General features: G+C 51.6%; 3 protein-coding genes and 2 pseudogenes across 3 annotated transcripts; 3 read left to right on the top strand and 2 right to left on the bottom strand.

Annotated features, from left to right (window-relative positions):
* Positions 1–7,476: 7,476 nt before the first annotated feature.
* Positions 7,477–8,412, bottom strand: LOC141478486 (olfactory receptor 14C36-like). Its single transcript, XM_074167529.1, has one exon. It carries the CDS (start codon positions 8,410–8,412, stop codon positions 7,477–7,479), a length of 936 nt encoding a protein of 311 aa, XP_074023630.1.
* A 17,205-nt stretch (positions 8,413–25,617) lies between these two features.
* Positions 25,618–26,232, top strand: LOC141478485 (olfactory receptor 14J1-like). The gene has a single exon (XM_074167528.1). The coding sequence runs from the start codon at positions 25,618–25,620 to the stop codon at positions 26,230–26,232; it is 615 nt and encodes a 204-aa protein (XP_074023629.1).
* Positions 26,233–32,404: 6,172 nt separating this feature from the next.
* LOC141478484 (olfactory receptor 14J1-like) lies at positions 32,405–39,449 on the top strand (annotated as a pseudogene).
* A 2,015-nt stretch (positions 39,450–41,464) lies between these two features.
* LOC141478497 (olfactory receptor 14J1-like) lies at positions 41,465–42,381 on the bottom strand (annotated as a pseudogene).
* A 10,218-nt stretch (positions 42,382–52,599) lies between these two features.
* On the top strand, positions 52,600–53,190 carry LOC141478483 (olfactory receptor 14J1-like). The gene has a single exon (XM_074167525.1). It carries the CDS (start codon positions 52,600–52,602, stop codon positions 53,188–53,190), a length of 591 nt encoding a protein of 196 aa, XP_074023626.1.
* Positions 53,191–70,349: the final 17,159 nt, after the last annotated feature.

The raw sequence follows: 70,349 nt of genomic DNA, 5'->3' as shown, positions 1-70,349 counted from the left end.
GGAGAACCCTACCACTAGTAGGAAAACACAGCTTACCCGGACAGTGTTATCCCAAGGTTTCAAAAACAGTCCGACAATGTTTGGAAATCAGTTAGCACAAGAGCTTGAGGTACGGAAGCCTCCTTCCAAAAATTGAACCCTTTTACAATATGTGGATGATCTATTGATAGCAACCGAAACAAAACATGACTGTACCCGGTGGACTGTTGGCTTGTTAAACTTTTTGGGATTAAATGGATATCGGGTTTCTCAACAGAAAGCTCCGATGGTGCAGAGGCAAGTAACCTACTAGGGATACGAGCTGTCTGGAGGACAATGGGAATTGGGAACGGAATGAAAAGAAGCCATCTGCAGAACCCCTCTCCCTCGGGCGGTAAAAGAACTCAGAACTTTTTCGGGAATGATGGATTGGTGTTGATTAGGGATTTACAACTATGGGATGATAGTAAAACCTTTATATGAACTTTTGAAAAATAATCCCACTCAATGGATATGGTCCAAAGAAGCCCAGAATGCATTTGAAATACTCAAGAAAGAGCTCGTGAGATCCCCGGCTTTGGGCTTGCCTGATGTAACCAAACCTTTTTGGCTCTTTTCTCACGAGAAACAAGAAATAGCCCTAGGACTTCTAGCTCAACGGCTGGGAGCCTACAAAAGAGCCATAGCTTACTTCTCTAAACAATTAGATGAAGTAAGTGAAGGATGGCCAGGATGTTTCTGAGCAGTAGCGGCCATAATACTAAATATTGAGGAAGCCCAGAAATGTGGTTTGGGCCAGAAGATGACGGTATTGGTTTCACATTCGGTATCCGCTGTATTGGAACAGAGAGGGGATCACTGGCTTTCCACGATCACGCGATAAAACAGCAGATAGCCAAAATATGTCAGGAAGCGAATTTGTATTGGTATCAGGCATTACCCATAGCTCTGCTCAGACTACATGTAAAGCCAAGAGCTAAAGAGAACCTAAGCTGTTTTGAAATATTATGTGGGAGATTGTACCAGACAGAATATAAAGGAGAAGATTTCAACCAGTTGGGAAATTCCTATTTAGAAAAATATGTTATTTCTTTGGGAAAACAATTACAGAATCACAGAATCTTCTTGGTTGGAAGGGACCTTTGAGATCATCAAAAAAAAAAAAAAAAACAACAAAAAAAACCCACAACAAAACAAAATAAAAAACAAACAAACAAACAAAACAAAAAACCCAAACACCAAAACAAAAACAAAACCCACACAAAACAAACACCCACAACCACACACCACACCCACCCGCAAACAGACACAACCCAACAATCTCGGGCACTAGAGCATGCCCTGAAGTGCCATGTCTACACGTTCCTTAAATCCCTCCAGGGATGGTGACTCCACAACCTCCCTGGGCAGGCCGTTCCAGTGCCTGACCACTCTCTCAGTAAAGTAATTCTTCCTAATATCTAATCTAAACCTCCCCTGCCCCAACTTCAGAGCATTTCCTCTGGTCCTGTCATTATTCCCTTGGGAGAAGAGGCCAACACCCACCTCTCTACACCCTCCTTTCAGGGAGTTGTAGAGGGCAATGAGGTCTCCCCTCAGCCTCCTCTTCTCCACACTAAACATGCCCAGTTCCCTCAGCCTCTCCTCGTATGACTTGTTCTCCAGACCCCTCACCAGCTTGGTGGCTCTCCTCTGGACACGCTCCAGCAGCTCAATGTCCTTCCTGAAGTGAGGGGCCCAGAACTGAACACAGCACTCGAGGTGAGGCCTCACCAGTGCCCAGTACAGAGGCACCATCACTGCCCTGCTCCTGCTGGACACGCTATTCCTGATACAGGCCAGGATGCCGTTGGCTTTCTTTGCCACCTGGGCACGCTGCTGGCTCATGTTAAGCCGGCTGTCCACCGATACCCCCAGGTCCTTTTCTGCTGGGCAGCTTTCCAGCCACTCTTCCCTGAGCTTGTAGCGTTGCCTGGGGTTGTTGTGACCAAAATGCAGGACCCGGCACTTGGCCTTATTAAACCTCATCCCATTGGCCTTGGCCCATTGATGCAACCTGTCCAGGTCCCTCTGTAGAGCCTGCCGACCCTCAAGCAGATCAACACTCCCACCTAGTTTGGTGTCATCACTCACGATCCTCTCCATGATCTTTCCTGGTACCGAGGTCAGGCTGACAGGCCTATGGTTTCCCAGATCCTCTTTCCGGCCCTTCTTGTAGATGGGCGTCACATTGGCCACCCTCCAGTCATCTGGTACCTCTCCTGTTGACCAGGATTGTTGATAGATAATGGAGAGAGGCTTGGTGAGCTGTCCTGCCAGCTCCCTGAGTACCCTTGGGTGAATCCCATCCGGCCCCATAGACTTATGCGTGTCCAGGTGCATAAGCAAATCCTTAAGTACTTCCTCCTGGATTACGGGGGGGTTGTTCTGCTCTCCATCCTTATCTTCCAGCCCAGGAGGTTGTACACGCTGGGGGTAGCTGGTCCGACTATTGAAGACAGAGGCAAAGAAGGCATTAAGTATCTCAGCCTTCTCCTCGTCCTTGTTTGGGATGTTCCCCCCCCCCCCGCATCCAGGAAGGGATGGAGATTCTCCCTGACTCTCTTTTTGTTGACATATTTATAAAAACTTTTTTTGTTGTCCCTTATATTAATGGCCAGCTGGGCCAGCTGGGCTTTTGCCTTCCTAATTTTTTCTCTGTATAACCTAACAAGATCTCTGTACTCCTCCTGAGTTGCCTGTCCCTTCATCCAAAGGTGGTAAACCCTCCTTTTTTCCCCGAAGTCCCATCAAAAGCTCTTTGTTCAACCAGGCCGGCCATTTTCCCCGCTCTTTAATTTTGCGCCTCACGGGGACAGCCTGCTCCTGGGCCTTTAGGATTTCCTTCTTGAAGAGCATCCAGCCCTCCTGGACCCCTTTTCCCTGCAGGATTATCTCCCAAGGGACCCTCCCAACCAGGGCTCTGAACAGGCTAAAGTCCGCCCTCCGGAAGTCCAAGGTGGAGGTTTTGCTCACCCCCTTCCTTACCTCACTAAGAATTGAAAACTTGACCATTTCATGATCGCTAAGACCAAGACGGCCTCCGACCTCCACATCTCCCACTTGTCCTTCTTTGATTGTGAAAAGTAGGTCTGGTGAGGTGCCTCTCCTGGTAGGCTCTCCTACCAGTTGTGTCAGGAAGTTATCTTCCATACACTCAAGGAACCTCCTAGACTGCCTGCTCCCTTGATTAGAGAAAATCAATAAGAATGACTTAGGAACCAGAGTTAAAGGACTGGACCATACTATCCATCCCTTTAGTCCTGGAAATTAGGTTTATATTAAGAATTTTTCAGGTGACCCACTAGAAGAAAAGTGGAACGGAGCATTCCAAGTGCTACTGACCACCTTCACTGCAATCAAAGTAAAAAGAACAGCCGGCCTGGATTCACTGCTCCCGAGTGAAAAAGGCTCCAGATAAGCAGTGGACTTCGGAACCTTTAGGACCTTTAAAACTAAGATTACAAAGACGTAAACAATGGAAGGCTCCAAAGTGTGAGGAAGATCCCCCACTTGAGCAGAAATGGACCTCTGAATGTACTGGACCAGCAAAACTGCAATTCCGGAAATCATTATCATGATCTCCTGCATCACAGCTGGACAGACAGAGAACTGCATCACCCGTCAAGGTCTAGATGATGTCCCCGACCCTGAAGACTGGATCAGGAATGGATACTTGGTTAATGTAGGTCTGAATATCACAGATGAAGAAACTAAGGTATACACAGTTTTAAAAACTGATGGCCAAATTAGGAGAGACTGGGGAGATTAAGGACAAATACCATCCTATAAAATAAGAGAAAACAGCTCAATTGATATAGCATGTAAATTTGATGTGAAGCAAGTATACTCACTGCTAGAGAAAGTGAAAGAAACTTCTAAACGAACATTATGGCAAGTCCAGCACGATACTCTGGAAATAAGGAACATCATTACAACCATTGAGGAAACCGGGGAACACCACTGGTGGGACATTTTTCTAAATACCTCATTAAATCTCCAACCGCGGCACAGTTTTTCAACTTCCCAGTGCATCCTGTACTAGTGCTGATCCTTGTAGCCCTACTGTTGACTGCTCTCAACCTTTGGATGTGGTGGAAAGTACGGACTCTTGCTCAACCAGTACATGTATTGTGGACTGTAAACAAGAATTTGCAAAAGAATTTTCTATAGCTTACAGAAAAGCGGGGGTTGAATGAAGGAATAGGGCTGAGTATGGCTTGAAGGTTTGCTTGACACAACTAAGCCGCTCTTAGCATAAACAATGAGTTAGCAAATACTGTGAGTCTTTGTTTTTCTAACTTGGCTAAATGTAAACAGGGGCCTAAGCACGTATGCAACTAGCAATTGTACAGGTCAGCACCTTGTTATCTTCCAAGAGGAACTTATCTCTGAGAACAGGATGTGTCGAGACCACCAAGGCATGCAGAGCCAGCCTAAACCAGCCTTGCGGCTTTGCCAGCAAGAATAGAGAAGTAGATGACTGCAGTTCACCAAAAGGATGCAGTGATGAAGAGGAAGGGATGAAGTAAGCGACCACCAGAGGTCTTTGAAGACCAGAAAGAGACTGAAAGACACATGTGGGAGTGGGTGGCAACGTGTGACAATGAGTTCTGGGAAGAATAATGAATATGTATGTTTAGCTTGTGTATAAGCCGTGTAACTCATGGCTTTCGGCGCGCACATTTGGAGGAGCGATCCCCTGTGCGTCCAGCGCTGCAATAAAGAATACCTGCTTAATAGTCATCCCCACTCTTGAGTCCTGATTTCGACTTTCACGGCATCACTATCCGTGTTACTGTTATTGTTTTCTTGTTCCCTTTGTTGTTCTGTTAAACTGCCTTTGTCCCAACCCACGAGTTTTGCCTTTTCCTTCCGATTCTCCCCGCATGGCCGTGGGGGGGGCTTGAGAGAGCACGGCTGCCCCGTGGTACTTTGTTGTCCTCTGAGGCCAAACCACGACAGTTGGTACCTGATGGAATGTTTCAAAAAGCTCTGGCTGATTGAGTGACGGGAGAAGTCAGGAGTGCGCTGGCACTTGTCCAGGGCATCTATGCTGGCAGGAGGTATCTGTGCCTCTGTAGCTGAAGGTATTTGTGTCCTACATCCAATCCCAGTTCTGGAACACACTTTCTTTTTTTTTAAAAAAAAAAAATAAAAAGAAGAGCAAGGACACAAATTCCCCCCTTTGACTATTATATTAAAGCAAAAGGAAAAAAATCCACAAATAATTTTAAAAGCTGAAAAGTACATTTTCTTTTCTTTGCATCTTTTCTTTAGTTCTTCTTTGATTCATATTTTTATTGACATTTTTCTAAACACTTCTATTATAATCAGGCTTGCAGCATTGAAAAAAAAAAAAAAAAAAAATGGTCATTTTGTGCCTTGCATAGAGCCCCGTGTCCCCAAAGCAGTTCCTGCCCAGGACTGTCAATGACACCCCTCAGTCTTTGCACAGAGAGTCACACCGTGATACCGACCTCTCGTCACTGGCTGAGGTTTTGTTTTAGGGGGTCACATACAGCAGAGGGAGATTCGTGCCCCATAAGCATTTGCTCTGTTGTTATCAGAAAAAGGGCCTGAGGTCGTAGGTTCATAGTATCAGCTCAAGTTGGAAGGGGCCTTGGGAGGTCTCTATTCCAGCCTGCCAGAAACATGGTCAGGCCACGTTGTTCAAGGCTTGGACCAGTTTGAAGAAAGTTTGACAACGTCCAGGGCTGGAGTCTGCTCAGCATCTCTGGGCGACCTGCTCCAATGCTTGGCTCAGCTCATGGGGAAAAGCGCTTTCCTATCTGCAGGCTGAGCCTCTTCTCTTTCACCTTCCACCCACCGTCTTTTGTCCTCCCACCATGCACCCTGGTGAAGAGCTTGGCTCTCTGTTCTCCATAAAGTCCTCCTAGGTACTGGCAGGCTGCAATGAGATCCCTCTCAGCCTTCCTTTCTCCAGGCTGGACTAGCTCATCTCCCTCAGCGTCTCCTCATGGGAAAGGCGCTCCAGTCTCTGACCATCTTGGTGGTCCTTTGCTTCACGAAAATTGATGCAGGCACTGAGCCCGGCAGGAGGACAGAGAAGGCCAAACAGGAAAATTCATTCATAAACTTGGGGTGTGCTGCCAGTGCTGGAAGTGGCCAGTGCGACAGATTTGGGGTGCTACAAGTGCTCTGTGCCACCTTCCTCAACTGCCCATGCCACCAAAGGCACAGACCAGCCTCCTCTCTCCCGTGTCTGCAAGTCTCAGATGCCTTCTACAAGCCCTGGCTCTGCAACACCAACCCTCTTGTGTGACTCCTCACCCTGCATGGGCAGGCAGCTCAGCTAACTTTAGTGTGTTCCTCTTCTAAGCACTTTCAAGCCCATCCCAGTCTCTCTCTGGTTCTCCCTCTTGCTTCTTGTCCCTCTACCCCATCTCTCCCCTGTCCAGCCCAGAAAAGCAGCCCATTCTGGGCTGACCCCGTGGCAGTGCCCATTGATGGGTTCTGCAAAGCTCTGCAGACTCAACGCCACAGCCTCAGCCCATCTGATGGTCACAGTAGCTCCTGGGGGGCAGAGAGATGTCTCAGCCCCACACTGGCCCCAGGGCTGAGGGCCAGACATGGCATGAGATGGCAGAGACCAGTGTCTCCCCCGTGTCCCCTGCACCTGTCTCCAAGACATCCTGACCACTGACAGAAAGCCCCTCTGTGTCAGCCCCTCTTCCAGGAGAAGACTCCGGGCCCCAGAGCTCCTCAGACTGCTCCATCCCTAGAGAAGCCTGCCCTGAGCTGGTGCATGCAGAGATTGATTTCTCTTTGTCGTCTTTTTTCTCCACCTTGGATGCACAGAGATGCTCCTTTGCTCTTCTCCAAGGGCGTCCCTGTCCCCAGAGAACATTTCACCAGGGAACTTTGTCTGATCTGGCCTCATTTGCCACTCCTACCCCCTCCCCACGATCTCCACAGGGTCCTGCACTGTTGTTTCTGCTCCGCAGAGCGAGTTGGCTGTGATGACTGAAAGCCATGGAGGGACAGTCCCAGGCAGATCCCTGTGGATCATTCACCGTTTCCGGGGGAACTGGGCACCCACGGGTGAAGGCTCAGCCTGGGCCCGTTCCCTAATACATTGCCCCACATTGTCCCATTGCCTAACACTCTTCCCTCATCCCATGGAGAACCCAAACAAAGCAGCATGGCCTTGTGAGGACAACTTCCTCAGCCTGAGCTCAGCTTTGGAAGAAGAGCCAAACCTCCAGACACCGACACTGAAGAAATCCCATTTTATTAAAGAGACATGAGATGGGAGGTCAGCTGTACCCCTGTGCCAGCCACACGTGAACGGGCCTCAGGGTCAGAAGGGCTGGGTTCATGCCTCTGGGGAAGTGGAACGTACCTGGACAAACATGGTTATCACAGAGAAAAGGCCCAAAGCCCAGGAAGTTCCCCAGATGAATCTGAAATCACTTCTGAAGAGACACGGGCAGGTTAATGCTGCTGAGAGATTAGTGACAGAATCAGCTTCTTAGATGTGTCTTTCAGCTCCTGGTTCCTCATGCTGTAGATGAGGGGGTTCACAGCTGGAGGCACCACCGAGTACAGAAATGACACCACCAGATCCAGGGATGGGGAGGAGATGGAGGGGGGCTTCAGGTAGGCAAAGAAGCCAGTGGTGATAACAAGGGAGACCACGGCCAGGTGAGGGAGGCACGTGGAAAAGGCTTTGTGCCGTCCCTGCTCAGAGGGGATCCTCAGCACGGCCCTGAAGATCTGCACATAGGACACCACAATGAACACAAAACAGCCAAAGCCTAAACCGACACTGACCACAAGAAGCCCAAGTTCCCTGAGGTAGGAGTGTGAGCAGGAGAGCTTGAGGATCTGGGGAACTTCACAGAAGAACTGGTCCAGGACATTGCCCTGGCAGAAGGGTAGGGAAAATGTATTGGCCGTGTGCAGGAGAGCACTGAGAAACCCACTGCCCCAGGCAGCTGCTGCCATGTGGACACAAGCTCTGCTGCCCAGGAGGGTCCTGTAGTGCAGGGGTTGGCAGATGGCAACGTAGTGGTCGTAGGACATGACAGTGAGAAGGGAGTACTCTGCACCAATAAAGAAGAAAAACAGAAATAGCTGTGCAGCACATCCCCAGTAGGAGATGGCCACGGTGTCAAACAGGGAATTGGCCATGGCTTTGGGGATAGTGGTGGAGATGGAGCCCAGGTCAAGAACGGAGAGGTTGAGGAGGAAGAAGTACATGGGGGTGTGGAGGTGGTGGTCACAGGCGATGGCGGTGATGATGAGTGCGTTTCCCAGGAGGGCAGCCAGGTAGATGCCCAGGAAGAGCCCAAAGTGCAAGAGCTGCAGCTCCCGTGTGTCTGTGAATGCCAGGAGGAGGAACTGGGTGATGGAGCTGCTGTTGGGCATTTGCTTCCTCTGCGCGTTGGAACCTGTCCAAGGAAAAAAGGCAGTGACAAGTTACGGTGAACGTCTCAGAGCAAAACGTACTCCAGTTAGCTGCCTCTGGGCATGGAGACCCCTGCAAGGAGGAAAAGTCATTGACAAGTTATGGGAGACTTTTAGCAGCAAAACCAAAGCCTTTTCCTACAGACCCTTCCCTGCTACACGCCTTACCCCCTGTATTCCTTTTCTAGGAGACCTTCCCTCAGCTCCATGGCTGAAGCTCTGCTACCGTGCTGGTTGAACGTGCCATGAGGAGCTGGGCCTCTGCCCACTGGTGCCGAGGAGTCAGCCCTGCTCTGCAGCAGAGGGTTCACGGGAACGCTGGAAGCAGGGGCCAGTCCTGGTGTTTGACTTTGTCAGATAAAACCATGCCCAATGCACAAGGGTGTGCCAGTACCTGCACTCCCTCTTCGAAGGAGTGAGGGAGGCAGAGGCCAACTGAGAGCTTTTTTGAAAAAAAAATTCCCTCCGTCCCATTGTGGGATGTCAGAAACCCTCAGTATTCCTGCTGCACTCAGGGAGAGCAGAGTGAATCCTGCAAGGCAAGAGGATTGCCTGTGGCTTAGTACAGAGCGAGGGGAGCTGGGCTGTCCCTCAGCCCCTGACACACTGGGCTTGCGCCTTTCTGAGATGGAGGGCGATCACACGCCCTCAATGTTTCCCTGAGAGGTCAGCAGAATCTGCTGAGAGCAGAGGGATCCACTGCAGACAACTAAATGTCTCACCCTTTCTCAACGTCTCAGCAATCACTTCCAGCCCAGGACACACAGGGCTCATTTCACCAACCCAACAGCATTTCCTTGGTCATAGCGTCTCTGCGCTTCTCCATGGGGCTTTCAGGTAACACAAAGATGCTATGGGACAGATTTGCATCCTGGAGGGCAGCTCACAGCTTGGAAGGACACCTCAAGGAGATACATCAGTTTTTTCACGATGTTATCTCACGAAGGGAAAACCAGCTGATTCCCCAGCCCCACAGGCTGCATTGTCCACAGCCGCACAGGCGAGAGGAAAGCTGGGACCCTTGTTCCCATGGACACACCTGCATGGGAGGACGCACAAGATCAAAGTGTGACTCTGCAGCTGAAACTCCCATCCCCAGAGAGCCTGAGAGTGAGAACAAGAAAAGAGCAGCAATAACACAGACAAGTGGAGAAACAAGGGAAACTGCAGCGAGGGTCTGGCTGAAGGAGGCCAGGGCAGAGGCAGCCGGGCGCTCGGGACAGCATCACCCGTACCCAGCCGTGCCTGTCACCTCCCAGACACCGACACTGCCGGGCAGTCGCTCTCAGCCCCGCTGCTCTGCAGGGAGAACGGGGCAGGTGGCTGGAGAGCTGCACCACGGCTCTGCTGGAGCTCCGGCTGCAGAGGAGGTGGTTCATGCCTTGGACCCCACAGCCCTGAGGGCAGAGGCTTTGGTGGGAGAGGAGGCACGGGGGGGCTTGCTCAGGGGAAGGGGTCTGCATTGGAGGGGATTGTACGGAGTTTGCGGAATTCTCCCTCCCACAACATTTCTGGTTTAAGTTTCCTCTCGTTCCCTGGTCATATCCTTGCTGCCTGGACATTTTCCTCCTGGGAAGTGTCTCCCTGTGCCGTGTCTTTCCCTGTCAGCACTCACAGAGCCCATCCCAACCTCTGTGCACTCACCTTGGCCCTACAGACACCTGCCTGTTTGCAGGGCAGGGGCTGCGTTCATGTTCCGTTTTGGAGGTTCAAGAGCTCAGAACAACCTGATGGGTACAGCAAAGGTGATGCTGGTGCTGGGCGTAGGCACAGAAGTGGCTGAAGGCACTTTAGGAAGCTATTAGCAGACCTGCTGATCACTTGAACTTACCGCTCAGGAGTCTCAATGACTTGTTCAAACTAGATGGGTCCTTTTCTATTTTTGTTTCCCACTCCCACCCTGGCTCCTGTCCCATGCGCTCAGAGTAGGAAACTGAAAACAGAGGTTCAGAAAATCTCCTTATAGTAAACTCTGCCTTGACCTTCCGCTTGAAACATCCCCTTGGAAATTTCCTAGCGATGATCTGGATCTGCGAGCAGCCCTGACGCGCACAGTACCCTCTCAACAGCAGAAGGACCCTGCCCTGCCAGAAGTATTTCCTTGCACACACAGCTTCTATCTGCAGCACCATGGGGAGCCCCCGCAGGAGGCTGAGAACTGACCCTTGCAAGTGGCAGAGTCCCTGCCCCAGCACACAGCCCCCAGGGGTGATGGGACCCTGCTCCGAAGGACAGCCCTGGGCACCCCTGGCAGCAGACTCCCACGCACACCCTGCAGCCCTCCCTGGGAGAAGGCAGAGAGGCTTTGCTGTGCAGCATGTCCTTCTCTACACTAGAGAAACTGTGACAGTCCCCTCGACTGTGGGATGTGACAGCTTTTGGAGATCTTTCCACAAACTGCAGATACATTGCCCTTCATGCAGGTACTTACCATGTAGAAAGATGTGAAGATTTCTCCCCCAGTGAGCTCTCAACTTTCCTCACAGCCCACACTGCCTTCAAGCTCTCTCTGCCTTGCTCCTCTCCCCTCGGTGCCTGCAGGCAGTGCCCTCAGCCCTGCTGCGCTTGGCAGAGGAGCTGCTCCTGGGCAGAGCTGTCTCTCTGCCGCGCTGCCCCATGGCCATGAGTAAGGAGTTCATGTCCCAGGAGCCCGGCCCAGCTCAGCAGCAGAGCAACAACCCAAGGCAGTACCTTTCCTGCCCCCTCTGGAATCTCTTGAGGTATCCCTGGGTCTCCAGGGGAACCTGCTGTGAAACAGGCTGATGCAATCCCTGATGTTCTCTCCCTCAGCTGGATAGAGACACTCCTTTCCAGAAGTGTCATTTCCCTGCTGAGAGACAGAGTTAGCTCTAAATATCAACTTTCCTTGGCCCATCATTAGACAGGACAGCCAGAGAGGCACAGGCGGGCATCTCCTTTACCCCTGCTGAGGGAAGGGATTCAGCTGAGTGAGTCGAGGCATCCTCTCCTTGCTATGTAGTCCGGGCACTGGAAGGCGACTCAGCCTCCTCCCATGCACACCACAGAACCACAGGAGATGGGGTTCCTCTTGCCTCTCTTCAGGTGGTCATCAAATAGGCAATTGCATGTGAGCTCGGTGTCTCAGCTCCCATGATGATGGTGGCCGGGAACGAGCTGTTCAGATGGAAACATCTGGTGACGTTTGAGGTGCTAGAGATGGTCAAAGGTATGTGCAGATAATAGAGACAGATCAAAAATATGTGCAGAGAGATGAGGAGACAGGACAACATCTGTGGGCATCTTCTTGGAGGCCCTTGGGAGTTTCCTTTGGCCAACTAAAATGACAGTTGATGCCCAAATTAAGGACAACTGAACCTGTCCAAGTTCAGGGTGGCCTACAGAGGTATTCATAAGAGGGACTGGAGTCATGCCACGGGGAGAGCTTAGTCTCTTTCTCTTCTCCATCAGCTGTATTTCCTAGGTCTCCACTCACTGTATTGGCAGTTGCCTCATGCTCACTCCCACATTTCTCTACAGGAATACCGGCCCTGCTGGAGAGACGGGCAGGGAGGATGAGTACGGGGGATGCCCCTTGTGTTGAGGGGGTGCCCCCTGTGTTCTCTTCTCTCTTCCTTTGGAGGAAGACAATCGGCGGAGGATGGGGATCAAGTCAGGGGTTACTTGAGCAAACTCAACAGAAAGTAGATGGGCATTTTGACTGAACACAAGTATTGGTATGCCATGACATCTGAGATTCCATTTTTTAGTCCAGAGGAGCGTGATGTCCCTTGAGGTGTCCTGGAATATCTCCTGACCCATGCGGTGTTTTAGGCTGTGAAAAGAATCAGAACACCACCTCTGACTGGAGTAACTTCACCTTCAATGCTGACATACAGGGCAGATGGAGGGAATTCAGACCTTCCAGGCACTCTGCTGAAGGGTTAGGTCTTCAGAGATCAAAAAAGGAAGGTAATGGTCTTGTATTAGTGTCCAACTAATATAAAAATTTCTAAATTTGGCCTGCTTTGTGCTTTTCACCAGGTTGGTCCCTTGACAGTTTTTGGTAAAGAAAAAATTGAATTCCTCACACACACACATTTGAAATAAGGATGAAAGATAGAGAGCAGAAATGAATTAGGGGCAATATTGTCTGAGAGGTGGTACCATAGAATCATAGAATCATAGAATCATTCAGGTTGGAAAAGGCCCTTGGGATCATCAAGTCCAACCATCTACCCTACTCTACAAAGTTTTTCCCTACACTGTATCCCCCAACACCACATCTAAACGACTCTTAAACTCATCCAAGGATGGTGACTCAACCACCTCCCTGGGCAGCCCGTTCCAGTGTCTGATCACTCTTACAGTGAAGAATTTCTTCCTAATGTCTAGTCTAAACCTACCTTGTTGCAACTTGAAGCCATTCCCTCTTGTTCTATCACTATTTGCTTGTGAGAAGAGACCAGCACCAACCTCTCTACAGTGTCCTTTCAAGCAGTTACAGAGAGTGATGAGGTCACCCCTCAGCCTCCTCTTCCTCAAACTAAACAGTCCCAGCTCCCTCAATCGTTCTTCGTATAATTTATGCTCCAGGCCCTTCACCAGCTTCGTTGCCCTCCTCTGTACCCACTCCAGCACCTCGATATCTCTCTTGTCTTGAGGTGCCCAAAACTGGACACAATACTCCAGGTGTGGCCTCACCAGTGCTGAGTACAGGGGGAAATGATAACAAAGAGCAAGCAGTGAGAGAAAAAGCACTGTTCTAAAAACCACATGCCAGAGGCTAAGTACTGTGAAATTATACCTGTCTTGTCTAAGAATGAATGGCAGGCATCAAGGATGAATGGCATCATCATTAGGAAGGAGGAGAAATTGTAGAGCATTGTGATGTTTATGTTTTTAGTGAGAATAGAAATAAGTCCATAATGTGGCCACTAAGACCCTACCCAGTCACTCGCTCGCTCTCCTCTGCAGAGGGATGGGGAGAGAATTAGAATGGCCAAGTGAGAAAAACTCGTGGGACAGGATGAGGAGACCTGAATAGGTAAAGAAAAAGCTGTGCCCATGAGCAAAGCAAAATAAGGGATTCATTCACTGCTTCCCATCAGCAGTCAGGTGCTTAGTCATTTCCAGGAAAGCAGAGCTCCATCACAAGGAGCGGCTACACGGGAAGACAAACAACATCACAACTTCAAATGTCCCCCTCTTCCTTCTTCCCCCAGCTTTCCTTGCTGAGCATGACATCACACGGGGCCAGACTCTTCTCAGTGGTGCCCAGCAAGAGCACAAGGGCCAACAGGCACAAGCTGGAGCACAGGAAATTCCATCTGAACATGAGAAAAAGCTTCTTTACTTGGAGGGTGCCAGAGGACCGGCACAGGCTGCCCAGAGAGGGTGTGGAGTCTCCTTCTCTGGAGATATTCAAAACCCCCCTGGATGTGTTCCTGCTTGTTCCTGTCCAACCTGTACTAGGTGAACCTGTTTTGGCAGGGGGTTGGACTAGAGGATCTCCGAAGGTCCCTTCCAAACCCTACAGTTCTGTGATTCACTGACCGGAAAAGGAGAAACATAACTCCCATTTTCAAAAAGGGAAAACAGGAAGACCCAGGGAACTACAGGCCGGTCAGTCTCAGCGAGAGCGTGCAGTGTGGACATGGAAAATAGGAGGTGATCAGTGACAGCCAACATGGCTTCACCAAGGGCAAGTCATGCCTGACAAACCTCCTGACACCCTATGAGGGGGTTACGGCACTGGTAGATAAAGGGAGAGCAACAGATGTCATCTACCTAAACTTGTGCAAAATGTTTGACGCTGTCCCGCACGACATCCTGGTCTCTAAATTGGAGAGAAAAGGATTTGATGGATGGACCACTCGGTGGATAAGGAATTGGCTGGATGGTCACACGCAACGGGTTGTGGTCAACAGCTCAATGTCCAAGGGGAAAGCAGCGATGAGTGGTGTTTCTCAGGGGTCAATACTGGGACCAGTGCTGTTTAACATCTTTGTTGGAGACATGGACAGTGGGATTGAGTGCACCCTCAACAAGTTTGCCAATGACACCAAGCTGTGTGGAGCGGTTGAAGCTGGAAGGAAAGGGATGCCATCCAGAGGAAGCTGGACAGGCTGGAGAGGTGGGCCCGTACAAAACTCATTGAGTTCAAAAAAGCCAAGTGCAAGGGCCTGCACCTGGGTCATGGCAATCCCAGGCACAAATATGAGTTGGGCAGAGAATGGATTGAGAGCAGCCCTGAGGAGAAGGACTTGGGGGTGTTGGTGGATGAGAGGCTCAACATGAGCCGGCAATATGTGCTGACAGCCCAGAAAGCCACCCACCAGCAGGGCAAAGGGGGGGAATTGTGCCCCTCTGCTCTGCTCTGGTGACACCCAACCTGGGGTGCTGCGTCCAGCTCTGGACCCCCCGAGCATAACTAGGACATTGACCTGTTGGAGGAAGTCCAGAAGAGCACCACGAAGATGCTCAGGGGGCTGGAGCACCTCTGCTACGAAGGAAGGCTGAGTTGGAGTTGTTCAGCCTGGAGAGGAGAAGGCTTCAGGAAGACCTTATAGCAGCCTTCCAGAACTTAAAGGGAGGCTACAAGAAAGCTAGAGAGGGACTCTTTATCAGAGAGTGCAGCGATAGGACAAGGGGTAACAGTTGAGGGTAGATTTAGATTAGATCTTAGGAAGCAATTCTTTACTGTGAGGGTGGTGGGACACTGGAACAGGTTGACCAGGACAGTTGTGGGTGCCCCATCCTTGGAAATGTTCAAGGTGAGTTTGGATGGGGTAAACCGGTCTAGTGGAAGGTGCCCCTGCCCGTGGCAGGGGGATTGGAACGCAATGAACTTAAAGGTCCCTTTACACTCTATTATCTATGATTAAGTGAGTCAGCTGGGTCCCGTCTGGGTTGCCAAACTGTTACAAAAATTCACAACTGGCCTGTGCTGACTGAGGAAAGAGGCCCATGTGTAAAGTCCAGAATTACAAGAGTAAATATTTATTCATTTTCATGAGGCGTCACAGCAAACCTGGGGCACCTCGAATGTGGTTTTATATGGGGTTTTTATATCCTTTAAATGTGCAGGTACAACACAATTTGATTAATCACTGGTTAACACACACACTACCGATTCCCAGTCATAATAAAACGTGGGAAAGCAACTATAGATCTGCAGCAGCAGCATCCATCAGCAGTCTGGCTGCTTGAGTGTTGATCCAGACATCTCTGGAGTTGGTCTTGCTGGAGTTCCCTGTCTGTGATGCCAGGCAGCAGGAGGGTTTCAGAGGTGTGTTAGAGGGGCTGGGATGGTGGCGTTATCTTGAGTTCCAGGGGTATTGTTTATCCTTCATGGACAGCTCTGAAGATTCTGAGAGGCAAAGTCTTTTTATTTTTCAGGTCCAGATCCTCCTCCTTCTAGTCCTTGTGATGAGCTGGTGCCCTTTAGTTTGCTTCCTCAAGCATGACTGATCAGTATACAATGTGAAATATAAATATTGATATATCTTTAAAAAGTTAATATAATTTCATACTACAAAGACTGATTGGCGTAATAGGGAGGGAAACGTCTATAACACTGCATAGACACACAGGGTCTGGTTCCCTCCAGGAGCTGGTTTTACACCCTCCATCTGTCCAGCTGCTGGCCTCGGCATCCCCTCATCCTCCATGTTCCCCCCCCGCACAGACAAGCCCCCCCCCCATCCCCCCTCAAATGGCTCTCTCCAGCACAGAATCACAGAACTACTGAGGCTGGAAGGCACCAGCTTGCACCGCATCTGTGCTGCCTCTTCAGGCTTCATTTTAGTCAGGAGCTCCTTTCTCATCCCTGCCAGCCTCCTGCCAACTTTGACTTCCAGTATGTTGGGGTGGACTGCTCTGGAGCTGCACTAGTCATCCTTGATCATCTAACAGCTCTCTGCACCCCTCTTCTCTGCAGTGCCATATCTCATGGGATTCTTCCAATCAGGTCCCTCAGCAGGCCAGAGCCTGCTCTCCAGGTGTCCTGCTCTTGGCCTTGTTCCCTTCTTTCAGGAGCCCCAACTCTACCTTCTCACCCATGACCCCGACCAGGTTTTCCTTGTTTGTAAGTATGAAGTGCCACAGGGCACCTCACCTCACTGCCTCCTCAGTCACCCTGTCAGGAAGATGTTGTCAATAAGCTCCAGAAGCCACCTGCGTGGCTCACACCTTCCTATGTTGCCCCTTCAGCAAACGCTGGAGTAGTTTAGGTCTGCCATGAGGACCAAGGCCTGCAAATATGAGGCTTCTTCCAGTTTTCTGAAGAAGGCCTCATCTCCTTCTTCTTCCTGATCAAGGGGTCCGCAGCAGACATCCACCCACCACAACGCTGCCCATGTTGTTCTGCCCTCTCATATTGACCCCTCAGCTCTCAGCTGACTCCACATCCCCAGACAGAGCTCCCTGCACTCCTGCTCCTCTCCCATAAAGGGCAACTTCCCCTCCAACCACAGATCTATGGCCATGTCAGGACCAGACCCCTAAGGCTCCACAGTTTCTCCAGGAAGTGTTATTTGTAGTGCCCCTCATTGTGCTGTTCTCTTTGAGAGACACCACAGCACAGGTGAGCCATCTGCTCACAAACATTAACAGCTGCCTCAGTCCAGGGGGACCTTGAGAAACTCTGGGATTTGGCCAACAGAAACCTCTTGAAGTTTCCCAATGAGCAGTGGCCAGTCCTGCAGGGAGGAGAGAATAACCCCATAGATAAGGGTATGCTGGGACCTGACTGGCTGAGCAAGGACCCTGACGAGAAGGGTCTGCGCACTAAGAGCAACCCCACATGAGCCAGTGGTGCACGCTCACCATGAACAAGGCCAGCTGCATATGGAGCGGCATTAGGAGCATGGGACACCAAGACAACTTGAGTTATCATCTTCCTCGTCTCAGCACTGGTGTGACCCCACAGACCCAGGTATTTCCCAGTGTGGGGTTACCCATGTTGGAGAAGGAGGAAGGAACTGAAGAGTGTCCTGAGGAGGTCTGCCAAGGTGGTGTTTGGGGCCTGGTGCACATGACCTGTGTGGGATGGCTGAGGGACATGGGCTTCTTTGGCCCAGCATTGTGGAGGCTCCAGACAATACAGGAGTAGCCTGAGAGTGTTTGACGGGTGGTTTCAGAGATGGTGGCGATTTTCTTCCCAGTGGGAAACAGCATAAGAAAGAAATAACGCTACAAAGTGTGGCTTGGATGGTTGAGACTGAACATAAGGATGGAGAAATGTCACTCCAAGGCCACTGCTGTTGTGCAACACGTCACCCTGGATCACCCAAGGCTTTGGGTTTCAAGAAGGAGCCAGGCAGGATGGAGAGATATCAGTAAAGGAAGGAAGATGCTCAGGTGAGAACAAAATGCAGTACCAACATGGATGTCTACAGCCTGCAGGGAAAGAGGCACAGGTGATGCTATGCTGTAGGACAGCCCATGACGGAGATGACAGAGGGATGTAGAAAGGCTTAAAGACCCCCCAAAAGGTGTGGTCTTTCCCCCATTGGCAATGGCTCTTCTCTCTGCCACTGATGTCCACGAGAACACATTTTATCCTTAGAGCACTGGGGCCTCATTGCCTCCTTGTCCATATCCAGGAGCCTGGGAGGTGTCGTACCATAGTCCTGCCCTTGGCATCACACATCCCCACATCCCGCTGCCCCAGCAAAAGCCCTGAGCAACGTGTGAGGGACAGGATCTGCCTTCCCAGGGGCTGAGGGTCAGTTGGTTAATGGGGTCAGGGCTCAGCCTTTTTGGCTTGATGTGACACATTAAGGTTTACTGAGCATCAGAGCCACGTTTACACCACCTTTGCCTCTCATCTCTGCCTCCAGCTTTCTGATCTAACCAGCCCCAGGGAGGCTTTGTCAGTGCTGTCCCTCAGTGGGACCCATTAAGGCTCAGAGAAACTAGAGTTTGCATCTGACTTTGACTTCTTGAGAGGCTTCTTCAACTTCCTCTCAGTGTCTGATGTTTATGGAATCAGCTCCAAACCCACCAGAGAGGTCATTACAATGTCTTGGGCTGTTCCTCTGCTGCTGAGCTGCGCCGGGCTCCTGGGATGGAGGGAGCTCCTGGCCATGGGGCAGCGCTGCAGAGAGACAGCTCTGCCCAGGAGCTTCTATAATGCGTTGAGGGGGCCATTCATCCTGTCCCCATTCATTTGAGCCCCTCCTATCTGGATATCTGACCGTTTCTCTCTCCTTAGTTCATCATATCATTGGACTCCCAGCCAAGCGGCCTGTGCACTATGTGAGGGGTGGATACTATCAATGTTCTCCCAAAGGTCAATTTCCTGCTTTCCTCCACCAGTAAGGCTGTTGCCGCCACCGCTTGCACACACGTTGGCCGCCCTCATGACACTGGATCTAATGCTTTGGATAAATAGGCTACTGGTTGTTTCTGCCCTCCCCAGGCTTGAGCTAACGCTCTGTAGGCTATCCCACCCTCCACATTTACATAGAGGTGAAATGGCTTTTCTAGGGAGGGAAGAGACAATACAGGTGCCTGTATTAGTTTTTGCTTCAATTCTTCAAACCGCTGTCGCTCCTCTGGTGTCCACTCAGGATTTTCTGTCTCTTCTTGCAATTTTTCATATAAGAATTTAATATGTTGGCTAAAATTATCAATCCATAGTCTGCAGTATCTAAGAAGGCCCAGAAACTTCTTATTTCTTTTTGCTTCTTGGAGTTGGGGTTGCCACAATACTAGAAATTCATTCTGGGTTTATTCTCCTTTTCCCTTCGCTGATCAAATGCCCTAAGTACTACACTTCCCTCTGTACAAATTGCAACTTACCTTCTGAGACTCAGAGTCCTTTTTCTGCCAAGAAGTTTAGTAATTTTATGGTGGCAGATCGAACTTCCACCTCCTCTTCCCCAGATATTAATAAATATGGGTTTATGAAAGGGAGGTCCTGTTTAACCAACTTGATCTCTTTCTATGACCATGGGACCCGCCTTCTCCATGCGGGGAAGGCTGTGGACGTTGTCTACCTGGACTTTGGTGAGGCCTTTGACACCGTCCCCCACAGCGTTCTCCTGGAGAAGGTGGTGAATCATGGCATAGACAAGTGTCCTCTTCACTGGGTAAAAAACTGGCTGGATGGCCGTGGCCAGGGAGTTGTAATTAATGGGGTGAAATCCAGTTGGCAGCCGGTCACCAGTGGTGTCCCTCAGGGCTCAGTTTTGGGGCCAGTCTTGTTTAATATCTTTATTGATAATCTGGATAAGGGGATTGAGTGCACCCTCAGTAAGTTTGCAGATGACACCAAACCAGGTGGGAGTGTTGATCTGCTTGAGGGTCGGCAGGCTCTACAGAGGGACCTGGACAGGTTGGATCATTGGGCCAAGGCCAATGGGATGAGGTTTAATAAGACCAAGTGCCGGGTCCTGCATTTTGGTCACAACAACCCCAGGCAACGCTACAAGCTCAGGGAAGAGTGGCTGGAAAGCTGCCCAGCAGAAAAGGACCTGGGGATGCTGGTGGACAGCTGGCTTAACATGAGCCAGCAGCGTGCCCAGGTGGCCAAGAAGGCCAACGGCATCCTGGCCTGCATCAGGAATAGCGTGGCCAGCAGGAGCAGGGCAGTGATGGTGCCTCTGTACTGGGCACTGGTGAGGCCTCACCTCGAGTGCTGTGTTCAGTTCTGGGCCCCTCACTTCAGGAAGGACATTGAGCTGCTGGAGCGTGTCCAGAGGAGAGCCACCAAGCTGGTGAGGGATCTGGAGAACAAGTCATATGAGGAGAGGCTGAGGGAACTGGGCATGTTTAGTTTGGAGAAGAGGAGGCTGAGGGGAGACCTCATTGCCCTCTACAACTCCCTGAAAGGAGGGTGTAGAGAGGTGGGTGTTGGCCTCTTCTCCCAAGGGAATAAAGACAGGACCGGAGGGAATGGTCTGAAGTTGGGGCGGGGGAGGTTTAGATTAGATATTAGGAAGAATTACTTTACTGAGAGAGTGGTCAGGCCCTGGAACAGCCTGCCCAGGGAGGTTGTGGAGTCACTATCCCTGGAGGTATTTAAGGAATGTGTAGACATGGCACTTCAGAGCATGCTCTAGTGCCCGAGATTGTTGGTTTCTGTCTGTTTGTGGGGTGCTGTGTGGTTGTGGGCGTTTGTTTTGGTTTGGTTTTGGTGTTTGGTGTTCTGGGATTATTTTTTTTTTTTTTTTGTTGGTTGGACTCGATGATCTCAAAGGTCCCATCCAACCAAAAATATTCTGTGATTCTGTGAAATCATCTACATTCTGAAGCAGCTTGATCTCTGGAGAAAAGGAAATTTCCTCAAGAATTTGTTCCAATACCCGCCCAAAAAGGTTGGGTGATTCAGTAAACCCCTGTGGTAACACAGTCCACCAAAATTGCTGCTTCCTCCCTGTTACTAGGTCCTCCCATTCAAAGGCAAACATGTCTCGACTTTCTGCTGCCACTTTCTGCTACTACACTGAACCACTTGTGTTCACGAGGTATTTTGCTTAACAATGTATAAGGGTTGGGTAAAACTGGATAATGCATCTGAACAATTTTGTTTAGTTCCCTCAAATCTTGCACTAGTCTCCAACCCCCATCTGACTTCCGGACCGGTAAAATAGGTGTATTATAAGAAGAGATGCGTGGCTCCAAAAGACCATCTTTCAACAATCCCTCAATCACAGGTTGAAGCCCCTTCCTCCCCTCCAGGGATATAGGGTATTGCTTCATACGCACAGGTTGACTCTGCTTCTTTAATTCTACTTTTAGAGGGGGTATGTCCAATCCTCCCCGATTTCCTTCCGCCACCCAGACTATTGGATTAATCGCTTGCCTCTGTGATGCTCCCCTTACAGCGCTCCCCTCATGAAGAGCATTTTAAAAGATACCTTGCGGAGTCTGAGTGCTTTTCTTACTGGGATCATCACAGACCAGCACCTCCTGGTTATAACCACTCTTTCAACAACCTTGGATGCCAACACTCAGGTCCCATGGACTGGTAAGGGTGTAGTTTGCTCAGGTAGCCCCTGGCTTGGTCCCCGTCCACTGCTCGTTCTTCTCCTCCAGAGTCCTGCCTCAAAGCAAAAAGGGCTGGGAGACCTCGCTGGTGGCAACTCGGGGAAAGAGGACATAGAGCATCTCAGATCTATCTACACCGTCTCCTACTAAATTCAGCAGTGGCCCCATGTTATCTCTTCTTCTGCTTTAACTGTTCCTGAATTACCAAAAGCTCATCTTGGTGCCCTGGAATTCCTTTTCAAGTTTCAATTGAGTTTTGATAGGGGCCATTGCTGAGCCAGGAGAATGCTATCCTTGAGGACAAGATGTATCCAGGCACACAGTGAAAACTGGTCTTTTCATTGATTGTATCGTCAAGGGATTGAGTAAAGATCCCTGTGTGATGTGTTTCATGTCCATGAAGAAGAGAGAGGGGACAGACCTTGCCTCTCTGATGCCACCTGATGACTGGTGCCTCTGACAGAAGGCATCAGTCGAGGGAACGGGCGCCCAATCGCACTCTCTGCGATGCCGTCTGGGGCATCTGTGACACATCCACCCTGAATGGGAACTGCTTCCCTGCAGGTCCCGTGTGCTCCAGGCCAGCCTTGGAATCTCATGTTAGTCTGTGGCCCTGGATTTGAACATTGCATTGAGTAGCTGCCCTGAATTCTGTCCGGCCACAGGGAACTGAACCTGGGACAAATGCCCCTGTAGTCACTTGAGCTCTGGTAAATTCAGCTGATGGAAAAGAGAGAGGCCTTGCTCTCCCTATGGCACAGGAGTGCAGTCGTTCAAATGAATACCTCTAAAAACTGACATGAACATAGTGAGTAGATAAAACATTCCCTTGGCCTTTTTGGGGGGAATCAGTTGCCATTTCAGTTGGCCAAAGGATTTCCCACCAGGCTCATATGTGATCCCTGAGATGTTGCCCTGTCTCTAAGAACTGCCCCATTAGAGCTTGCAGTTCCCTGCTCATATCTTTGACCACCCCTGACACCTTCAATGTGGCCAGGCATTGTGTCTGAACAGCCCAATCCTGCCCTCCATCGCCATGGATGAACATGAGAGCTGAGACAAGCTCACATGCAGGAGCCTATTTTTGTGCACACCTGAACCCCTGAGGCAAGAGGAATCCCACCTCCAGTGGGTTTGTGGCAAGCATAGGAGGGAGGAGAGTCTCCTTCAAACGCCAGCAACAGAAACACAGGATGAGATGTTCCATGGACTCAGCTGAATCCCTTCCCTCAGCAGGGGTAACGGAGATCCCTGCCTGTCGCTGTCTGGATGTCCTGTGTTACTACATAACTTTGAGAGGAGAGTTTTCAGTTCTGGAAAGAAGTGTCTCTATCCAGCTGAGGGAGGGAACACCAGGGATGACTTCAGCCTGTTTCACAGCCGGTTCCCCTGGAGCCCCAGGGACACCTCCAGGGAGCCCAGAGGGGCCAGAAGAAGTGCTGCCTTGGGCTGTTGCTCTGCTGCTGAGCTGGGCCGGGCTCCTGGGATGGAGGGAGCTCCTGGCCGTGGGGCAGCACGGCAGAGAGACAGCTCTGCCCAGGAGCAGCTCCTCTGCCAAGCGCAGCAGGGCTGGGGGCTCTCCCAGGATATCTCAAGGAGATGAGACAGGCAGAGAGAGAGCTTAAAGGTGGTCAGGACTGGGAGGATGACTGAGAGCGCACTGGAGGAGAAGTCTGCACAGCCCTTGACAGGGTAAGTCTCTGGCTGCAGGGCAACGCAGCTGCGGTTCCTGGAATGATCTCCTAAAGCTGGCACATTCCACAGGCTATGGCATCTATGAGGAGGTCTCTCACAGTTTCTTCAGAGTAGAGAAAAGGACTTGCTTTGGAGCCCAGCTTACCTAAGGCTCTTTCAAAGGGACAGGGCACATCAGCTGCCTTCTCCCAGGGATGGCTTCACACCCGGAGCGTGAAGCCAGGTGTTCACCAGGGGTGCCCAGGGCTGTCCTTCAGAACAGGGTCCCTGTGTCCCAGGGAACTGTGTGCTGGGGCAGGGACTCTGTCTCCTGCCAGGGTCAGCTCTCAGCCTGCCCGGGGAGCTCCCCACGGCAGTGTGGGGAGAAGCCATGGGTGGAAGAGGTAACACTGGGCAGGAGAATGTCCCGCTGTGAAGAGGGTGCTGTGTGGGTCAGGGCTGCTCACAGCTTCAGATCCCCCCCAGGACACTTCCGAGGGTGAAGGTCAAGGCAGGGTCAAGGCAGGGATTAAGTTTCAGGTAAAGAACTTTCCTGATTTTGTATTTTATTTTTCTATTTGTGGGGGAGGGGAGGTGGAAAAAAGGATAAATGTTTAAGGAGGTCTCAAGTTGGAAGAAGTCACTGGGACTCCTGAGCTGTAACTTTGAAAGATCAGTAGGTCTGCCAGGAAGCTCTTAGGGTGCCTTCAGCCACTCCTCTGCCCATGGAGAGCACCAGCATCACCTCTGCTGGACCATCAGGGTTGCTCTGACCTGCCCTTTTGCACCTGCGAACAGGAACATGAACCCAGCCCCTGCCCTGCAAACAGGCAGGTGTCTGTAGGGCCAAGGTGAGTGCACAGAGGTTGGGATGGGCTGTGTGAGTGCTGACAGGATAAGACACGGCACAGGGAAACACCTCCAAAGAGGAAAATGTCCAGGCAGCAGAGACATGATCAGGGAATGAGAGGAAACTAAAACCAGTAATGCTGTGGGAAGGAGGGCAATGTTGATGTCTGGGAGGTGGCATGAACGGCTGGGCGAGGGTAGCATTTTCCTGAGTGCCTGACTGTCTCTCCACTTGCCTCCCTCAACCAGAACCTCACTGCATTTTTCCTTGTTTCTCTACTTGTCTGTGATATTGTTGTTGTCTTGTTCTCTCAGTCAGGCTCTCTGGGGATGGGAGCTGCAGCAGCCAAGTCAGGCACGGCTCTTGTCATTCCTCCCAGGCAGGTGTGTCCATGGGAGTGAAGTGCCCAAGCTCTCCTCTGACCTGTGGGGCTGTGGGCAAAGGAGTCGATGTGGCTGGGGAATGAGCTGAGCCTCCCTTACTGAGATATCTTCAACAGGACACGTGGGTATCTCCTTGGGGTGTCCTTCCAAGCTCTGAGCTGCCCTCCCGGATGCAAATCTTTCCTACAGCATCTTTGTGTTCTCTCAGTGCCCCATGGAGAAGCACAGAGATGCTACAATGGAGGAAATGCTGCTGGGTTTGTGAAATCAACTCTGTGCGTCCTTGGTGAGAAGTGGGGTGCCAAGCCCTTGCTCAGATACCTTAAGAAAGGGTAAGACATTTAGTGATCGCTCTGCTCTCAGCAGAAAAGAAGCCAATTTTCAAGGGAGGAGAGCGTGATTGCCCTCTAATACCCAAAGGTGCAAGTGCAGGAGAGTTGGGAACAAGCCCGTCCAGCCCCCCCTGAGCTTGCCCTAAGCCACAGCGAATCCTTTTGCCTCTTAGGTCTTACAGTTGCTAACTCTGAGCGCAGGAGAAATGTGGGGGAATTTCTGGCTTTGGAGAACCAGTCATGATGTGTGGGTAGGAAGAAAATTCCCCGAACTCAGTTCTACCACCCATGTTGTTTCAAACTGGAAGTGCAGATGCTAACAAGCCCTTCTGCATTAGGAATGCTTTAGTCTCACAAATTCCAAATATCCTCCCGAGCCCCTCTGCCACATTCCAACGTACCCACTGCAGCAGGGCAGGGATGACCCCTGAAGAGGCCAAATGCAGAGGCCTGGCTGTTCACAGCACTGGCAGCCAGCACAAAATGAAGTTCAAGTCAGGCATCTGAAAGAAGGTTGCAGAGGGACAGTCTACAGGAAATGGCGTAGCTTTTCCTCAAACAAGCCTCTCCTAACTTGTTGCTTTCTTTTCCTCCAAGAACGGTGCCCCATGCCCAGAGGAAGCAGATGCCCAACAGGAGCTCCATCACCCAGTTCCTCCTCCTGGCATTCGCAGACACACGGGAGCTGCAGCTCTTGCACTTCTGGCTCTTCCTGGGCATCTACCTGGCTGCCCTCCTGGGAAACGCACTCATCATCACCGCCATCGCCTGTGACCACTGCCTCCACACCCCCATGTACTTCTTCCTCCTCAACCTCTCCGTTCTTGACCTGGGATCCATCTCCACCACTGTCCCCAAATCTCTTACAGTTTACCTCTGGGATTCCAGGGCCATCTCCTACTGGGGATGTGTGGCCCAGCTCTTGTTCTTTTTCTTCTTTATCACAACAGAGTATTGTCTTCTCACTGTCATGTCCTACGACCGCTACGTTGCCATCTGCCAACCCCTGCACTACGGGACCCTCCTGGGCAGCAGAGCTTGTGTCCACATGGCAGCAGCTGCCTGGGGCAGTGGGTTTCTCAATGCTCTCCTGCACACGGCCAATACATTTTCCCTACCCCTCTGCCAGGGCAATGTCCTGGACCAGTTCTTCTGTGAAGTTCCCCAGATCCTCAAGCTCTCCTGCTCACACTCCTACCTCAGGGAACTTGGGCTTCTTGTGGTCAGTGCCTGTTTATCATTTGGCTGTTTTGTGTTCATTGTGGTGTCCTATGTGCAGATCTTCAGGGCCGTGCTGAGAATCCCCTCTGAGCAGGGACGGCACAAAGCCTTTTCCACGTGCCTCCCTCACCTGGCCGTGGTCTCGCTCTTTGTCAGCACTGTCTTGTTTGCCTACCTGAAGCCCCCCTCCATCTCCTTCCCATCTCTGGATCTGGTGGTGTCATTTCTGTACTCGGTGGTGCCTCCAGCAGTGAACCCCCTCATCTACAGCATGAGGAACCAGGAGCTCAAGGATGCCATCAAAAAAGTGATTCCATGGACATTTTTGAACAATGAAAAAATTATTCCCTCCCTCCACACTTGAGTCCCAAGTAACCTGATTCCACTGGTTTTGGCTTTCTCTTGTATTGTGTTTTTGTGTTTTGTGTTGTGGGTTTCTTGATTTTTTTTTTAATTATTTTTTTTGAGTAGGGGTGTTTCTTATCTTTTTTGGGGTTTGGGGTTTTTTTTATTATTATTATTTTATTTGTTTGTTTCTTTGCTTTTTCCTTGTTTGTTTGTTTGTTTGTTTGTTTTAAATATAATTATTGTTTTCATTTTTGCTGTTGTTATTTATGGTTCTTATGTTCCTTGACAAGTGTTTGGTTTTCTGTCACTTCATCCAAGGCATGTGCCTATTTTGTGTTACTCCTGCCCTTATAAAAGTGTGTTAACACTTGCTCAGAGCTGGCCTCTTCATCGCATCTCTGTAATAAAACGGGATCCCTCCAGCGCAGCGCTTTCAGGCTGGGCTCCTTCTCCAGAAAGGCCTGAGGAACCACACCCCTGAAGTTCCTCTTCCTCTGTGTCGTAGGGAGTAAAAAGCTCAGTGTCTTTTTGTGACCTTTTAGAGACATAGGACTGGATTTATGAGCCAGCGCCTAGTGACAGGGAAGACGGGGAGTGTAACTGAGGGAAGTTCCCAGGACTTTCCCCCAGGTGACATTAAAGACTCCAATCCTCTAGGAGGGGAATCTGGAGCTGTCTGGAGAGCATGGTGGTTCTCCAGGGACAGCATGTATCTGGGGTTTTGGAGATGGATGGAAGAGGTCTGCAAAGATGGGGTTTGGGGCCGAAAGTACAGGCCACGCGCCAACCTCCTTTGGCCCTCTCCGGTTCCTCCCCACCTCTCCCGAGCAGGAATTCCCACAGAGGGACACCTGGACTGAAGCTCCATTGTGTCGGCTGTTAATGTTTGCCTACAGACGGCTCACCCGGCTTGTCGTGGTCCATCACCACACGATCACAGCATGGGAAGTCACAGGGCAGTGCAGACAGGAAGAGGAGTTACTAGTTTTATACTGACCAACATTGGAATCTGCACAACAACCGTCTCAGAAACACTGAATGGGGTCACAAAGCCAGAAAGCCAGAGCTGGTGGGAAAGAGGAGAATTGGGTTCTTTGTAGAGGAACGTATGAGAACGATGAAAGAGAAAAAGCTGGGAGTGGGAACGGGGGAAAAGGACAAGCAAAGATTCAGCTCAGGATATGAGGAGGCCCGTTTGGGGTTACCAGCCCAGCAGCCTTGGGTCAATGAGTTTTGTGGGCCAAAAAAGCCACAGCTGAGTGGACCAGACTTAGGCCTGCTGACTTCTCTGGTCATGGGGAACCTGTGCGCTCTCCATGTCACCATCAAGCGAAGAGCTATGGTGGAAGGAAAGGCACAATCACTCATCCTGGAAGGGACCTCGGGAGGTCTCCAGGCCAGGACAACCCACACTCTGTGGAGAAAGGGAAATGGAGGTTGGGCTGTTTGCGTGCTGGGCTGTGTCAGCTTTAGGTGTGTATCTCTATAGACCCAGAGACAGTATGGATCCCCCCAGGAGCTGCTCTTAGACCCTCCATGTACCTGCGAGCTGGCATCTCACATTGTATACTGATTTATCCTCCTTGAGGAAGCAAAGGAAAGGACACCAGCTCACCACAAGGAGCAGAAGAGCAGCCCTGCCCTGGAAATAAGGACTGTGCCTCCCAGAATCTTAGAGTTAGTTGTCCATGAAGGACAAAGGATACTGCTGGAGAACCAAGGGAACACCAGCTTCCCGGTTCCTCTCGCACAGCTTTGAAACACTCCCAGCATCTGCCATCGCAGATAAATAACTATCGCAGGACCAACTCCAGGGACATCTGTTATAGACAGACCCACAGGGAGAATGCTGATGGACGTTAACACTGCAGAAATATAGTTGTTCTCTGAAGTTTCACTATGATTAGTAATCGGCAGTGTGTCTCTTCTTCTCTACAGTCCCCTGAGGTGGGGAAGTGGAGAGGGAGGTGCTGGTCTCTTCTCCCTGGCAACCAGGGATAGGACGCGTGGGAATGGTTCAAAGCTGGAGCAGGGGAGGTTTAGACTGGACATCCAGAAGCTTTCCTTTACCGAGAGGGTGGTCAAACACTGGAACAGGCTTCCCAGAGAAGTGGTTGATGCCCCAAGATTGGCAGTGATTAAGAGGCATTTGGAAATGCCTTTAAATACATGCTTTAACTTTTGACCAACCCTGAATTGGCTGGGCAGTTGGACTAGATGATTGATGTAGGTCCTTCCAATTCAAATATTATTCTATTCTATTCTATTCTATTCTATTCTATTCTATTCTATTCTATTCTATTCTATTCTATTCTATCTGATTCCCAAGTTGTCAGAACCCTTCGATCCTGCCCCACCACTTCATGTCTGAGCTTGCTCAAGTAACCCCTGACTTGCCCCACATCCACTGCTGGTTGTTCTCCTCCAGAGTCCTGCTTCAAGGAACACAGGCCTGGGAGACCTTATGGCTGAAGACAAAGAGGACAAAGAGGACCTCAGACACATCTGCACCTTCTCTGACAAAATTCAGCAGTAGCCACACCTGTAAAGAGGAAATGAAATGTCCCTGAGGAGAGCAAACCCTTCGGACCAGAGAGACGCAGGGCTGGACTGCACGGCCCTGGCAGGAGAGGGCTTTGCTGCCTGTGGTGTCTCTGCAGCCCTGGAGGGCCTGTGGTGCAGGTGAAGCTGATCTCCAGGAAGGACAAGGTGCTCTTGAAAATGTCCTTGGCTACGGACAACCTGTGATCCAACACTGTGAAAACCATTGCTCTGTTCCTTGATTGCATCATCAAAGGGATGACTAAAGGATGCGGGAGCAGCACTGCCAGCATCTACTGGATGGAGAAGGGACAGGACTTGACCCCCTGCGGTTGCTTTAATGTGACGATGTGGCTGCTCTGAATGGGGACGGTGTTCCTGCAAGTCCTGTGCTGTCCCTGCTGGCTGCGTGCTGCTGTGCTGGAGAGCCCTGGCACCTCAGGCAGCAGCACAGGATGGAGTCAACCTCCAAATTGAGCAGCTGCCCTGAGTTAGGTGAGGCCTTGGAGGGGTGTCTCTGAGAAACCTGCCCTCACTGCCCCTGGAGAGCTGGTAAATGCAGCTGGTGGAGAAGAGAGAGACTTAGCTCTCCTGATGGCAATGACTCCATTCTCTCAGAGGAATAGCTCTATGGGCTGCCCTGGACACAATGTGCAGGATCAGCTTCATGGCCCTAAATGGGGACATCTGCTGTCACTTCAGCTGGCCAAAGGCATGCTCCACCAGCCTCCAAGGGAGGAGGTGGTGAGGAGGAGGAGATGAGCCCAGGTGCTGCCCAGTCCTTCTGAGTGTTTCCATCAGTTATCTGCAAGTGTCTTGGACCACCTCTGGCACCTCAAATGCCACCTGTGGTTTGCATGGGTACAGGAGGTAGAGGAGATTCCTCCCTTTCACTGCCTGGGTGTCCTGTCTCACAGTGACCTCAAGAAGAGGTCATTCTTGGACCTAACTCTGTCTCTGAGAGGGGAAATGCCACTGCTGGAAAGAAGTGTCTCTCCCCAGCGGAAGGAATAAACATCATTAATGACTTCAGTTGGTTTCCGAGTCAGTTGCCCTGGAGCCCCAGGGACATCTCTGAGGGAGCCCAGAGGGGCCAGAGGAAGCGATGCCTTGGGCTGTTGCTCTGCTGCTGAGCTGGGCCGGGCTCCTGGGATGGAGGGAGCTCCTGGCCATGGGGCAGCGTGGCAGAGAGACAGCTCTGCCCAGGAGCAGCTCCTCTGCCAAGCGCAGCAGGGCTGAGGGCACTGCCTGCAGGCACCGAGGGGAGACAAGAGATGTGAGAGAGAGGTAAAGGCAGTCTGGGGTGGTGAGTGAGAGCTCACCAGGGGGAGAAATCTTCCCAGGCTTTGACACGGTAAGTCTCTGGCTGCAGGGCAATGCAGCTGAGTTCCTGGAAGCGTCTCCTAGACCTGGCACATGCCACGACTGATAGGACCTGTCAGGAAGGTTCTGCTGGGTTTTCTGGTGTGGAGGAGGAGGACATGCTTCAGAGAAGGCCTTGGGGCATCAGAGGCGTGAAGCCGGGTGCGCAAACAGGGCTGCCCAGGGCTGTCCATCAGAGCAGGGACCCTACACCCCAGGGCACTGTGTGCTGGGAAGGGATTCTGCTGCTGCCAGGGTCAGCTGTAGCCTGCCCGGGGAGTGTGGGGAGAAGCTGTGGGTGGAAGGAGTGACCACCACAACGGTAGGGTAGGGACGAGCAGGTGAGGGCACGGTGCCTCTGCTGTCAAGAGAGTGCTGCATGGGTCAGGGCTTCTCACAGGTTAGGCTCTTCCTCGTGACATTTCTAAGGGGACTTCTCAGGCAGCACATTCACTCAGCAGCATCTTCCCCTTTGCAGCCGCATCAGGTTTTGCGTGATCTGCTCTTTAGCCCCTGCACACGCAGAGATGCCCCTGGGAGGTGTTTGCAGGCAGAGGTGGGCGCCCAGCGGGTGGGATGGGGTTTGTGAGCAGTGGCAGGAGTTGAGCTGGGGACAGGGAGACGGCTCCTGGCAGCAGAGACATGGGCAGGGAGTGAGAGGGAGCTGCCGCCAGAAACGCTGGGGAAGGGGATGTGGGCACCTCCCTGCTGTCCCTGCAGCACAGACACCTTCCCCTGAGCAGCTCCTCCCTGGTCTCCTTTCCCAGCCCAGGCAGAGCCTCTGTCCTCAGGCCCATGGGGTCTTGGCTGCGCATCACCCCTGCAGCAGCCAGAGCCCAGGAAAGGGCAAACCCCTGATTTCCATCTTGTTTGTGTGTCCCTCCTCCCTTGGCCAGGAGCATTGTGGCATTTCACTGCCGTCCCCTCCTGCCTGTGCTGCCCTGGTTCTCACCATTGGCTTTCCTGAGTCAGTGCCGGGATGGGGGTCGGGGGCGGCAGATTCAGCTCCTGTTCAGACTCCCATCCTTTGGGTCCTGCTCTACAGACGTGTCTAGGGGAGAAACGTGTCCAAGTCTCCTCCAGGCCAGCTCAGGACATTCAGCTTTTTCCCTGGGGTGTCCTGTGGGGCTGCAGGGTGCCCTCCAGAAGGGCACAGCTCTCCCAGAGTATCTCTGTGCTGCCCAGGATGCCCATGGAGAAGACATCTGGGTGCTGAGGCCATGGAAATGCTGCTGGGCAGCGTTAGATGGGCCACTGCAGTGATCCCTCTGTGTCCCAGTCTGGGAGGGGAGAGATGAGAAAGGGCGAGGAGTCTGTGAATCTGCTCTTTGAACCTGGATTCCTCTGCTCTCTGCAGCGTCCTCTTTCTTTTTAGGGGGACATCGGAGCGTGACCCTCCTCCAGGTCCAAGCTGCCAACACAGGGCAGCTGAGAACAGGACCGATGGGCAGAGCAGCTCTCCTCTCTCTGCACTAAGGGACAGTCCCTTTGCTGCTCGGGACCCACAGGATTTCACTTGGAGTGCATTAGAAATGGGAAGGATTTCAAGCATCCAAACCCACTCCTAAACGTGGCAGGTGAATCTAGAACACATTAAACAAAACAAAATCCCCTCAGCTCAGTTCTGCAGCCGGGAAAATTGCAGGGAACAGAGACAAAAAGTTCTTCGATGTATCACAAGTACATTTAATTTGAGATCACCCTGCGGCACAGCCAGGACTCCTCAGTTTCCCATTCCAGAGTCCCTGCTCCCAAAGGCACCCTCATCCAGCAAAGGCTGGAGCTCAAGTGAGGGAGCTGCAGAGAGGTCTTCCTGAAAAGAGAGAGCCTGAGTGGGGGGTTGCAATGAGACATGCAATCAGTTTTGCTCAGAGAAGTCAGGCTGAACTTTGTACTGCTTTTTCCTTCTCAACAGATAACCACAGCCAGTGGTAGCAAATGTCCAACAGCAGCTCCATCACCCAGTTCCTCCTCCTGGCATTCGCAGACACACGGGACCTGCAGCTCTTGCACTTCGGGCTCTTCCTGGGCATCTACCTGGCTGCCCTCCTGGGAAACGCACTCATCATCACCGCCATCGCCTGTGACCACCGCCTCCACACCCCCATGTACTTCTTCCTCCTCAACCTCTCCATTCTTGACCTGGCATCCATCTCCACCACTGTCCCCAAAGCCATGGCCAATTCCCTGTGGGATACCAGGGCCATCTCCTACTGGGGATGCGCTGCCCAGCGCTTGTTCTTTTTCTTCTTTATCACAAATCAGAGTATTGTCTTCTCACTGTCATGTCCTACGACCACTACGTTGCCATCTGCCAACCCCTGCACTACAGGACCCTCCTGGGCAGCAGAGCTTGTGTCCACATGGCAGCAGCTGCCTGGGGCAGTGGGTTTCTCAATGCTCTCCTGCACACGGCCAATACATTTTCCCTACCCCTCTGCCAGGGCAATGTCCTGGACCAGTTCTTCTGTGAAGTTCCCCAGATCCTCAAGCTCTCCTGCTCACACTCCTGCCTCAGGGAACTTGGGCTTCTTGTGGTCAGTGCCTGTTTAGCATTTGGGTGTTTTGTTTTCATTGTGGTGTCCTATGTGCAGATCTTCAGGGCCGTGCTGAGGATCCCCTCTGAGCAGGGACGGCACAAAGCTTTTTCCACGTGCCTCCCTCACCTGGCCGTGGTCTCCCTGTTTATCAGCACTGCCATGTTTGCATACCTGAGCCCCCCTCCATCTCTTCCCCATCCCGGGACCTCTTAGCGTCATTTCTGTACTCGGTGGTGCCTCCAGCTGTGAACCCCCTCATCTACAGCATGAGGAACCAGGAGCTCAAAGAAGCTTTGAAGAAACTCATTCAATGGGTTCACCTCCAGCAGCAGTAGAGCTGCCCATCTCTCCTCACAGACTCTTCTTAGCTTTTCTCAGGGTGGTTTGTGCTTCATTTCTTTTTCATCTGTGGTCATCGTGTTCATACAGGAATGTCTGTATTTGCTCCACATCTCCAGAAGCATGATCCTACTGTGCTGAACAATACAGAGGCCTTTGGTAAATGTGCCATCACGGTGTCAGAGCTGGCTTCCTGAGGAGCATCTCTGTAATCAGAGGGCAGCTCTCCCAAGGGCAGCTCCTGAAGCCTGGGCTCTTCTTCCTGCTGAAGGCAGGAGCAGGCTCCAGGAACTGCACTCGCCATGGCTGCTGCTGAGCTTGGTTCTCGGAGGGTTTATGGGGAGAGGGCACTGGGAGACATTCTGGGGAGAGAGGGCTGGACCCAGGTCTCACTAATTTTAAGTATCTGTCCTGGGTTGGGTGTCACAGGACTAACTTCTCTTACAGTGCTGGGGAAAACTGCACTTTTAGAAGTCTCTAGTGTCTGAATTCATGAAAATATTTACTTTATAGCCAGCCAGAGTCTGTGGGATTCAAGGTCTCGGTGTTTTTGAGCCTTGCCAGGTGCAGGCACAAGGAGGAGCAAGGCCTGGGCATTTGGCCTGGGCTGGCCAACAGGATTATTTCATACCATGATCGTCACATTCAATATAAATTAGAAAAGTTTGCTGTGTAGTTTCTCTCTCCCTTGATGGTCATGGTCCAGAGAACTCCTCGCCCCGGTTCTGGACCCCTGAGCCCTTCCCTTCCCCCCAAAGCCTCAGCCCTTGCAGTGTCCAACCCTTGCTGTTCCTGCTGGGAGTGCACAGCTTCCTGCTGATGGAATGGGCTGAGAATAATTCTTGTATATCTTAGATTAGTATCGGGATTGATACTGGTTCTTTAGTATTATTGTTAATTATTTAGTCTTATCCTATTAAATCTATTTATATTTCAACCCTCGTGTTTCTTTTTGTTCCCCAATTCCCCTTTCTGGGTGTGGAGGGGTCATTGGGTGAGAGAATAATTGTCTAAATGACCATAAATTGTTATGGGTTTTCTCAAACCGTAACAGTATCCACAAGCAAACAAGGGCTCTGCCATCCCAGGGGAGGCCGGTGGGACCCTCCAAAAGGAGACTGGAGAGTGATTCGTGTGTCCTTCAGTAAAAGCCCATGGATGGGTCAATGTGCACGTGGGAAAACATCCTGAGTCATGAAGAAAGCTCTGAGCCCATTCCACAGCTGTAGACCCCTGGGAAGGAGCTCAGTGGCAGTGCGGCCCCTCCAGCTGATTCTGCTTCCCTCCCTGACCAGCACAGCCAGTGTGGAGTCACTCCAAGGGCCCACAGCCCACTTGCTCTGTGGAGCATCACTGCCAGCGTGGGGCCCTGTGAGGAGCACAGCGCCACCAGGCTGGACCAGAGGAGGGGTGGCGAGAGATCAGAGGAGCCCACCACGGCTAGAAATAGCCTTGGAGAGAAAAATGAATGTGTTCAGCCGCTCCAAGACAATACCCAGAGTTTGGGTACCCTAAAGGACGCTCACGGTGCAGAGTCCTTGCTGTGCTGGTGCTCCACCAGGCCTGGGAGGTGGCTGGAGAAGGATTGGTGTCCACCACTTGCCATCTCTTGGTGCCATCATCCCTCCTGAAGGGTGTCATGGAAAGGAAGGCTGGGGCCCTGTATCAGGGCTTGCACTGAAGGAAGCCACATCACTTTGCTGCCATCCTTCAGTCCTTGTGCCCAGAACATGTTCTTCAGGCAACCTTCCCCACCCTGGGTGTCAGCACTTACCTCAAAAGTCACCCCTAGACAAGGCTCTTCAGCGGGGCTGAGCTGGAGGACTGGGGTCCAGCTGTGACCACAGGAAGACCTCTCCTGGGTCCCCTGCAAGGCTGGCAGCCTCTGTGGTCCCCCACCAGAAAAGGCAGCATACAGAGACTTGGGAAACTGTAGACCATCCCCATGCCCATGGGAGCCCTCAGGAAGAGTCCCTCACTCCAAAGATCCAGCCTGGCTTGTTGCTGCATGGACAGACAGGGGAAACTGTCCCAAGAACCTCCTTCCAGGGCATCCCAAGGTCGGCCAGAGCAGCCAATGGGGCTCAACAGGAATATGGCCATGAGCACGTGGGGAGGAGAATGGCCACCAGGCAATGGGGAGTGCTTGTCCGTCCTGACTCAGCAGGAGTGCGGCCACATCAGGAGCGGTGTGCCACAGGGAGGTTGACTCCCTGTTCTGGAGGAATTGGAAGGAATGGTCACATCTGCCAATATGGGGTTAGGGGCCGTGTGTGGAGGGGCTGAGAGACCTGGGCTACTTAGCCCAGTGAAGTGGAGGCTGAGGGAAGAATAGCAGTAGCTCAAGACAGTTTGAACATTTCTTTTCAAGATGATGGCACCATTTTTGACAGTGGGAAATGGGATGGCAAAGGAAAATCATCAGACACTGCAGCTTTGGACGTCCAAAGTGCACCCGAGGATGAAGAAATGTCATTCTGAGGGTGGTGCTGTGATGCAAAAAGTCCCTGAGAGGGAGTCTGGACCAGCCCATGGCTTTGTGTTTCAAAGAACATCTGGTGAGGAAGGAGAGACACCGGTACAGATAGGGACATGCTGGCGTGAGAACAAGACGGGGAAGTACATTGGGTGTCTGCAGCCTGCAGGGAAACAGGCACAGGCATGGGACAGTGTAGGACAGCCTGTGGTGCAGATGGCCAGGGGCGCTGTCAGGGCTGAAAGGCCCTGGCAGGACCCAGGTCTTTGCCCCCTTGGCTATGGCTGATGGCCTGGCCACAAAGGCCTAAGAAGACACACATCATCCTCATGGCAATGGGGCATCGTTGCCTCCTTGCAACCCTCCCAGGGAGGCCGGGAGGTGTCGTACCATTGTCCTGTCTTTGGCATTGCACTCCCCACGTCCTCAGGAAGAACCTTAACCCACACAAAAGGGTCAGGATCTGCCTTCCCAGGGTCTGGGGGTCAGGGCTTGGCCTTTCTGCTTCATCAAACAAAGCCAGGGGTTTCTCAGCACCTGAGCTGCCTGCACAGCACCTTTGCCTTCCTGCCATCATGGCCTCCTGTGATCTGCTCTAACGAGTCCCTGGGGAGGCTTTGTCAGGAATGGCCCTCGCAGGGGCCTGTTTATACTTCAAGGTACTTTGGGGTTTGCTTCTGACTTTGATTTCTTGAGAGGTTTCTTCAATCTCCTCTTGGCATCTGAGGTTCATGGACCCAGCACCAAATATGCCATGGGGCTCATTAAGATACAGAAAGCCCTAATGAGCTGTGTCTCTGCCTGTAATTTTCTTTAAGGCCTTAGGACTTGTACAACTAATTGGAGAGGTTTCAGTTGGGTACCTAATATGAAGCTTTACGTGAAGATCTCATAAAGGAGGATTCTTTCTTTCAAGGGTATTTTCTATCTTGTTTTAGTTTATAGAAGAAGTGAGAACAGCATTCTCCAACAGGTATTGATCCAGCGGGTCTCCTGCAGACACCTGTACAGGCAGGAGAAGCAGTCCCTTTAGGTCCAACACTGTATGGACAACCTCACTCCTCACCTCCTCAAGCCCACCAGTTCCCTCCTCGGCCACTTCGCACTTGCATCCCTTTTCCTCGCATCAGGCTTCTCCACCGCACTCTGCAGCTGGATGGTACAGCTCCTTTCCACCAGCTCCCACCTGCTTTCCTTAGAGACCGGTCTGCACAACGGCACAGAAAGGTTTCTCTTCATTGCCGACAAAGAAAAGTTAAACTTGATGTAATTTAATAAACTATAGAACTCTCTCCTCACATGTAGGCAAAGTCTAAGCAGCATCTCCTGTCATCCAGCTTTCACAAGGGGTGTCCAGACAAGAACATTTTTAGACAGAGAGGTAAGAAAGGATAGATATAAACACAAGGAAGGTGTTGACTAAAGAGTTAAAGAGACTTCTGAACGATGGGGCAGGTTTCTAACTCCCTGAACCTCAAAGCAGAAAGCAGAGAGTGGAGAGGCATCTGACTGGCCAAAGAGTAAGCAGAGGAGAAACCCGAGAGCAATGGGAAGGGCAGGCGTCCAGGTAGTCTGCTGAAAAGATGTCCTTAGACATGGCCATTGAACCAGGAGAGGTGGAAACACCTGAGTAACGAGGTCGATGAAGTAATTAACAGAGTAGTGGTAATACAAATACAGGGGAAGATCAGTATTTCTTCTGCCATTAGTACACTCCCAGGAAATTCTGTCATGGTGGGAAACTCGGCCATTTCTTAAACGTGCTCCGATGATTCAGATGATGAAAATGTGCTTGTATATTTTTTTCAAACGTAAAAAATAAATAAAAAATAAAAAATAACACCGTGCACCTTTCTGGTCAGAAATCAGTCACGTGAGCATAAACAACCAGGACTGTTTGGACGTTAAGCACAATAAAGAGAGTTTTTACAAAGACATTAGCAAGAAAAGGAGGACTAAGGAGACTCTCCATCCTTTATTAGATGGGGCGGTAAGATAGTGACCAAGGATGAGGAAAAGGCTGAGGTACTTAATACCTTAATTGCCTCAGCCTATAGTAGTAGGACCAGTTGTTCCCTGAGTACCCAGACCCCTGCGATAGTAGATAGGGGTGGGGAGAAGAATGAAGCCCCCATAATCCAAGGGGAAATGCTGAGGGAGTCTTGGCCACCTGGGCACGCTGCTGGCTCATATTCAGCTGACAGTCGACCAACATCCCCAGGTCCTTTTCTGCCCGGCAGCTCCAGCCACTCTTCCCCCAGCCTGTAGTGCTGCATGGGATTGGTGTGACACAAGGGCAGGGCCCAGCAGTTGGCCTTGTTGATCCCGTTGGCCTCAGCCCATCGATCCAGCCCATCCAGATCCCTCTGGGGAGCTATCCTACCCTCCAGCAGATCAACACTCCCACCCAAATGGGTGTCCTCTATGAACTTACTGAAGATGCACTCGATCACCTTCTCCAGATCATTGATGAAGATGTTAAAGAGAACAGGCCCCAGTACTGAGCCCTGGGGAGCACCACTCGTGGCCAGCCACCAACTGGATTGAACTCCATTCGTCACCACTCTTTGGGCAAGGCCTCCAGGCAGATTTTTTGCCAGTAAAAGACATGTAAACCATGGGCAGCCAGTTTCTCCAGGAGAATGCTGTCGGAAATGTTGTCAAAGACTTCACTACAGTCCAGGGAAACAACATCCACAGCCTTTCCCTCACCCACCAAGCGGATCACCTGGTCATAGAAGGAGATCAGGTTTGTCAAGCAGGACTTCCCTTTCACAAGCCCATGCTGACTGGGCCTGATCGCCTGGTTGTCCTGTTCGTGCCTGTCGTGTCAAAAGGAATGTAGTTTTAGTTTTGTCTGTCAGAGTCCCAGCAAAGGACTTGCAGTGAGTCAGATTCACAATCAATCATAATGATTTATTTTATTGAGAACCTCAGAACAGATTTGAGATTGGCGTTGATAAATTCACTAACTACAATAGCGCTACTAATGGAGGTTAATATTGCTGGTAAAAATAGTAATAACACAACAGCTCAGGGTAACATTCACCAGAGGGTGAAAGGCGCAGCGCTGACCCAGGAAGGCGTCCCTGCCTGGGGTGGAGGGAGAGAATGCAGCCCCTCGACCGGTCCCTCAGGTGTCGAGGTTCTTCTCTCCCAGTTTAGCAGTCATTTTCTCTGTCTTTTTATTTCCAAAATTATGAGGTTTCCCTCCACCAGGTGACGTGTAGTATGATTTGGGTGCAGAGATGAGTGCTACGGTCATATATGTTTCACATGATGTCTATAATCCTCATTAGCGCATGCAGGGGGGTCAACTTTAATATGCATTTCACAGGCAATGAGGCAAAGGTCACTCATTGGACATGACGGCCCTTTGAAGAAGCAAAGACCTGCAACGGTTCCTGTTATCTTCTTGTCTTTGCTGACCAAAAGCAGGGCTGTCCTGCCTCCACAGGGCTCCCTCCTGATCCGCATCCCCTCAGAGCCAGGCGAGTCTCCACTCCTCCAGGGGACACAAGAGATGGCAAGGCCAGTCTTAATCGTTCTTTGAGCACAGAGCCCTCATTATCCAAATTCCACAGTGCCATGACGTGTCCTGGCACTCAGGATGATCTGTTCCGTAACCTTTCCAGGTACCGAGGTCAGAATGACAGGCCTGTAGTTCCCCGAACCCTCTTTGTTGCCCTCTGGATGGATGTCCCATTTGCAAACCTCCAGTCACCTGGGAGCTCCCCATTTTGCCAGGACTTCTGGTAAAGGATGGAGAGTGGCTTGGTGAGAACACCGACAAGCTCCCTCAGTACCCTCGGCTGGATCCCATCCGGCCCCCCAGACATGTGTGTCTAAGTGCTGTGTTAGGTCACTCACCTTTTCCCCTTGAATTATGGGGGACTCATTCTGCTCCCCGTCCCTGTCCACTAGATCAGGGGGAGTGGTACTCAGGAGACCACTGCTCCTACTACTAAAGTCTGAGGCCAAGAAGGCGTTAAGTACTTCAGCATTTCCCTCATCCATGGTCACTGTGTTTCCCCTTCCTGTCTAATAAAGGATGGAGATTATCGTTAGTTCTCCTTTTACTGCTGATGTATTTATAGAAACCTATTCATTGTCCTTAACATATGAAGCCAGATAAAACTCTTGTGGGCCTTTCTTCTAGTGGGTTCTAGTTCTAGTGGGACTCTGGCCCTTATAAATTTCTCCCCACAGAGCCTCACAAGATCTTTGTAGTCACCATGAGGTCCCTGCCCTTTCTTCCAAAGGCCACAAACTCTCCTTTTCTCCCTGAGTTGTGACCAGAGCTCTCTGTTCAGCCAGGCCGGTCTGGTGAGAGAGGTGAGAGAGGGCAAGTGAGAGAAATCTCCTTGGGATGGTGGGGGCTGTTCCTGGCGTCACACACAGCAATGTCAGGGCTCTGACAGGGCTGTTCAGAGACACGAGTCCTTCCCTGGCACCGGCAGAGGCCCTGCAGCAGACTCCCTGGCCTCCGGTGGCCACCCCCAGAGGCTGCAGCCCCTCGGCCCTGCAGGCTGTCTCCTGCTCTGCACCTCTCGGAGATGCCCCACGGCTGAGGAATGGACACAGGGACCTCGGTCCAAGGAAGTCCATCCCTGTGCTGCATCCAGCGGCTTTCCCAGGATGTTACCCTCAAAATGAACGGATCTCAAGAAACTGTCTGTCCCACAGACCTTCAAGGAACTCCCAGGAACTTCTGATGGTCTTTGTACTCACTGGAGTTAATCTCACCACACACACACGACGTACATGCGGACATCTCAGCTGTCCAATACAAACATGGACTTCTTCAGGACAAGAGGAAATGGCCTCAAGTGACACCAGAGGAGGTTCAGATTGGATATCAGGAAAACTTTCTGCACTGAAAGGGTTATCAAGCACTGGAACAGGCTGCCCAGGGAAGTGGTGGAATTGTCATCCCTGGAAGTATTTAAAAGACGTGGTGCTTAATGACATGGTTTAGTGGTTGTTTTTGTCAGGGTTAGGTTTATGCTTGGACTCGATGATCTGAAAGGTCCCATCCAATCTAGAAAACTCTATGATTCTTTAGAGGGACAACCAGCCTCCCCAAGCTGGGATAAGAGGCCAGAGCCAGAAATGGTGGTTGTTACTGGCAGGGTGTGTGACAATTACCCTGGGGAAGCTTCCTTGGGGTGTCCAGCACTCACAGGACCAGAGAAGAACCTGCTCTGCTGGTCCTTCCTGTCTTTCCTAGGATGCCTGGCTGTGCAAGGACTCTGTTGTGTGCCCACGCCTTGCACACTCACACGGTTAAGCTCTGCACTTGTGTTTTCAAATGTGGGGCACTTTCCTGGGAAAAGGAAATGCCAACTTTATAAAAAGAACTATGACTTCATGCCCTGCCCTGAGGAGTCTCTGATATGATGGAGGTGCTGTTAGGGAGTTCAGCTCTGGAAGGGAATTGCCCAGTGCCTGTCCTGACCTGTGGTCCAGGGCTGCCCCACAGCAGGAGGATGAGCTGCCAGAGCACTCGGGCTCCATAGCAAGGCAAGGGCTCAGAAGGCAAGTGTGGGTGTGGAAAGAGAACAAATTGGAAAAGACCAAGGTTGGTGCTCGCTGACAGAGCTGCTGTGCTCGGACTCTTTCCCCTCCACCTCTGCTCACAGGCATTGCCCTGCAGCTCCAGAGAAAGCCTGAGAGGAAGGATTTTGGGCAACAGGTTGCTGGATGGTTCTATATTTTATTTTAATACACAGAGAGAGCAGGTCCTCATTTATACAGTATGTAGATTTCACAAATTTGGAAAAATGCATAATTCGAAACAGCAAAACAAGTTGGTTTTCTTGGTAGAAAACATTATAGAAAGTAAAGCAAAAAAGAAAAAAACAACAAAAGCCAAACAAAGGCCTAAACACAGAATTAAAACTAACATAAATTACAGTACATGAGCTTGACATATAATGAGTTACGTTAACAGTGATTTGTAGAAGAAGACAGCTTATTGTTTCAGAAAATCATCTGGTCATCAGTTTCCACACTGCACCTTTGAGCTCCTTGTTCCTCATGCTGTAGATGAGGGGGTTCACTGCTGGAGGCACCACCGAGTACAGAAATGACACCACCAGATCCAGGGATGGGGAGGAGATAGAGGGGGGCTTCAGGTGGGCAAAGAAGACAGTGCTGATAAACAGGGAGACCACGGCCAGGTGAGGGAGGCACGTGGAAAAGGCTTTGTGCCGTCCCTGCTCAGAGGGGATCCTCAGCACAGCCCTGAAGATCTGCACATAGGACAACATGATGAAAACAAAACAAACCAAACCAAACAAGGAACTAACCACAATAAGAACAACTTCCCTGAGGTAGGAGTGTGAGCAGGAGAGCTTGAGGATCTGGGGGATTTCACAGAAGAACTGGTCCAGGACATTGCCTGACAGAGGGGTAGGGAAAATGTATTGGCCGTATGCAGGAGAGCACTGAGAAACCCACTGCCCCAGGCAGCTGCTGCCATGTGGACACAAGCTCTGCTGCCCAGGAGGGTCCCGTAGTGCAGGGGTTGGCAGATGGCAACGTAGCGGTCATAGGACATGACAGTGAGAAGAAAATATTCTGATGACATCAAAAAGAGAAAAAGAAATATCTGGGCAGCACACCCCCGGTAGGAGATGGCCCTAGTGTCCCAGAGAGAATTGGCCATGGCTTTGGGGACAGTGGTGGAGATGGATCCCAGGTCAAGAACGGAGAGGTTGAGGAGGAAGAAGTACATGGGGGTGTGGAGGCGGTGGTCACAGGCGATGGCGGTGATGATGAGTGCGTTTCCCAGGAGGGCAGCCAGGTAGATGCCCAGGAAGAGCCCGAAGTGCAAGAGCTGCAGCTCCCGTGTGTCTGCGAATGCCAGGAGGAGGAACTGGGTGATGGAGCTGCTGTTGGACATTTGTTTTCTCTGGCCATGGGGCAACGTTGAAAGAGGAGACAATATTGAAAAACTAATGAAGACTTCCTTAATCCCATCCCATGCTCTTTCCCCAAAAATCCCCCCAAAATCACTTTTCTTTCTTTGGAATAATTTCATTCTGCTCCTTTTTCAGAAAACAAGTTTCTGCTGCTGAATGAGGGAACGTCCTTTGCAGGGGTAGAAATCCCTCTCCTTCCCATTTCCTTTAGCCTGAACACTGCTGATCCCTGGGGGACAAAAGGGCTCTCTGTGCCCTGGGGCAGAGCCAGGAGAGCTGCTCTGCACACCAGTACCTGCTGGTCACCACCCAGGTGTCCTGTGCTTACACCTCTCTCCGTGGGAGAATGGTCTCCCTGACACCATCCTTGAGGAAGAAAACGGCCTTTTGTGAGTGTGGGAGAGTCCAGGTTCCAAGTCCATTTCTCCCGTCTGTTGTCCCTTTCCCTGTGCAGCTGAGCAGAGAGGGATGCAGAGGGGTGGCCTGGCTCTCTGCCGCCTGGGGCTGTCCCTGCTGGGAGCTGTCTCTCTGTCCCCAGGTCTCTCCCTGTCACTGCTCCCAGAGCCCCCCCACCCACCCTGTGCTCAGCTCTGCCCTGCAGACCCCTCCTGGCAGCAGGGCACTGCCCAGGGACATCTCCCTGTTTGTGGGTCCTGAGCAGTAGATGAGGTAAAGCCTGATGCTGCAGGCAAAGGTGATGCTGCTGCTGTCTGTAGGGAGAGGAGTGGGGGAAGGCACGGTATGAGGTTTCTGGCAGATCTGCTGATCCCTCAGTTCAGTGAGAGCTCCTTTCCCTTTTCCCTTGGGAGAAAGCTGACAGCACAGAAAAATGAAAAGTCTTCGTCTTTAATGGAGCCCCTGCCTTGCCCTTCCTCTTGAAACGCTGCCTCTGCCAATGTCCTGGGGGTGATCTGGAGCTCTCAGCAGCCCTGTCCCATGCAGTAGGACATCCCTGATATCCCTCGTGAATGCAGTAGGATCTTTTACTGACAGTGGTCACTCCTTCCACTCCAGCTTCTCCCCACAGATGCTCCATGGGGAGATCTCTGGGTAGGCTGAGAGCTGACCCTGGCAGGCAGCAAAGTCCCTGTCCTGGCACACAGACCCCTGGGGTGCAGGGACCCTGCTCTGCAGGACAGCCCTGGGCACCCCTGGACGCACTCCCAGCTTCACACCCTCTCGGCTGTCCCCAGCAGAAGGCAGCCTTCAATCCTTGTCCCTGTGATGGTGCAGAAGGGAAACACTGCTCTGCAGCACGTCCTCCTTCTCCACACCAGAGAAGCCAGGAGAGCCGTCCTGAGAGGTCCTAGCAGTCATACAATGTGTCAGCTCTAGAAGATCCATCTAGGATTCTTATCGTAATTTGCCGGTTGCCAGAGACTTTCTGTGTCAAGAGATGTGAAGATCTCCCCATGAGCAAGCTCAGAACCGTCCCCCGACTCCCAGCTGCCTCTATCCTCTCTGTACCTCACTCCCCTCGGTGCCTGCAGGCAGTGCCCTCAGCCCTTGGCAGAGGAGCTGCTCCTGGGCAGAGCTGTCTCTCTGCCGCGCTGCCCCATGGCCAGGAGCTCCCTCCATCCCAGGAGCCCGGCCCAGCTCAGCAGCAGAGCAACAGCCCAAGGCAGCACTTTTTCTGCCCCTCTGGAATTCCTTGAGGTGTCCCTGGGGCTCCAGGGGAAACTGTTGTGAAGTAGGCTGAAATCACCACTGATTTTGCCTCTCTTAGCTCTGGAGAGACACTTCTTTCCAGCAGTAGCATTTCTCAATCACAGACAGATTGAGGTCCAAGAATACCTGTTCTGTTGTGGTTTCAGACAGGACACCCAGACAATGCCAGAGAGGAATCTCCTTCAATCTCTTCTCAGGGAAGGGATTCCGCTGAGTCAACGGAGGCTTCTCATCCTGGGTTTGTAGTCCCTAGAGCTAAGAGAGGAGTCAGCTCCATCCCTGGCACACCACAAACCCCCACGAGGTGGGATTCCTCTTGCCTCCATTCAGATGTGCACAAAATCAGGTCCTGCCTGTGAGCTCCTTGTCTCAGGTCCCCTGGTACTGAATGGAGATGGAGGGCAGGAGTCAGATGTTCAGACACAGACACCTGGGGACATATTTGGTGCCAGCGGTGACCAAGATGCAGCTGGGAACTGCAAGCTCTAGTGGAGCAATTCTTAGAGACGGGGCAGCATCTGGGGGCATCTTCTTGGAGGTTAGTGGGAAATCCCTTGGGCGACATTTAAACAACAAAAGGTGCCCACATGTAGGAGAAGTGAACCTGTGACTGTCCTTATGTTCGGGGCAGCGCAGAGAGGGATTCGGCTGACCTCGTGGTATCAGGCCTGTGGTGCTGTGGGAGGTGCCAGGGCTCTGCAGCACAACTGCCTGCACCTGCCATGGACAGCACAGGAACCCCATCCCCGTTCAGACCAGCTGTGTGGCGGCCATCACCCAGGGCATCTCAGACAGAGTCGGGGCCTTTGGGCCAGCGACTGAATCCCGCCACTGCAGTGACGCAAGGGCTGTCCCTTCTCTATCCAGTAGATGCTGGGCAGGGCATGAACACCCAGCACATCACACCAGGGTCTCCACTCGTCTTCCTTCACCCTCAAACTCTTCCAGTTCTTCTCTCCTCCAGCGTTCAAGCATCCCCTTGATGATACAACCCTGGGTCAGGCCAATGATTTCTACAGTGGGTCTGAATCACACGGTGTCCACACCAAGGACGTTTTCAACATCATCCCTTCCTTCCTGAGATAAGATTCACCTCCCGCACAGGCCCTCGGGGCTGCAGAGACACAACAGACAGCAAAGCCCTCTCCTGCTCCAAGGGCACACACCAGCTCTTTCTCTTTGGCCTTGGGGCGAGCAGGGTTTGCTCTCTTTGTGGGCATGTGATTTCTGCTTCACACTGCCATCTGCCCTCCGCTCCAGCATGTCTCTGCTCTGAAGCAGAGCCTTTGCACATTTGAGGTCTTATGGGCTGGAAGCAGGTTTTCCCTCTGCAAGTCTGCTCTCAGCCCAGCTGAGGTGCTGCTGCCCAGACGTGCCCCAATGCCCTCAGCCTGGGGCACAGAGAGGAGGAGCTGGAGCTGTGTGTGCAACCTCTTCCTTCCACTTGGAGGGAATAACAGCTGGAGGGGTGTTGGGACAGCTCACATGCCTGGGGGCTGTGATGGGGGGTTCAGGATGATCAGGAGGCCAGCAAGGTCAGGAGGGAGGTGCCCTCAGTGTGAAGGAGCTGCTCAGATGTGTGGAGCTCCTCTATGGGACGAACAAGTTGAATGAACCTTTGTGGCTGATGGTCAGAGGAGAGGCTGGTAAGGGTGACATTGCCGTGGGTGGTGAAGAGTCTATTAAACTCCCTTTGCTGGCTGAAATGACTCTGGCATTCACTGGAAGGGGACCACAGCAGCATGCAAACTGTCCTGGAGTTTCTTGGAGGATCTTGGTCAAGGCACAGCTTGGGACACAGGTGCCAGATTGGCCAAAAATGGTGATGCTCATCTGCATCTGTTACTCTCAAAGAAGGAAGAGGTGGACACCGGTGTGACCTTGAAGTGTTTTGACCGTGAAATTGTGGGGGTCTCACCTCCCAAGGGGAAGGAGAAGAGCGCAGATGCCAGACCTGAGAGGAGCAGACTTTGGCCACGTCTTGCGACTTTGAGTAGGGGAGCCCATGTGAGCAGCAGTGAGGGGCAGCAGAGCTCAGTAGAGCTGGTCTGCAAGGGCAGAGTCTTTCAAGTACGAGAGTGTGGTCACACCAATACTCAGGACAACAAGCAGAGGTATCAGGAGAGAAGCTTCGGGAAACAAGAAACTCAAAGGGAAGTTCCATAGAAAATAGGAACCATGCGAGATGTGGATGCAATGATCAAAAACAAAGGGGGAATTCAGAAATGCAGTTGGATTTGTGAACACCAGAGCTCCCACAGAGTAAGAACACTTGAGAGGGAGTTCAAGGGCACAAGGATGAGCTGTTCCTACTCCAGAAACAGTTAAAGAAGAAACAAAGAGACTGTGTGGCCACTGCTGAATTTGCTAAAAGTAGGTGTGGGTAGGGCTGAGGTACTCTTGGCCTTTTTCTTCACCGGTAAGGCCTCCCAGTTCCATGTGCCTAAGAGGTAGAACACCATGTGAAATCCAGCAGTGCATGGTCATCCCTTAATAGGCTGTTGGACCAGAGAGGTTGAATCCCAGGATGCTGAGAGACCAGGCTGATGTCAGAGCAGGGCTGCTCTGATCCATTTGGGAAGGTCATCACGACGGGAGAAAGCAAAAAGCAAACCTGGCACACATCTTCTAAAAAGGCCTCAGGACTGCGCAGGGGAATTACAGGCCGCAGTGACAGAGGCCAGGGGCTGCGTGGCTGGGCAGCAGCTTGGTGGAAATGGCCCTGGAGATCCTTGAGCTTCATCAGACAAAACATGAGCCATCAGCAAAGGCGGCCAAGAGTGTCCGGGGCTGCGTGAGCAGGAGCACAGCCAGAAGAAGTGATTGTCCTCCTCTGCTCAGCACCTTTTACACCACACCCTGCCCAGTGACAGTGAGACAATGGCAAACAGGAACCAGCTCACAGGAGGGTCGCTGAGGTGGTAATCCTTCCATTACCCTTCAAGAGTTACTGTGATTTCCCTAAGAATATCAGCATCTACAAGAACAAAAAACATTAAATCAACAAAAGCATTCCCCTGCCTAAATACAAATATCTGCAGCAGAGCAACCTGCGTCTGAGGTAGCCCCCCTGGGCAATGCCAATGGCATCAGTATTTCAATATACAGCATGACAGCCAGTCCACAAGGACGAATCTGAAGTGTTTCAGATGAAGGCTGGTCTCGCAAAAGTCTCTCTTTGTGTCCCCTGGTGCCACGGACATTGCTCATTAGACACCCTCTCCAGAGAGTGGCAGAGCCTGGATCCCCTTCTCAGGACAGTCTCTGTGCCAGGAAGCCACAGGCATGGGGGGAGCTCACCTGGTTCTTACTGGAACTGCTCTTTCTGCACAGACAATCATAAAAACCCAACCATTTCCTGAGAGAGGGTAAAAAAGTCCTGTTATGGCCAGTATTGCTCACCATGAGCTCTGGAGATGGCAAGGAAGATGCTAAGGCACATGGAAAATAAGGGCGTGACTGGTGACAGCCAACACGGCTTCACAAAACGCAAGTCATGCCTGACAAATTTGGTGGCCTTCTGTGATGGCGCTACAGCATTGGTAGATAAGGGGAGAGCAACAGACGTCATCTACCTGGACTTGTGCAGTGTTTGACACCGTCCCGCATGACATCCTGGTCTCTAAATTGGGGAGACACGGATCGGATGGATGGACCACTCGGTGGTTAAGGAATTGGCTGGATGGTCACACGCAAAGGGTTGTGGTCAATGGCTCAATGTCCAAGTAGTGGACAAGTGGTGTTCCTCAGGGGTCAGTACTGGGACCGGCACTGTTCAACATCTTTGTTGGAGACACGGACAGTGGGATAGAGTGGACCCTCAGCAAGTTTGCCGACAACACCAAGCTGGGTGGCGCAGTCAACAGGCTGGAGGGAAGGAATGCCATCCAGAGGGACCTGGACAGCCTGGAGAGGTGGGAACCGTGTGAACCTCATGAAGTTCACCTAGACCAAGTGCAAGGTCCTGCATCCGGGACATGGCAATCCCAGGCACAAATACAGGTTGGACAGAGAATGGATTGAGAGCAGCCCTGAGGAGAAGGACCTGGGGGTGTTGGTGGACAAGAAGCTCAACATGAGCCGTCAATGTGCACTGGCAGCCCAGAAAGCCAACCACATCCTGGGCTACATCCCCAGCAGCCTGGCCAGCGGGGAAAGGAGGGGGGATTCTGCCCCTCTGCTCCGCTCTGGTGAGACCCCACCTGGAGTACTGCATCCATCTCTAGAGTCCTCAGCAGAGGATGGACGTGGACCTGTTGGAACGGGTCCAGCAGAGGGCCACGGAGATGATCAGAGGGCTGGAGCACCTCTGCTGTGAGGACACGCTGAGAGAGCTGGAGTTGTTCAGCCTGGAGAAGGTCTCTGGGGAGACTTGAGCAACCTGGTCTGCGGGAAGTGTCCCTGCCCAATGCAGGGGGCTGGAACTTGATGATCTTTAAGGATCTTTCCAAGCCGAACCATTCAATGATTCTGTGATTCTATGATGCAGTCTGGGGCATCTGTGACACACCCGCCCTAATGGGAATGGCTTTCCTGTAGGTCCTGTGCAGTCCCTGCCCGTCCTGGCATCTCCTAGAGCTCTGTGGGCCTGGACTGGAACATTGAGTAGCTGCCCTGAATTCTGTTAGGCAATGAGGGGCTGAACTTGGGACAAATGCCATTGTAGTCACTGGAGATTGAGTAAATTCAGCTGGTGGAAAAGAGAGAGACCTTGCTCTCCCTACAGGACATGACTGCAGTCCATTCATATGAACACCTCTGTGAACTGCCATGAACATCAGGAGTAGGAAAAGGTTCCTTTTATTTGGGCATCAGCTGTCATTTCACTTGGCTAAAGGATTTCCCACCAGGCTCATGTACGATCCCCGAGATGTTTCCCCGTCTCTATCACCGTCCCCATTACAGCTTGCAGTTTCCTGCGTGTACCTTGCACCACCTCTGGCAACTGGAATGTTCCCAGGCATTTGCATCTGAACATTTCACTCCCGCCCTCCATCTCCATTACTTAGCGTGGGAGTGGAGAAAAGAGGCTCCCATGCAGGTGCCTATTTTGTGCACAGCTCAACACCTGAGGAAAGAGGAATCCCATCTCCTGTGGGCTTCTAGCAGGCATGGAAGGGAGCTGAGTCTCCATCAAATGCTAGGAATAGAAACGCAGGATGAGATGCCTCGATTCCCTCAGCTGAATCCCTTCCCTCAGCAGGGGTAAAGGAGATGCCTGTCTGTCCCCGTCTGGCTGTCCTGTCTAATGATGGGCCAAGGAAAGTTGATATTTAGAGCTAACTCTGTCTCTCAGCAGGGAAATGACACTTCTGGAAAGGAGTGTCTCTATCCAGCTGAGAGAGAGAACATCAGGGATTGCATCAGCAGGTTCCCCTGCAGCCCCAGGGACACCTCAAGGGATTCCAGAGGGGGCAGAAAAGGTACTGCCTTGGGCTGTTGCTCTGCTGCTGAGCTGGGCCGGGCTCCTGGGATGGAGGGAGCTCCTGGCCATGGGGCAGCGCGGCAGAGAGACAGCTCTGCCCAGGAGCAGCTCCTCTGCCAAGTGCAGCAGGGCTGAGGGCACTGCCTGCAGGCACCGAGGGGAGAGGAGGGAAGCAAGACAGAGGCTAAAGGCAGCCTGGGGTGGGAGGACAGATGAGAGCTCGCCTGGAGAGAAATCTTCACAGCCCTTGACACGGTAAGTCTCTGGCTGCAGGGCAATGCAGCTGCAGTTCCTGGAAAGACCTCCTAAAGCTGGCACATCCCACAGCCCATGGGATCTGTCAGGAGGACTCTCAGTTTCCCCCGCGTAGAACAAGGACGTGCTTTGGAGCACGGCTTCCCTGCTGCACCCTCAGCCGGCCAGGGCATGTCGGCTGCCTTCCCCTGGGGGAGGCTGCAGAGTGTGAAGCCGGGTGTGCAGCCAGGAGTACTCAGGGCTGTCCTTCAGAGCAGGGTCTCTGCACCGCAGGGGGCTGTGTGCCAGCGCAGGGACTTTGTCTCTTGCCAGGGTCAACACTCAGTCTGCCCAGGTTGTTCCCACAGCGGTGTGGGGAGAAGCTCTGGGGAGAAGCAGGAGAGGGTCCTTCTGCTGTCAAGACGGTGTTGAGTTGGTCAGGGCTGCTCACAGCTCCAGATCACCCCTACACGCTTCCAAGGGAACTATTTCCTCAGGTTGTGTTTCCAGTTTCTTATCCGGGGGGTGCGGGGAGAGAGGTGGAAAAAGGGATGAATGTGTAAGGATCTCTCGAGTTTGCAGAAGTCACTGTGATTCCTGAGCTGCAACTTTGAGGCATCAGTTGGTCTAAAAGAAGCCTCCTAAGGGGCCTTCAGCCGCTCCTCTGCCCATGGAGAGCACCAGCATCACCTCTGCTGGACCATCAGGGTTGCTCTGACCTGCCCTTTTGCACCTGCAAACAGGAACATGAACCCAGCCCCTGCCCTGCAAACAGGCAGGTGTCTGTAGGGCCAAGGTGAGTGCACAGAGGTTGGGATGGGCTCTGTGAGTGCTGACAGGGAAAGACACGGCACAGGGAGACACTTCCCAGGAGGAAAATGTCCAGGCAGCAAGGATATGACCAGGGAACGAGAGGAAACTTAAACCAGAAATGTTGTGGGAGGGAGAATTCCGCAAACTCCGTACGATCCCCTCCAATGCAGACCCCTTCCCTTGAGCAAGCCCCCCCGTGCCTCCCCTCCCACCAAAGCCTCTGCCCTCAGGGCTGTGGGGTCCAAGGCATGAACCACCTCCTCTGCAGCCGGAGCTCCAGCAGAGCCGTGGTGCAGCTCTCCAGCCACCTGCCCCATTCTCCCTGCGGAGCAGCGGGGCTGAGAGCGACTGCCCGGCAGTGTCGGTGTCTGGGAGGTGACAGGCACAGCTGGGTACGGGTGATGCTGTCCCGAGCACCCGGCTGCCTCTGCCCTGGCCTCCTTCAGCCAGACCCTCGCTGCAGTTTCCCTTGTTTCTCCACTTGTCTGTGTTATTGCTGCTCTTTTCTTGTTCTCACTCTCGGGCTCTCTGGGGATGGGAGTTTCAGCTGCAGAGTCACACATTGATCTTGTGCGTCCTCCCATGCACGTGTGTCCATGGGAACAAGGGTCCCAGCTTTCCTCTCGCCTGTGCGGCTGTGGACAATGCAGCCTGTGGGGCTGGGGAATCAGCTGGTTTTCCCTTCGTGAGATAACATCGTGAAAAAACTGATGTATCTCCTTGAGGTGTCCTTCCAAGCTGTGAGCTGCCCTCCAGGATGCAAATCTGTCCCATAGCATCTTTGTGTTACCTGAAAGCCCCATGGAGAAGCGCAGAGACGCTATGACCAAGGAAATGCTGTTGGGTTGGTGAAATGAGCCCTGTGTGTCCTGGGCTGGAAGTGGTTGCTGAGACGTTGAGAAAGGGTGAGACATTTAGTTGTCTGCAGTGGATCCCTCTGCTCTCAGCAGGTTCTGCTGACGTTTCAGGGAAACATTGAGGGCGTGTGATCGCCCTCCATCTCAGAAAGGCGCAAGCCCAGTGTGTCAGGGGCTGAGGGACAGCCCAGCTCCCCTTGCTCTGTACTAAGCCACAGGCAATCCTCTTGCCTTGCAGGATTCACTCTGCTCTCCCTGAGTGCAGCAGGAATACTGAGGGTTTCTGACATCCCACAATGGGACGGAGGGAATTTTTTTTTCAAAAAAGCTCTCAGTTGGCCTCTGCCTCCCTCACTCCTTCGAAGAGGGAGTGCAGGTACTGGCACACCCTTGTGCATTGGGCATGGTTTTATCTGACAAAGTCAAACACCAGGACTGGCCCCTGCTTCCAGCGTTCCTGTGAACTCTCTGCTGCAGAGCAGGGCTGACTCCTCGGCACCAGTGGGCAGAGGCCCAGCTCCTCATGGCACGTTCAACCAGCACGGTAGCAGAGCTTCAGCCATGGAGCTGAAGGAAGCTCTCCTAGAAAAGGAATACAGGGGGTAAGGCGTGTAGCAGGGAAGGGTCTGTAGGAAAAGGCTTTGGTTTTGCTGCTAAAAGTCTCCCATAACTTGTCAATGACTTTTTTTCCTTGCAGGGGTCTCCATGCCCAGAGGCAGCAAATGTCCAACAGCAGCTCCATCACACAGCTCCATAGGGTTCCATGAGAACTGGAGTACGTTTTGCTCTGAGACGTCCACCGTAACTTGTCACTGCCTTTTCTTCCTTGGACAGGTTCCAGTGCGCAGAGGAAGCAAATGTCCAACAGCAGCTCCATCACCCAGTTCCTCCTCCTGGCATTCGCAGACACACGGGAGCTGCAGCTCTTGCACTTCGGGCTCTTCCTGGGCATCTACCTGGCTGCCCTCCTGGGAAACGCACTCATCATCACCGCCATCGCCTGTGACCACCGCCTCCACACCCCCATGTACTTCTTCCTCCTCAACCTCTCCGTTCTTGACCTGGGATCCATCTCCACCACTGTCCCCAAAGCCATGGCCAATTCCCTGTTTGACACCAGGGCCATCTCCTACTGGGGATGTGTTGCACAGCTATTTCTGTTTGTCTTCATGATGGCAGCAGAGTTTTATCTTCTCACAGTCATGGCCTATGACCGCTACGCTGCCATCTGCCAACCCCTGCACTACGGGACCCTCCTGGGCAGCAGAGCTTGTGTCCACATGGCAGCAGCTGCCTGGGGCAGTGGGTTTCTCAATGCTCTCCTGCACACGGCCAATACATTTTCCCTACCCGTCTGCCAGGGCAATGTCCTGGACCAGTTCTTCTGTGAAGTTCCCCAGATCCTCAAGCTCTCCTGCTCACACTCCTACCTCAGGGAAGTTGGGCTTCTTGTGGTCAGTGCCTGTTTAGCATTTGGTTGTTTTGTTTTCATTGTGGTGTCCTATGTGCAGATCTTCAGGGCCGTGCTGAGGATCCCCTCTGAGCAGGGACGGCACAAAGCCTTTTCCACGTGCCTCCCTCACCTGGCCGTGGTCTCCCTTGTTATCACCACTGGCATGTTTGTCTACCTGAAGCCCCCCTCCATCTCCTCCCCATCCCTGGATCTGGTGGTGTCATTTCTGTACTCGGTGGTGCCTCCAGCAGTGAACCCCCTCATCTACAGCATGAGGAACCAGGAGCTGAAAGACACATCGAAGAAGCTGATTCTGTCGCTAATCTCTCAGCAGCATTAACCTGCCCATGTCTCTTCAGAAGTGATTTCAGATTCATCTGGGGAACTTCCTGGGCTTTGGGCCTTTTCTCTGTGATAACCATGTGTGTCCAGGAACCTTCTACTTCCCCACAAGCATGAACCCAGCCCTTCTGACCCTGAGGCCTGTTCACGTGTGCCTGGCACAGGGGTACAGCTGACCTCCCATCTCATGTCTCTTTAATAAAATGGGATTTCTTCAGTGCCGCTGTGTGGAGGTTTGGCTCTTCTTCCAAAGCTGAGCTCAGGCTGAGGAAGTTGTCCTCACAAGGCCATGCTGCTTTGTTTGGGTTCTCCATGGGATGAGGGAAGAGTCTTAGGCAATGGGACAATGTGGGGCAATGTATTAGGGAATGGGCCCAGGCTGAGCCTTCACCCGTGGTTGCCCAGTTCCCCCGGAAACGGTGAATGATCCACAGGGATCTGCCTGGGACTGTCCCTCCATGGCTTTCAGTCATCACAGCCAACTCGCTCTGCGGAGCAGAAACAACAGTGCAGGACCCTGTGGAGATCGTGGGGAGGGGGCAGGAGTGGCAAATGAGGCCAGATCAGACAAAGTTCCCTGGTGAAATGTTCTCTGGGGACAGGGACGCCCTTGGAGAAGAGCAAAGGAGCATCTCTGTGCATCCAAGGTGGAAAAAAAAGACGACAAAGAGAAATCAATCTCTGCATGCACCAGCTCAGGGCAGGCTTCTCTAGGGATGGAGCAGTCTGAGGAGCTCCGGGGCCCGGAGTCTTCTCCTGGAAGAGGGGCTGACACAGAGGGGCTTTCTGTCAGTGGTCAGGATGTCTTGGAGACAGGCGCAGGGGACACGGGGAGACACTGGTCTCTGCCATCTCGTGCCATGTCTGGCCCTCAGCCCTGGGGCCAATGTGGTGCTGAGACATCTCTCTGCCCCCCAGGAGCTACTGTGACCATCAGATGGGCTGAGGCTGTGGCGTTGAGTCTGCAGAGCTTTGCAGAACCCATCAATGGGCACTGCCACGGGGTCAGCCCAGAATGGGCTGCTTTTCTGGGCTGGACAGGGGAGAGATGGGGTAGAGAGACAAGAAGCAAGAGGGAGAACCAGGGAGAGGCTGGGATGGGCTTGAAAGTGCTTGGAAGAGGAACACACTAAAGTTAGCTGAGCTGCCTGCCCATGCAGGGTGAGGAGTCACACAAGAGGGTTGGTGTTGCAGAGCCAGGGCTTGTAGAAGGCATCTGAGACTTGCAGACACGGGAGAGAGGAGGCTGGTCTGTGCCTTTGGTGGCATGGGCAGTTGAGGAAGGTGGCACAGAGCACTTGTAGCACCCCAAATCTGTTGCACTGGCCACTTCCAGCACTGGCAGCACACCCCAAGTTTATGAGTGAATTTTCCTGTTTGGCCATCTCTGTCCTCCTGCCAGGCTCAGTGCCTGAATCAATTTTCTTGAAGCAAAGGACGATCAAGATGGTCAGGGACTGGAGCGCCTTTCCCATGAGGAGACGCTGAGGGAGATGAGCTAGTCCAGCCTGGAGAAAGGAAGGCTGAGAGGGATCTCATTGCAGCCTGCCAGTACCTAGGAGGACTTTATGGAGAACAGAGAGCCAAGCTCTTCACCAGGGTGCATGGTGGGAGGACAAAAGACGGTGGGTGGAAGGTGAAAGAGAAGAGGCTCAGCCTGCAGATAGGAAAGCGCTTTTCCCCATGAGCTGAGCCAAGCACTGGAGCAGGTCGCCCAGAGATGCTGAGCAGACTCCAGCCCTGGACGTTGTCAGAGTCTGACTGGTCCAAGCCTTGAACAACGTGGCCTGACCATGTTTCTGGCAGGCTGGAATGGAGACCTCCCAAGGCCCCTTCCAACTTGAGCTGATACTATGAACCTACGACCTCAGGCCCTTTTTCTGATAACAACAGAGCAAATGCTTATGGGGCACGAATCTTCCTCTGCTGTATGTGACCCCCTAAAACAAAACCTCAGCCAGTGACGAGAGGTCGGTATCACGGTGTGACTCTCTGTGCAAAGACTGAGGGATGTCATTGACAGTCCTGGGCAGGAACTGCTTTGGGGACACGGGGCTCTATGCAAGGCACAAAATGACCATTTTTATTTTTTTTTTTCAATGCTGCAAGCCTGATTATAATAGAAGTGTTTAGAAAAATGTCAATAAAAATATGAATCAAAGAAGAACTAAAGAAAAGATGCAAAGAAAAGAAAATGTACTTTTCAGCTTTTAAAATTATTTGTGGATTTTTTTCCTTTTGCTTTAATATAATAGTCAAAGGGGGGAATTTGTATTCTTGCTCTTCTTTTTATTATTTTTTTTTTAAAAAAAAAGAAAGTGTGTTCCAGAACTGGGATTGGATGTAGGACACAAATACCTTCAGCTACAGAGGCACAGATACCTTCTGCCAGCATAGATGCCCTGGACAAGTGCCAGCGCACTCCTGACTTCTCCCGTCACTCAATCAGCCAGAGCTTTTTGAAACATTCCATCAGGTACCAACTGTCGTGGTTTGGCCTCAGAGGACAACAAAGAACCAGGGGGCAGCCGTGCTCTCTCAAGCCCCCCCCATGGCCATGAGGGGAGAATCGGAAGGAAAAGGCAAAACTTGTGGGTTGGGACAAAGGCAGTTTAACAGAACAACAAAGGGAACAAGAAAACAATAACAGTAACACGGATAGTGATGCGGTCAAAGTTGAAATCAGGACTCAAGAGTGGGGATGACTTAATAGCAGGTATTCTTTATTGCAGCGCTGGACGCACAGGGGATCGCTCCTCCAAATGTGTGCACCAAAAGCCATGAGTTACACAGCATCAAATTTACATGCTATATCAACTGAGCTGTTTTCTCTTATTTTATAGGATGGTATTTGTCCTTAATCTCCCCAGTCTCTCCTAATTTGGCCATCAGTTTTTAAAACTGTGTATACCTTAGTTTCTTCATCTGTGATATTCAGACCTACATTAACCAAGTATCCATTCCTGATCCAGTCTTCAGGGTCGGGGACATCATCTAGACCTTGACGGGTGATGCAGTTCTCTGTCTGTCCAGCTGTGATGCAGGAGATCATGATAATGATTTCCGGAATCACAGTTTTGCTGGTCCAGTACATTCGGAGGTCCATTTCTGCTCAAGTGGGGGATCTTCCTCACACTTTGGAGCCTTCCATTGTTTACGTCTTTGTAATCTTAGTTTTAAAGGTCCTAAAGGTTCCGAAGTCCACTGCTTGTCTGGAGCCTTTTTCACTCGGGAGCAGTGAATCCAGGCCGGCTGTTCTTTTCACTTTGATTGCAGTGAAGGTGGTCAGTAGCACTTGGAATGCTCCGTTCCACTTTTCTTCTAGTGGGTCACCTGAAAAATTCTTAATATAAACCTAATTTCCAGGACTAAAGGGATGGATAGTATGGTCCAGTCCTTTAACTCTGGTTCCTAAGTCATTCTTATTGATTTTCTCTAATCAAGGGAGCAGGCAGTCTAGGAGGTTCCTTGAGTGTATGGAAGATAACTTCCTGACACAACTGGTAGGAGAGCCTACCAGGAGAGGCACCTCACCAGACCTACTTTTCACAATCAAAGAAGGACAAGTGGGAGATGTGGAGGTCGGAGGCCGACTTGGTCTTAGCGATCATGAAATGGTCAAGTTTTCAATTCTTAGTGAGGTAAGGAAGGGGGTGAGCAAAACCTCCACCTTGGACTTCCAGAGGGTGGACTTTAGCCTGTTCAGAGCCCTGGTTGGGAGGGTCCCTTGGGAGAGAATCCTGCAGGGAAAAGGGGTCCAGGAGGGCTGGATGCTCTTCAAGAAGGAAATCCTAAAGGCCCAGGAGCAGGCTGTCCCCGTGAGGCGCAAAATTAAAGAGCGGGGAAAATGGCCGGCCTGGATGAACAAAGAGCTTTTGATGGGACTTAGGGGAAAAAAGGAGGGTTTATCACCTTTGGATGAAGGGACAGGCAACTCAGGAGGAGTACAGAGATCTTGTTAGGTTATACAGAGAAAAAATTAGGAAGGCAAAAGCCCAGCTGGCCCAGCTGGCCATTAATATAAGGGACAACAAAAAAATTTTTTATAAATATGTCAACAAAAAGAGAGTCAGGGAGAATCTCCATCCCTTCCTGGATGGGGGGGGGGGGGGACATCCCAAACAAGGACGAGGAGAAGGCTGAGCTACTTAATGCCTTCTTTGCCTCTGTCTTCAATAGTCAGACCAGCTACCACCAGGGTGTTCAGCCTCCTGGGCTGGAAGATAAGGATGGAGAGCAGAACAACCCACCCATAATCCAGGAGGAAGTAGTTAAGGATTTGCTTATGCACCTGGACACGCATAAGTCCATGGGGCCGGATGGGATTCACCCAAGGGTACTCAGGGAGCTGGCAGGACAGCTCACCAAGCCTCTCTCCATTATCTATCAACAATCCTGGTCAACAGGAGAGGTACCAGATGACTGGAGGGTGGCCAATGTGACGCCCATCTACAAGAAGGGCCAGAAGGAGGATCTGGGAAACCATAGGCCTGTCAGCCTGACCTCGGTACCAGGAAAGATCATGGAGAGGATCGTGAGTGATGACACCAAACTAGGTGGGAGTGTTGATCTGCTTGAGGGTCGGCAGGCTCTACAGAGGGACCTGGACAGGTTGGATCAACGGGCCAAGGCCAATGGGATGAGGTTGAATAAGGCCAAGTGCCGGGTCCTGCATTTCGGTCACAACAACCCCAGGCAACGCTACGGGCTTGGGGAAGAGTGGCTGGAAAGCTGCCCAGCAGAAAAGGACCTGGGGGTGTTGGTGGACAGCCGGCTTAACATGAGCCAGCAGCGTGCCCAGGTGGCCAAGAAGGCCAACGGCATCCTGGTCTGTATCAGGAATAGCGTGGCCAGCAGGAGTAGGGCAGTGATGGTGCCTCTGTACTGGGCACTGGTGAGGCCTCACCTCGAGGGCTGTGTTCAGTTCTGGGCCCCTCACTACAGGAAGGACATTGAGCTGCTGGAGCGTGTCCAGAGGAGAGCCACCAAGCTGGTGAGGGGTCTGGAGAACAAGTCATACGAGGAGAGGCTGAGGGAACTGGGCATGTTTAGTGTGGAGAAGAGGAGGCTGAGGGGAGACCTCATTGCCCTCTACAACTCCCTGAAAGGAGGGTGTAGAGAGGTGGCTGTTGGCCTCTTCTCCCAAGGGAATAATGGCAGGACCAGAGGAAATGGTCTGAAGTTGGGGCAGGGGAGGTTTAGGTTAGATATTAGGAAGAATTACTTTACTGAGAGAGTGGTCAGGCACTGGAACAGCCTGCCCAGGGAGGTGGTGGAGTCACCATCCCTGGAGGGATTTAAGGAACGTGTAGACATGGCACTTCAGGGCACGCTCTAGTGCCCGAGATTGTTGGGTTGTGTCTGTTTGCAGGTGGGTGTGGTGTGTGGTTGTGGGTGTTTGTTTTGTGTGGGTTTTGTTTTTGTTTTGGTGTTTAGGTTTTTTGTTTTGTTTGTTTGTTTGTTTTTTATTTTGTTTTGTTGTGGGTTTTTTTTTTTGTTTTTTTTTTTTTTTTTTATGATCTCAAAGGTCCCTTCCAACCAAGAAGATTCTGTGATTCTGTAATTGTTTTCCCAACGAAATAACATATTTTTCTAAATAGGAATCTCCCAACTGGTTGAAATCTTCTCCTTTATATTCTGTCTGGTACAATCTCCCACATAATATTTAAAAAAAGCTTAGGTTCTCTTTAGCTCTTGGCTTTACACGTAGTCTGAGCAGAGCTATGGGTAATGCCTGATACCAATACAAATTCGCTTCCTGACATATTTTGGCTATCTGCTGTTTTATCGCGTGATTCATTTTTTTCTACTTGCCCGCTGGCCTGCGACCTATATGGGGTGTGTCATTGCCAATCAATTCCCAATCGTTTACTAACTTGTTGCACTACTTGTGCACAGAAGTGAGTACCTCTATCTGATGAGACGACTGTAGGTACCCCAAATCGAGGCATTACCTCGTTCAATAGCACTTTAGTCACTTCTCTCGCCTTGCTTGTTCTACAGGGAAAAGCCTCTGGCCATCCAGAAAAGGGGTCTGTAAGTACCAATAAGTGCTTGTACCCCCCTTTTCTTGGGAGTTTGGAAAAATCGATTTGCCAATGGCCTCCTGGTGTGTTTCCTTTCCCAATAGTTCCTAACTGTACTCGATTACCTGTGTTGGGGTTGTTTCTTGAACACATTTCACACTGCTGAGTCACTTGTCGAACAGTGGTATATAAATTCTGTCCTATCCATTTCTGACTCAAAAATTTATATAACGAATCTGCTCCCCAACGTGTCTTATCGTGTTCTCCTCTAACAAGTCCCCACACTAGTTTGGCAGGTATGATAATCCTACCGTCACTCAAATGAGCCCATCCCCTGGAGGGAACTTCTCCTCCTAGTTCTTGGATGAGCTCCTGGTCTGGTCTAGATTATTCAGTGCCCTCCTGGTTGACCAGGTCTTTATTTCTACTGTCTGGAATTAAAGCTGAAATTGGTTCTTTCTGGGTCCTTTCTGCTGCCTGTTTAGCCTCCTAGTCAGCCAAGCTCTTACCTCTTTCTTGGTCAGTGTTCCCCCTCAGATGTCCTCGGCAATGCATGATGGCCACTCTAGCTGGTAACCGTACTGCCTCCAATAGGCGAAGTATTTCTTCTGCGTGTTTGATCTGTTTTCCTTGCGCGGTGAGCAATCCTCGTTCCTTCCAGACTGCTCCATGGGCATGAACAACGCGGCCGGGAGGGGAGAATCGGAAGAAAAAGGCAAAAACTCGTGGGTTGAGACAAAGGCAATTTAACAGAACAGCAAGGGGAGCAAGAAACAACAACAATAATAACACCGACAGGGGAATATACAACCACGAGTACGATACCACCACTTGCCGACCGCACCCGGGACGCCCCCCGACCACTCCGCTCCCCTGGGGGATGACTTCCTCATCCCCCCCCCCCCCCCCCCCCGACTTCCTGCCCCTCCCCTTCCCCGGCTAGCTCCTGTTACCCCCTGGGCATGGCTCACATGGGATGGAATACCTGTGTCCCTGCTAGGTCCTGGGGAGAATTAACCCTATCCCCACCAGACCCAGGACATCATCCACCCCTTATTCCATACCATTTCATGCCATGCCCAGATCTTACAGTTTCCAATTAAATACTATCAGTTTCCCCTGACATACATATATATATATATATGTATATCTCCATACAGGCGTAATGTCCTTAGTCTGTGGGCCATCACTCTAAAATGTCCGTTGAGTTCATTTAGTCCATGACTTCGAGCTCCATCTGTTAGAACAGTCCCTCAGGGCATGCAAGATGGCGTGTGTGGAGCTGGACTGTTGCATGCTGTATTCTTGGGGCTTGTGGCTGATGTATCCGGTGCGGCTCATGTCCATGGTCCATGGGTTGAAGATGTTGATCTCAATTAAGTTGCTGGACGCCAGCCACTGAGGTCAGTTCTGGTCCCTTCGCTGCTGCACTTTACTTGGTTTTTCATCAGAGTCCATTTGTCATTAGTTTGGGTGATTCTTACTATAGTACAACCAATAGTTACAGAAATGAGATGTACAGTGGCAGGGTCATTTAGCAATTAACATCATACAGTTTCATTCACTGGCTATTCTCGCCCAAAATCAGGTCCCCGTGTGGTACACATCGAACTTCCCCATCCTTCCGCATCACCCACCAAGTGCACCCAGGTCCTTGAGCAAAGGCAATCCCCACGGACGGGTTTGCCTTTGCCTGAGGCAGGACTAACCCAGACTGTCTTCCCTAACATATTCTTCATGTGCACTACGGGGACTTTATCTCCCTCCACAGCACGTGGAGGTTTTGATTGGGCAGGGCCAGCTCGGTTGGTAGCTCCCCTGGTGTTAACTAGCCAGGTAGCCTTTGCTAAATGTGTATCCCCATTTTTTAAAGTTCCACCACCCATTGCTCTCAGTGCAGTTTTTAACAGTCCATTGTACCGTTCTATCTTCCCAGAGGCTGGTGCATGATGGGGAATGTGATAGACCCATTCAATACCGTGCTCTTTGGCCCAGGTGTCAATGAGGCTGTTTTGGAAATGAGTCCCGTTGTCCGACTCAATTCTCTCTGGGGTGCCATGTCGCCACAGGACTTGCTTTTCAAGGCCCAGGATGGTGTTCCGGGCGGTGGTGTGGGGCACAGGGTATGTTTCCAGCCATCCGGTGGTTGTTTCCACCATTGTGAGCACATGGCGCTTCCCTTGACGGGTTTGTGGGAGTGTGATATAATCAATCTGCCAGGCCTCCCCATATTTGTATTTCAGCCATCGTCCTCCATACCAAAGAGGCTTTAATCGCTTGGCTTGCTTGACTGCAGCACGTCTCACATTCGTGGATGACCTGTGCAACAGTGTCCATGGTCAAATCCACCCCTTGGTCACGAGCCCATCTATATGTAGCGTCTCTTCCTTGATGGCCTGAGGAGTCATCCTGAGGATGGCCTGAGGGCCCATCGAGCTATGAATAATTCACCCTTATGTTGCCAGTCCAGATCCACCTCGGCCACTTCAATCTTAGCAGCCTGATCCACTTGCTGGTTGTTCCGATGTTCCTCAGTGGCCCGGCTCTTGGGTACATGGGCATCTACATGATGTACTTTCACAACCAGATTCTCTACCCGGGCAGCAATATCTTGCCACAATTCAGCAGCCCAGATAGCTTTGCCTCTGCACTGCCAATTGCTCTGCTTCCACTGCCATAACCACCCCCACAAGGCATTTGCCACCATCCATGAATCAGTGTAGAGATAAAGTACTGGCCATTTTTCCCGCTCGGCAATGTCCAAAGCCAGCTGAATTGCTTTCACCTCTGCAAACTGGCTTGATTCACCTTGTCCTTCAGTGGCTTCTGCAACTCGTCTTGTAGGACTCCACACGGCAGCCTTCCACTTCCTATGCTTTCCCACAATCCGGCAGGACCCATCAGTGAACAGGGCATATCTCTTCTCATTTTCTGGTAGTTCATTATACGGTGGAGCCTCTTCTGCACGCATCACCTCCTCCTCCAGTGACATTCCAAAATCCTTGCCTTCTGGCCAGTCCATAATCACCTCTAGAATTCCTGGGCGACTGGGGTCTCCCATTCGAGTTCACTGCGTGATCAATGCAATCCACTTACTCCATGTAGCATCCGTTGCATGACGTGTAGCAGGGACCCTTTCTTTGAACATCCAACCCAGTACTGGCAGCCGAGGTGCCAACAGGAGCTGTGCTTCCGTACCAACCACTTCCAAAGCAGCTCGAACCCCTTCATATGCTGCCAGTATCTCCTTTTCTGTTGGAGTATAGCGGGCTTCAGATCCTCTGTAGGCCCGACTCCAAAACCCTAGGGGTCAACCGCGTGTCTCCCCTGGCGCTTTCTGCCAGAGGCTCCAAGTAGGGCCGTTCTCCCCAGCTGCGGTGTAGAGCACGTTTTTAACATCTTGTCCTGCCTGGACTGGCCCCAGAGCTACTGCATGGACTATTTCCTGTTTAATTTGTTCAAAAGCTTGTCGCTGCTCAGGACCCCATTTAAAATCATTCTTCTTCCGGGTTACTTGATACAGAGGGCTCACAATCAGACTGTAATCTGGGATATGCATCCTCCAAAAACCCACAATGCCCAGGAAAGCTTGTGCTTCCTTTTTACTAGTTGGTGGAGACATAGTTGCGATTTTATTGATCACGTCCATTGGGATCTGACGGCGTCCATCTTGCCATTTTACTCCTAAAAACTCTATCTCCTGTGCAGGTCCCTTGACCTTACTTCATCTTATGGCAAAACCAGCTTTCAGAAGGATTTGAATTATTTTATTCCCCTTCTCAAAAACTTCTTCTGCTGTGTTGCCCCATACGATGATGTCGTCAATGTACTGCAGATGTTCCGGAGCTTCACCCTGTTCCAGTGCAGTCTGGATCAGTCCATGGCAAATGGTGGGGCTATGTTTCCACCCCTGGGACAGCTGGTTCCAGGTGTACTGGACACCTCTCCAAGTGAAAGCGAACTGTGATCTGCACTCTGCTGCCAGAGGGATTGAGAAAAATGCATTAGCGATATCAATTGTGGCATACCACTTGGCTGCCTTGGACTCCAGTTCGTATTGAAGTTCTAACATGTCCGGTACGGCAGCAGTCAGCGGTGGAGTGACTTCATTAAGGCCACGATAGTCCACAGTTAGCCTCCACTCTCCATTAGATTTCTGCACCGGCCATATGGGACTGTTAAAGGGCGAGCGAGTCTTGCTGATCACTCCTTGAATCTCTAGTTGACGAATCAGCTTATGAATGGGGATCAGAGAATCTTGGTTAGTTCGATACTGCCGCTGATGAACTGTTGTGGTAGCGATTGGCAACTGTTGTTCTTCGACCCTCAACAACCCCACAACAGAAGGGTCCTCTGAGAGACCAGGCAAGGTAGACAACTGTTTAACTTCTTCCGCCTCCAAGGCAGCTATGCCAAAAGCCCACCGGTACCCTTTCGGGTCCTTAAAATACCCTCTCCTGAGATAATCTATACCAAGGATGCATGGAGCGTCTGGACCAGTCACAATGGGATGCTTTTGCCAGTCATTCCCAGTTAGGCTCACTTCAGCCTCCAGTACAGTCAATTCTTGGGATCCCCCTGTCACTCCAGAAATACAAATGGGTTCTGTCCCTCTATAGCTTGATGGTATTAGGGTACACTGTGCACCTGTGTCCACTAAAGCTCTATACTCCTGTGGCTCTGATGTGCCAGGCCGTCGAATCCACACTGTCCAATAAACTCGGTTGTCCCTTTCCCCCACCTGGCTGGAGGCAGGGCCCCCCTAATACTGGTCATAGTATCCGTTACTCGCCTCTTGCAGAAATGATCTGGAAGTTCCTTCAAGGGGATCAGAAGTAGGCTCAGGACTTCTATTCTGTCTGGGGAACTGCACATTGGAAACCGGGGCAGCACTTTTCCTGGGGAGATCCACTTTTGTGGTTGTTCTTCCTTGCAATTCCTGTACCCGTGCCCGTAGGATTGAAGTAGGTTGTCCATCCCACTTCCTCATGTCCTCTCCGTGGTCACGCAAGCAGAACCACAGGGTGCTTCGTGGGGTGTACTCCCTGTATTCTCTATCTTGAGTGGAAAAACGTCTGTTCCTAACAGCTGAGATACTGGCTCGTACAGGTGGGGAGGACATATTCTCTTCAAGTTGCTGGACCTTCCGGGACAGTTTCTCCACAGCTGAGACGAGGGGAGAAGAGAGATTTTCTTCATATTGCCGAAGTCGGGCAGCCACCTCATCCACTGTTGGTCCCTCTTCGCCTTCCCATTCCATCACTGCTAATGAGTTGGCATATGATGATGGTGCGCTCCGTACAAACTTCCGCCACATGGACCTTGTGCATTGGATCTCATCAGGATCTGTGGGAAACTGGGCATTGTCCAGGTCATAATAAATCATCTCCCGCACGGCTAATTCTCTCAGGTACTGAATACCTCTTTCCATGGTGGTCCACTTGCTCGGATGACATACAACATCTTCACTGAAGGGATACCTTTCCCTCACGCCTGACAGGAGTCGCCTCCAGAGGCTGAGAGCTTGTGTCCTTTTCCCAATTGCCTTGTCAATGCCCCCCTCTCTAGACAGAGATCCCAGCTGCCTGGCTTCCCTACTCTCCAATTCCAAGCTACTGGCTCCGTTGTCCCAGCACCGGAGCAGCCAGTTGACAAGGTGCTCACCTGGAAGTCGACTGAAATCTTTTCACATGTCCCGCAGCTCACTCAGGGACAGGGATCGAGTGATTATCTCTGGTTCTGCCTCTTCCTCTTGTTCTCGTGACAACCCTGGATCATCGTCATCCTTCGCTGAGCGAGCTGATTTCTTGGTGTATTTCTTCTTCTGGATAGGGGCAACTGATACGGGCACAGGTTGGTTTTCTGGTTCAGTTGCAGTGCCTGCCGCAGGGGCTGGAGCAGCCGCAGTGCCTGTCGGCCTGGTTTCCATCTCTTCCTCCTGAGGGTGCTGCGCAACATTGAGCAATGCTTGGTAGATACTGGCCAGGGCCCAGCACAATGCAGTGAGTTGTGCCTCTCTGGAGTAGCCACAGCATTTTCCTTTCAAATATTCTATCACTTTATCAGGGTTCTGTAATTGTTCGGTGGTGAAATCCCAGACCATTGGAGGTGAAAAACTCTCTAGATACCTGCCCATGTTCTCCCACATGCCATGCCATCCATGACTCTCCAGCCTTGGGGCAGATCTCGGGGTGGTAGTCTTAAATAGTTGCTTAACCCTAAACAAAAACTGAAAAACATTCAGGAGACCTAGCAATAGGACCAAGCTGGTCTGCGTGTCCCAAGAGTATTCAAAATTCTCAAAAACTGGCATATCCAGCACGAAAGAGAAAAGGGAGGTGAAAGAGCTGGGAAAAATATCCCCCCCTGGTTCCCCCATAGACTCAGTGTGTTTATTAATAAATTCCCTGAGATATGGGCAGGAAAGCAGTGCCAAATAAACAACCCAACATAACCATCTGAACAGTGATGCTATCATATCATAAGTTGATATCGCACAGGACAGCAAAATTATAATCCTGAGCCCTCTCCCAGAAGTGATAAACATCATCACGGGGAGTACATAGAGCATGTAAGAGTTTACATAACACAGCCATGAAAACAAACAAAGCAACATTGTCCCCAGTAAATAATACAATAAATACCGATAACAAATTCCTTTTAGCACGCTCTGGTCAGATCTGTCTTTATCTCAACCCTCCGAGTGCCCCACGTTGGGCGCCAAAAAGGACTGTCGTGGTTTGGCCTCAGACGGCAACAAAGGACCACGTGGCAGCCGCTCGCTCAGATCGGCCCCCCCCCGCCAGCGCGGCCGGGAGGGGAGAATCGGAAGAAAAAGGCAAAAACTCGTGGGTTGAGACAAAGGCAATTTAACAGAACAGCAAGGGGAGCAAGAAACAACAACAATAATAACACCGACAGGGGAATATACAACCACGAGTACGATACCACCACTTGCCGACCGCACCCGGGACGCCCCCCGACCACTCCGCTCCCCTGGGGGATGACTTCCTCATCCCCCCCCCCCCCCCCCCCCCCGACTTCCTGCCCCTCCCCTTCCCCGGCTAGCTCCTGTTACCCCCTGGGCATGGCTCACATGGGATGGAATACCTGTGTCCCTGCTAGGTCCTGGGGAGAATTAACCCTATCCCCGCCAGACCCAGAACACCATCCTTTACTTATTTCATCTAATTGTTTAGAGAAGTAAGCTATGGCTCTTTTGTAGGCTCCCAGCCGTTGAGCTAGAAGTCCTAGAGCTATTCCTTGTTTCTCGTGAGAAAAGAGCCAAAAAGGTTTGGTTACATCAGGCAAGCCCAAAGCCGGGGCTCTCACGAGCTCTTTCTTGAGTATTTCAAGTGCATTCTGGGCTTCTTTGGACCATATCAATTGAGTGGGATTATTTTTCAAAAGTTCATATAAAGGTTTTACTATCATCCCATAGTTGTAAATCCCTAATCAACACCAACCCGTCATTCCCGAAAAAGTTCTGAGTTCTTTTACCGCCCGAGGGAGAGGGGTTCTGCAGGTGGCTTCTTTTCGTTCCGTTCCCAATTCCCGTTGTCCTCCAGACAGCTCGTATCCCTAGTAGGTTACTTGCCTCTGCACCATCGGAGCTTTCTGTTGAGAAACCCAATATCCATTTAATCCCAAAAAGTTTAACAAGCTAACAGTCCACCAGGTACAGTCATGTTTTGTTTCGGTTGCTATCAATAGATCATCCACATACTGTAAAAGGGTTCCGTTTTTGGAAGGAGGCTTCCATACCTCAAGCTCCTGTGCTAACTGATTTCCAAACATTGTCGGACTGTTTTTGAAACCTTGGGATAACACTGTCCGGGTAAGCTGTGTTTTCCTACCAGTGGTAGGGCTCTCCCACTCGAAGGCAAACAACTTTTGACTTTCTTTGGCCAAAGGCAGGCAAAAGATTTCAATAGTCGCTGGACACCGTGTTGTTTGGTTGTTCTCCTGGCTGTCTTATGTAAATTCCTATATGCTCTAGGTACTCCTCACGATGCTGGAGTCAGGGATACAGAGGATCCAAAGCCCCCTTTGTTGAAACTGAAAAAGAGATATTGGCAGCGTATGAAAGGGTTCGAGCTGCTCCAGGAGTGGTTGGTACAGAAGCAGAGCTCCTCTTAGCACCTCGACTGCCAGTGCTGGATGTCCAAAGAAAGGGTCCCTGCCACACATCGTGCAACTGATGCCACGTGGAGAAAGTGGTTTGCGCTGATCACAGGGAACTCGAACAGGAAACCCCAGTCACCCTGGAATTCTGGAAGTGATCATGGACTGAAGGCAAGGATTTCTAATGTCACCAGAGGAGGAGGTGACACACGCGGCAGAGGCTCCACTCTATGAAATACTACCAGAAAGTGAGAAGAGATGTGCCCTCTTCACTGATGGGTCCTGCCAGATTGTGGGAAACGTGGAAAGGGGAAGGCGGCCTTGTGGAGTCCTACACAACAAGTTGCAGAAGCCACTGAAGGACAAGGTGAATGGAGCCGGTTTGCAGAGGTGAAAGCCATTGAACTGGCCCTAGCCATTGCCGGAAGAGAGAAATGGCCGGTACTTTGTCTCTACACCCATTCATGGATGGTGGCAAATGCTCTGTGGGGGTGGTTATGGCAGTGGAAGCAGAGCAACCGGCAGCGCAGAGGCAAACCCATCTGGGCTGCTGACTTGTGGCAAGATATTGCTGCCCGGGTAGAGAATCTGGTTGTGAAAGTACGTCACATAGATGCCCATGTACCCAAGAGCCGGGCCACTGAGGAACATCAGAACAACCAGCAAGTGGATCGAGCTGCTAAGATTGAAGTGGCTCAGGTGGATCCGGACTGGCAACATCAGGGTGAATTATTCATAGCTCGATGGGCCCATGACACCTCAGGCCATCAAGGAAGAGACGCTACATATAGATGGGCTCGTGACTGAGGGGTGGATTTGACCATGGACACTATTGCACAGGTCATCCATGAACGTGAGACGTGCTGCAATCAAACAAGCCAAGCGGTTAAAACCTCTCTGGTGTGGAGGACGATGGCTGAAATACAAATCTGGGGAGGCCTGGCAGATCGATTCTATCACACTCCCACAAACCCGTCAAGGGAAGCGCCATGTGCTCACAATGGTGGAAACAACCACCGGATGGCTGGAAACATACCCTGTGCCCCACACCACCGCCCAGAACGCCATCCTGGGCCTTGAAAAGCAAGTCCTGTGGCGACATGGCACCCCAGAGAGAATTGAGTCGGACAACGGGACTCATTTCCAAAACAGCCTCATTGACACCTGGGCCAAAGAGCACGGCATTGAATGGGTGTATCACATCCCCCACCACGCACCAGCCTCTGGGAAGGTCGAAGGGTACAATGGGCTGTTAAAAATGACACTGAGAGCAATGGGTGGTGGGACTTTAAAACATCGGGATACACATTTAGCAAAGGCCACTTGGCTAGTTAACACCAGGGGAGCTACCAACCGAGCTGGCCCTGCCCAATCAAAACCTCCACGTGCTGTGGAGGGAGATAAAGTCCCCGTAGTGCACATGAAGAATATGTCAGGGAAGGCTGTCGGGGTTAGTCCTGCCTCGGGCAAAGGCAAACCCATCCGTGGGATTCCCTTTGCTCAGGGACCTGGGTGCACTTGGCAGGTGATGCGGAAGGACGGGGAAGTGCAACATGTACCTCATGGGGACCTGATTTTGGGCAAGAATAGCCAATGAATAAACTGTATGATGTTAATTGCTAAATGACCCTGCCGCTGTACATCTCATTTCTATAACTGCTCTTGGTTGCACTACAGCAAGAATCACCCAAACTAATGGACTCTGATGAAAAATCAAGTAAAGTGCAGCGGTGATGGCATCAGAACTGACCTCAGCAGCTGGCACCCAGCAACTTCGTCGAGGTCTACATCTTCAACCCATGGACCGTGGCATAAAACATCAGCAGCTACAGCTACAAAACGTTCTCCCTGATCCTGGCACCAGCCATTCCCAAGGATGTCATGGCCTTTAGGGGGTTAGTTGAGATTTTGCACTCACAGCTCCCCGCCTGCACCCACGGGCCCCAGGGCACCCCTTCACCAGCTCCCTCTCCCCAAAGCCCCCCGCAGCCTCCCCCGCAGCCTGTGCTGCGCACTCCACGGGTCGCCCCGAGTCGGGGACAGGGCCACTACCAGCAGCAGGAATGGCAGCAGGGAAAGGAGGGCTTTGCTCGGGGCTTCGTCTCTGCTCATGGCCCAGGGGAAAACCAGGCAGGAGGAGAAGCAAAGCCCTGAGTGTGGGGACTTGAAAGGTTCAAGATTTTGCCTCTTGCATCTCTGTGGCCTGATCCCGGCTCGTGCCCCGTGAGTCCCTTCCCTTTCCCTCCAGCAGGAAGGGGAGCAGAAGGTTTCCTGCTGCTTTGACGGCATCACGGCAGGGGTGGATCACCTCAGAGCTCAGGCTTCTGCTGGGGACCCCGTTGCTGCTGGGGACACCGCTCTCCAGCAGCCCATGAACCCCGCTGCTGCCCAGTGCCATCCCCTGCGTCAGCAGGACCCCTCTGTGCACAGGGACCCCCTGCCCCCGGGGTGGCCGTGCCAGCACCCCCAGCCCCCTCCAGCCCCGGGAACCCCCAGTGAGTGGAAACCACAGCTCTGCAAACGCCGCGGGTGCCCAAGGAAACACAGAGAGAGCTTGGGTCTGAAAAACATATATACAACTCTTTATGAACAACAAAACAACTTTCAACAACTGTTTACAACACAACAACTCTGTAAAACTATTTCCAAAAAAAAAAAACCAACCCTGTAAAACTATTAACAAAACACCAACTCTCTAGAACTATTTACAGTGCTTCCTCTTCATCACTCCTCTTCCTTGCCGTTGGTCCTCACAGCTCTGCTGGCCCTGGAAGCAAAGCAAGTGGCAGGGCCGTTTGGCTAACGAGCAGCGCCTGGCCCAGCAGAGCTGGGGCTTCCTGAGCCGGCTCAGCGGCAGCAGCTGCTTGGGCTGGGGCTTGCCCCTGACGGGCATTCGATGGCCACAGCCCTGGGACACGCTGGGGAGAGCGGGACTCTGCCGCCAGCGCTGAGCCCTGTCTGGGCTCCGGCTTAGACTTGGGTGTCCCGGCCCTAAGAACTCGCTCCT

This window comes from Numenius arquata, unplaced genomic scaffold, assembly GCF_964106895.1.
Source record: "Numenius arquata unplaced genomic scaffold, bNumArq3.hap1.1 HAP1_SCAFFOLD_49, whole genome shotgun sequence".
Classification (NCBI taxonomy): domain Eukaryota; kingdom Metazoa; phylum Chordata; class Aves; order Charadriiformes; family Scolopacidae; genus Numenius; species Numenius arquata.
Note: the sequence above shows the minus strand (reverse complement) of the source record. Positions and strands in the feature narration are given on the sequence as shown.

Excerpts from the sequence above, each read along its gene's own strand:
- LOC141478483 (XM_074167525.1), top strand. The coding sequence starts at position 52,600 with ATGGCCTATGACCGCTACGCTGCCATCTGCCAACCCCTGCACTACGGG.
- LOC141478485 (XM_074167528.1), top strand. The coding sequence starts at position 25,618 with ATGTCCTACGACCGCTACGTTGCCATCTGCCAACCCCTGCACTACGGG.
- LOC141478486 (XM_074167529.1), bottom strand. The coding sequence starts at position 8,412 with ATGCCCAACAGCAGCTCCATCACCCAGTTCCTCCTCCTGGCATTCACA.